At 42.4% G+C, this 72,089-nt stretch overlaps 1 protein-coding gene across 4 annotated transcripts; it reads right to left on the bottom strand.

Annotated features, from left to right (window-relative positions):
- Window positions 1-13,654: 13,654 nt before the first annotated feature.
- On the bottom strand, window positions 13,655-46,401 carry LOC306935840 (C-C chemokine receptor type 3-like). 4 transcript variants are annotated; one of them, XM_079519100.1, is made up of 6 exons: window positions 46,196-46,401; window positions 43,786-44,112; window positions 21,141-21,498; window positions 19,679-19,965; window positions 17,288-17,413; window positions 13,655-15,704 (listed from the first exon to the last, which is right to left on the bottom strand). In XM_079519100.1, exons 3-6 carry the CDS (start codon window positions 21,478-21,480, stop codon window positions 15,351-15,353), a joined length of 1,107 nt encoding a protein of 368 aa, XP_079375226.1. In that variant the 5' UTR covers window positions 21,481-21,498; window positions 43,786-44,112; window positions 46,196-46,401; the 3' UTR covers window positions 13,655-15,350. The 4 variants fall into 4 exon arrangements, with proteins under 4 accessions (XP_079375226.1, XP_079375225.1, XP_079375227.1 ...); XM_079519099.1 differs by having other exon boundaries at window positions 43,841-44,112; XM_079519101.1 differs by lacking the exons at window positions 43,786-44,112; window positions 46,196-46,401 and adding an exon at window positions 29,179-29,264.
- Window positions 46,402-72,089: the final 25,688 nt, after the last annotated feature.

Here is a 72,089-nt window from a genome sequence, read left to right as displayed (position 1 = left end):
TCAAATCCTCAAAAATTATGAAAAACCCTCCGAGACCATGGACTATATAGCCCATGGTCTCGGAGTGATTTTCGTCTTTTTTTCAAATCCTCAAAAATGATGAAAAACCCTCCGAGACCATGGGCTATAGCCCATGGCCTCGGACGGCATACTATAGCATGCCGTTTTTCATCATTTTTGAGGATTTGAAAAAAAGACGAAAATCACTCCGAGACCATGGGCTATAAAACGACGAGTATAATAAACTGGAAGAAAAGTAACAAGTGTGTGTTCTGGTCCTGTTGATTGAGCTGAGCAGGACCTATAAACCTTCAAGGTTTATAAGTCCTTCTCAGCTCAATCAACAGGACCAGAACACACCTGGGCTGGCTGCCAGGATCACATCCACCAATGGGGAGGCTGTCTGTGTCCTGTCATGGTTTCTCCTCTGTATTATCTGATTAACATCCACGATAACACTTAAAAGCACTAAACACCTTTGATGCACAGCACCATTCAAATGCTCTGTACATGATCCCAAGGCCCCATTTGAAAAGTGACAACAAGAAGAACAACTTACAACCTAAAACTCTCTGAGAGCTCAGTGGCACCCTTGTTAAGATGATGTTCATGTGAGTCAGAGTTTGTGAGTTCAAATCCAGCTGAGTTCCTGCTACTTTCACTTTGCAGCATGTTTTGGAGAATAACATCCAGAAGAGAACTGGAAAGAGATGGAAAGCTGAGGAGATTCTCAGAGAGCATGGTGGCCTCTGTGATAAGCTGCTGTCTATTAGAACCAGTTCAGCCCATGGCCTCAGACGGCATACTATAGCATGCCATTTTTCATCATTTTTGAGGATTTGAAAAAAAGATGAAAATCACTCCGAGACAATGGACTATAGCCCATGGTCTCGGAGTGATTTTCGTCTTTTTTTCAAATCCTCAAAAATGATGAAAAACACTCCGAGACCATGGGCTATAGCCCATGGACTCGGACGGCATACTATAACATGCCGTTTTTCATCATTTTTGAGGATTTAAAAAAAATATGAAAATCACTCCGGGACAATGGACTATAGCCCATGGTCTTGGAGTGATTTTCGTCTTTTTTTCAAATCCTCAAAAATGATGAAAAACCCTCCGAGACCATGGGCTATAGCCCATGGCCTCGGGCGGCATACTATAACATGCTGTTTTTCATCATTTTTGAGGATTTGAAAAAAAGATGAAAATCCCTCCGAGACAATGGACTATAGCCCATGGTCTCGGAGTGATTTTCGTCTTTTTTTCAAATCCTCAAAAATGATGAAAAACCCTCCAAGACCATGGCCTATAGCCCATGGCCTCGGACGGCATACTATAGCATGCCGTTTTTCATAATTTTTGAGGATTTGTAAAAAAGATGAAAATCACTCCGAGACAATGGACTATAACCCATGGTCTCGGAGTGATTTTCGTCTTTTTTTCAAATCCTCAAAAATGATGAAAAACACTCCGAGACTATGGGCTATAGCCCATGGCCTCGGACGGCATACTATAGCATGCCGTTTTTCATCATTTTTGAGGATTTGAAAAAAAGACGAAAATCACTCCGAGACAATGGACTATAGCCCATGGTCTCAGAGTGATTTTCGTCTTTTTTTCAAATCCTCAAAAATGATGAAAAACACTCCGAGACCATGGGCTATAGCCCATGGCCTCGGACGGCATACTATAGCATGCAGTTTTTCATCATTTTTGAGGATTTGTAAAAAAGATGAAAATCCCTCCGAGACAATGGACTATAGCCCATGGTCTCGGAGTGATTTTCGTCTTTTTTTCAAATCCTCAAAAATGATGAAAAACACTCCGAGACCATGGGCTATAGCCCATGGCCTCGGACGGCATACTATAGCATGCCGTTTTTCATCATTTTTGAGGATTTGTAAAAAAGATGAAAATCACTCCGAGACAATGGACTATAGCCCATGGTCTCGGAGTGATTTTCGTCTTTTTTTCAAATCCTCAAAAATGATGAAAAACACTCCGAGACCATGGGCTATAGCCCATGGCCTCGGACGGCATACTATAGCATGCCGTTTTTCATCATTTTTGAGGATTTGTAAAAAAGATGAAAATCACTCCGAGACAATGGACTATAGCCCATGGTCTCGGAGTGATTTTCGTCTTTTTTTCAAATCCTCAAAAATGATGAAAAACACTCCGAGACCATGGGCTATAGCCCATGGCCTCGGACGGCATACTATAGCATGCCGTTTTTCATCATTTTTGAGGATTTGAAAAAAAGACGAAAATCACTCCGAGACAATGGACTATAGCCCATGGTCTCGGAGTGATTTTCGTCTTTTTTTCAAATCCTCAAAAATGATGAAAAACCCTCCGAGACCATGGGCTATAGCCCATGGCCTCGGACGGCATACTATAGCATGCCGTTTTTCATCATTTTTGACGATTTGTAAAAAAGATGAAAATCACTCCGAGACAATGGACTATAGCCCATGGTCTCGGAGTGATTTTCGTCTTTTTTTCAAATCCTCAAAAATGATGAAAAACATTCCGAGACCATGGGCTATAGCCCATGGCCTCGGACGGCATACTATAGCATGCCGTTTTTCATCATTTTTGAGGATTTGTAAAAAAGATGAAAATAACTCCGAGACAATGGACTATAGCCCATGGTCTCGGAGTGATTTTCGTCTTTTTTTCAAATCCTCAAAAATGATGAAAAACACTCCGAGACCATGGGCTATAGCCCATGGCCTCGGACGGCATACTATAGCATGCCGTTTTTCATCATTTTTGAGGATTTGAAAAAAAGACGAAAATCACTCCGAGACCATGGGCTATAAAACGACGAGTATAATAAACTGGAAGAAAAGTAACAAGTGTGTGTTCTGGTCCTGTTGATTGAGCTGAGCAGGACCTATAAACCTTCAAGGTTTATAAGTCCTTCTCAGCTCAATCAACAGGACCAGAACACACCTGGGCTGGCTGCCAGGATCACATCCACCAATGGGGAGGCTGTCTGTGTCCTGTCATGGTTTCTCCTCTGTATTATCTGATTAACATCCACGATAACACTTAAAAGCACTAAACACCTTTGATGCACAGCACCATTCAAATGCTCTGTACATGATCCCAAGGCCCCATTTGAAAAGTGACAACAAGAAGAACAACTTACAACCTAAAACTCTCTGAGAGCTCAGTGGCACCCTTGTTAAGATGATGTTCATGTGAGTCAGAGTTTGTGAGTTCAAATCCAGCTGAGTTCCTGCTACTTTCACTTTGCAGCATGTTTTGGAGAATAACATCCAGAAGAGAACTGGAAAGAGATGGAAAGCTGAGGAGATTCTCAGAGAGCATGGTGGCCTCTGTGATAAGCTGCTGTCTATTAGAACCAGTTCAGCCCATGGCCTCAGACGGCATACTATAGCATGCCATTTTTCATCATTTTTGAGGATTTGAAAAAAAGATGAAAATCACTCCGAGACAATGGACTATAGCCCATGGTCTCGGAGTGATTTTCGTCTTTTTTTCAAATCCTCAAAAATGATGAAAAACACTCCGAGACCATGGGCTATAGCCCATGGACTCGGACGGCATACTATAACATGCCGTTTTTCATCATTTTTGAGGATTTAAAAAAAATATGAAAATCACTCCGAGACAATGGACTATAGCCCATGGTCTTGGAGTGATTTTCGTCTTTTTTTCAAATCCTCAAAAATGATGAAAAACCCTCCGAGACCATGGGCTATAGCCCATGGCCTCGGACGGCATACTATAACATGCTGTTTTTCATCATTTTTGAGGATTTGAAAAAAAGATGAAAATCCCTCCGAGACAATGGACTATAGCCCATGGTCTCGGAGTGATTTTCGTCTTTTTTTCAAATCCTCAAAAATGTAGAAAAACCCTCCAAGACCATGGCCTATAGCCCATGGCCTCGGACGGCATACTATAGCATGCCGTTTTTCATAATTTTTGAGGATTTGTAAAAAAGATGAAAATCACTCCGAGACAATGGACTATAACCCATGGTCTCGGAGTGATTTTCGTCTTTTTTTCAAATCCTCAAAAATGATGAAAAACACTCCGAGACTATGGGCTATAGCCCATGGCCTCGGACGGCATACTATAGCATGCCGTTTTTCATCATTTTTGAGGATTTGAAAAAAAGACGAAAATCACTCCGAGACAATGGACTATAGCCCATGGTCTCGGAGTGATTTTCGTCTTTTTTTCAAATCCTCAAAAATGATGAAAAACACTCCGAGACCATGGGCTATAGCCCATGGCCTCGGACGGCATACTATAGCATGCCGTTTTTCATCATTTTTGAGGATTTGTAAAAAAGATGAAAATCACTCCGAGACAATGGACTATAACCCATGGTCTCGGAGTGATTTTCGTCTTTTTTTCAAATCCTCAAAAATGATGAAAAACACTCCGAGACTATGGGCTATAGCCCATGGCCTCGGACGGCATACTATAGCATGCAGTTTTTCATCATTTTTGAGGATTTGAAAAAAAGACGAAAATCACTCCGAGACCATGGGCTATAAAATGACGAGTATAATAAACTGGAAGAAAAGTAACAAGTGTGTGTTCTGGTCCTGTTGATTGAGCTGAGCAGGACCTATAAACCTTCAAGGTTTATAGGTCCTTCTCAGCTAAATCAACAGGACCAGAACACACCTGGGCTGGCTGCCAGGATCACATCCACCAATGGGGAGGCTGTCTGTGTCCTGTCATGGTTTCTCCTCTGTATTATCTGATTAACATCCACGATAACACTTAAAAGCACTAAACACCTTTGATGCACAGCACCATTCAAATGCTCTGTACATGATCCCAAGGCCCCATTTGAAAAGTGACAACAAGAAGAACAACTTACAACCTAAAACTCTCTGAGAGCTCAGTGGCACCCTTGTTAAGATGATGTTCATGTGAGTCAGAGTTTGTGAGTTCAAATCCAGCTGAGTTCCTGCTACTTTCACTTTGCAGCATGTTTTGGAGAATAACATCCAGAAGAGAACTGGAAAGAGATGGAAAGCTGAGGAGATTCTCAGAGAGCATGGTGGCCTCTGTGATAAGCTGCTGTCTATTAGAACCAGTTCAGCCCATGGCCTCAGACGGCATACTATAGCATGCCGTTTTTCATCATTTTTGAGGATTTGTAAAAAAGATGAAAATCACTCCGAGACAATGGACTATAGCCCATGGCCTAGGACGGCATACTATAGCATGCCGTTTTTCATAATTTTTGAGGATTTGTAAAAAAGATGAAAATCACTCCGAGACAATGGACTATAGCCCATGGTCTCGGAGTGATTTTCGTCTTTTTTTCAAATCCTCAAAAATGATGAAAAACACTCCGAGACCATGGGCTATAGCCCATGGCCTCGGACGGCATACTATAGCATGCCGTTTTTCATCATTTTTGAGGATTTGAAAAAAAGATGAAAATCCCTCCGAGACAATAGACTATAGCCCATGGTCTCGGAGTGATTTTCGTCTTTTTTTCAAATCCTCAAAAATGATGAAAAACCCTCCGAGACCATGGGCTATAGCCCATGGCCTAGGACGGCATACTATAGCATGCCGTTTTTCATAATTTTTGAGGATTTGTAAAAAAGATGAAAATCACTCCGAGACAATGGACTATAGCCCATGGTCTCAGGGTGATTTTCGTCATTTTTTCAAATCCTCAAAAATGATGAAAAACACTCCGAGACCATGGGCTATAGCCCATGGCCTCGGACGGCATACTATAGCATGCCGTTTTTCATCATTTTTGAGGATTTGAAAAAAAGACGAAAATCACTCCGAGACAATGGACTATAGCACATGGTCTCGGAGTGATTTTCGTCTTTTTTTCAAATCCTCAAAAATGATGAAAAACCCTCCGAGACCATGGGCTATAGCCCATGGCCTAGGACGGCATACTATAGCATGCCGTTTTTCATAATTTGAGGATTTGTAAAAAAGATGAAAATCACTCCGAGACAATGGACTATAGCCCATGGTCTCGGAGTGATTTTCGTCTTTTTTTCAAATCCTCAAAAATGATGAAAAACACTCTGAGACCATGGGCTATAGCCCATGGCCTCGGACGGCATACTACAGCATGCCGTTTTTCATCATTTTTGAGGATTTGAAAAAAATACGAAAATCACTCCGAGACCATGGGCTATAAAACGACGAGTATAATAAACTGGAAGAAAAGTAACAAGTGTGTGTTCTGGTCCTGTTGATTGAGCTGAGCAGGACCTATAAACCTTCAAGGTTTATAAGTCCTTCTCAGCTCAATCAACAGGACCAGAACACACCTGGGCTGGCTGCCAGGATCACATCCACCAATGGGGAGGCTGTCTGTGTCCTGTCATGGTTTCTCCTCTGTATTATCTGATTAACATCCACGATAACACTTAAAAGCACTAAAGACACCTTTGATGCACAGCACCATTCAAATGCTCTGTACATGATCCCAAGGCCCCATTTGAAAAGTGACACCAAGAAGAACAACTTACAACCTAAAAATCACTGAGAGCTCAGTGGCACCCTTGTTAAGATGATGTCCATGTGAGCCAGAGGTTGTGAGTTCAAATCCAGCTGAGTTCCTGCTACTTTCACTTTGCAGCATGTTTTGGAGCATAACATCCAGAAGAGAACTGGAAAGAGATGGAAAGCTGAGGAGATTCTCAGAGAGCATGGTGGCCTCTGTGATAAGCTGCTGTCTATTAGAACCACAGGTCGTGGGTTCAAGTTCAGCCCATGGCCTCGGAAGGCATACTATAGCATGCCGTTTTTCATCATTTTTGAGGATTTGAAAAAAAGATGAAAATCACTCCGAGACAATGGACTATAGCCCATGGTCTCGGAGTGATTTTCGTCTTTTTCTCAAATCCTCAAAAATGATGAAAAACCCCCCGAGACCATGGGCTATAGCCCATGGCCTCGGACGGCATACTATAGCATGCCGTTTTTCATCATTTTTGAGGATTTAAAAAAAATATGAAAATCACTCCGAGACAATGGACTATAGCCCATGGTCTCGGAGTGATTTTCGTCTTTTTTTCAAATCCTCAAAAATGATGAAAAACCCTCAGAGACCATGGGCTATAGCCCATGGCCTCGGACGGCATACTATAACATGCCGTTTTTCATCATTTTTGAGGATTTGAAAAAAAGATGAAAATCCATCCGAGACAATGGACTATAGCACATGGTCTCGGAGTGATTTTCGTCTTTTTTTCAAATCCTCAAAAATGATGAAAAACCCTCCGAGACCATGGGCTATAGCCCATGGCCTAGGACGGCATACTATAGCATGCCGTTTTTCATAATTTTTGAGGATTTGTAAAAAAGATGAAAATCACTCCGAGACAATGGACTATAGCCCATGGTCTCAGGGTGATTTTCGTCATTTTTTCAAATCCTCAAAAATGATGAAAAACACTCCGAGACCATGGGCTATAGCCCATGGCCTCGGACGGCATACTATAGCATGCCGTTTTTCATCATTTTTGAGGATTTGAAAAAAAGACGAAAATCACTCCGAGACAATGGACTATAGCACATGGTCTCGGAGTGATTTTCGTCTTTTTTTCAAATCCTCAAAAATGATGAAAAACCCTCCGAGACCATGGGCTATAGCCCATGGCCTAGGACGGCATACTATAGCATGCCGTTTTTCATAATTTGAGGATTTGTAAAAAAGATGAAAATCACTCCGAGACAATGGACTATAGCCCATGGTCTCGGAGTGATTTTCGTCTTTTTTTCAAATCCTCAAAAATGATGAAAAACACTCTGAGACCACGGGCTATAGCCCATGGCCTCGGACGGCATACTATAGCATGCCGTTTTTCATCATTTTTGAGGATTTGAAAAAAATACGAAAATCACTCCGAGACCATGGGCTATAAAACGACGAGTATAATAAACTGGAAGAAAAGTAACAAGTGTGTGTTCTGGTCCTGTTGATTGAGCTGAGCAGGACCTATAAACCTTCAAGGTTTATAAGTCCTTCTCAGCTCAATCAACAGGACCAGAACACACCTGGGCTGGCTGCCAGGATCACATCCACCAATGGGGAGGCTGTCTGTGTCCTGTCATGGTTTCTCCTCTGTATTATCTGATTAACATCCACGATAACACTTAAAAGCACTAAAGACACCTTTGATGCACAGCACCATTCAAATGCTCTGTACATGATCCCAAGGCCCCATTTGAAAAGTGACACCAAGAAGAACAACTTACAACCTAAAAATCACTGAGAGCTCAGTGGCACCCTTGTTAAGATGATGTCCATGTGAGCCAGAGGTTGTGAGTTCAAATCCAGCTGAGTTCCTGCTACTTTCACTTTGCAGCATGTTTTGGAGCATAACATCCAGAAGAGAACTGGAAAGAGATGGAAAGCTGAGGAGATTCTCAGAGAGCATGGTGGCCTCTGTGATAAGCTGCTGTCTATTAGAACCACAGGTCGTGGGTTCAAGTTCAGCCCATGGCCTCGGAAGGCATACTATAGCATGCCGTTTTTCATCATTTTTGAGGATTTGAAAAAAAGATGAAAATCACTCCGAGACAATGGACTATAGCCCATGGTCTCGGAGTGATTTTCGTCTTTTTCTCAAATCCTCAAAAATGATGAAAAACCCCCCGAGACCATGGGCTATAGCCCATGGCCTCGGACGGCATACTATAGCATGCCGTTTTTCATCATTTTTGAGGATTTAAAAAAAATATGAAAATCACTCCGAGACAATGGACTATAGCCCATGGTCTCGGAGTGATTTTCGTCTTTTTTTCAAATCCTCAAAAATGATGAAAAACCCTCAGAGACCATGGGCTATAGCCCATGGCCTCGGACGGCATACTATAACATGCCGTTTTTCATCATTTTTGAGGATTTGAAAAAAAGATGAAAATCCATCCGAGACAATGGACTATAGCACATGGTCTCGGAGTGATTTTCGTCTTTTTTTCAAATCCTCAAAAATGATGAAAAACCCTCCAAGACCATGGGCTATAGCCCATGGCCTCGGACGGCATACTATAGCATGCCATTTTTCATCATTTTTGAGGATTTGAAAAAAAGATGAAAATCACTCTGAGACAATGGACTATAGCCCATGGTCTCGGAGTGATTTTCGTCTTTTTTTCAAATCCTCAAAAATGATGAAAAACCCTCCGAGACCATGGGCTATAGCCCATGGCCTCGGACGGCATACTATAGCATGCCGTTTTTCATCATTTTTGAGGATTTAAAAAAAATATGAAAATCACTCCGAGACAATGGACTATAGCCCATGGTCTCGGAGTGATTTTCGTCTTTTTTTCAAATCCTCAAAAATGATGAAAAACCCCCCGAGACCATGGGCTATAGCCCATGGCCTCGGACGGCATACTATAGCATGCCGTTTTTCATCATTTTTGAGGATTTGAAAAAAAGATGAAAATCACTCTGAGACAATGGACTATAGCCCATGGTCTCGGAGTGATTTTCGTCTTTTTTTCAAATCCTCAAAAATGATGAAAAACACTCCGAGACCATGGGCTATAGCCCATGGCCTCGGACGGCATACTATAGCATGCCGTTTTTCATCATTTTTGAGGATTTGAAAAAAATATGAAAATCACTCCGAGACAATGGACTATAGCCCATGGTCTCGGAGTGATTTTCGTCTTTTTTTCAAATCCTCAAAAATGATGAAAAACCCTCCGAGACCATGGGCTATAGCCCATGGCCTCGGACGGCATACTATAGCATGCCGTTTTTCATAATTTTTGAGGATTTGAAAAAAAGACGAAAATCACTCTGAGACGATGGGCTATAGCCCATGGTCTCAGAGTGATTTCCGTCTTTTTTCATCATTTTTGACCATGGGCTATAGCCCATATCGGACAGCATATGTCGCTTTTCCGTGAATTTCACCTTTTTTTCAGATCCTCCGAAATCGTGAAAAATGGCACCCTATAGTATGACATCCAAAACCATGAACACGAAAGTTGTTCGGCATGAAGGTGTGTATCAAAGTTTCATTACTCACGGTAAAACGGTTCATGAGCATTTCCCGTTTAAAGTTTGCATTTTCAGTTTTAATGCTACAGCGCCACCCTTTGGCCAATGGTCGTGGGCTTCGCATCCTCACCGTTTGGCATAGCCCTCTACCATATTGCGAAGTTTCGCGAAAACCCGACAGCACGGTTCAGCCAGACCTGCTATTTCTGGTGGAAGAAGAGGAGAAAAACAAACACAATAAGGGAGCAAGAGTCCCTTCGGGCTTGGTCCCTTAATAAATAGACTTGGTAACCTAACTGTAGGGAGTACAAACACAGTAGAGAACCTGGGGGTTATCATCTATGAAAAGGCAACACAATGAGCAGAATATAAAAATAAACCATGTAAATACAACAAATTGAGCAGAGCACCGCAGGGAGTTGAACCCCGTTCTGGTAAACCAGGAAGTACCACACCAGTGCCTTAGTTTGTTTTGTTGTAATTTACAGGTCCAAAAGCAATCACATTCACTTTCATTAGCCCTCTTATTATTCCCAGAATAAAATAAAGTTTTTATTTCATAATTATTATTTTTTTGTTTAATTCCAGGGGCCACAAGGGGGCGCTCCGCGGGCCGCCAATTGAATACCACTGGACCTAGCCTGTCACCTTTTTTTGATTTTCACCTTTTTCTCAAATCCTCCGAAATCGTGAAAAATGGCACCCTGTAGCATGCGCTCCGAGACCATGGACTATAGCCTGTCGCTTTTCAGTGATTTTCAAATCCTCCGAAATCGTGAAAAATGGCACCCTATAGTATTCGCTCCGACACGATGGACTATAGCCTGTCGCTTTTCAGTGATTTTCACCGAAAACGAAAGTTGTTCGGCATGAAGGAAATGTGTATCAAAGTTTTATTGCTCACGGTAAAACGGTTCATGAGCTTTCCCGTTTAAATTTTGCATTTACAGACAGACAGACAGACAAGAATCCTCCTGGCAGGCTCCTACTTGGCCTCACCCCCCGAATCCACCTCACCCCTGCCCACTTTGACAGGCTGGAATGGCCTGGGCCATGGCTCAGTGGTCCAGACACCTTGGCTGGTAATCCAGTCTGGCAGTGTGCCGTGGGTTCGACTCCCGATCCCGACGGCCTTTACTGCATGTCTTCCCCCGATTTCCTGTCAGCCTACTGTCTGTCCCTCCATAAAATAAATATATATATAAAATAAAGGCGAAAGCCACAAAAAGACAATGGGTTGGTCCACAAGATTAGATACACCACCAAGATACCCAAGCACCTGTCTAGATACTTCCTTAATGTTAACAAAGTCCACACCCACAACACCAGAGGGAGTGCAACGAACCATGTACAACCCAGATTCGGCACAAACAAAGGACTAAATTATTTTCGCTCCTATGCCACCAAAATGTGGAACGCCCTACCAACAGTCATTAAGACATGCGAATCCCTTGACTCCTTCAAAACCGCTCTCAAAGGGCACCTACGGACGGCTGCAATTCGAAACTGGCCCCCGTAAAATCTCAATCCCCCCCCAACCCTTTTCCACCTTACTGTATATGTTTCTTTTCCCTTTTTACCTCCTTTATGATGAATTCCTGTTCTGTTCTTTGACTATATAGAGGCTTACATTTGTACGTCTCTAAATGTTTTGATGAATTGAACAAGGTGGACCCTCTTGTAAACACGTGTAATGCTTAATTGGGTCATCCACTCACAGTCTTTGTATTGAGTTTGTGCTTGAAATGTACTGTAATTCTGCAAACTGTTAATACATCTTATTTACAATGAGATGCGGACGGGAGCTGGTGCCACTTGGACCCGGACGTAACGTAGCACTACAAAATTACGTCGGACTTAAATACTGAATAGCTAAATCCAAATGGCCGCTTTTAGAAATCGGTCTTGAAAGTAAAGACTTGAGTGGGGTTTGAACCCACAACCTCCAGATCATGTAGCCAATGACCTAACTCACTGACCTATGTGCTACCTGCAACAGAACAGTCTTCCTTTGCCTCAGAGTAATTTATTGGTACAAAAAATTAAACATAACAGGAGCTTTGCCTATCGTTTGTTGTGCTGTTGTTCATCTAGAAGTTCGAATGTTTAAGAATCACTATTCTGTATTTAAGTCCGACTTAATTTTGTAGTCCTACGTTACGTCCGGGTCCAAGTGGCACCAGCTCCCGTTCGCATCTCATTGTAAATAGAATATCCAAACACGTGAATCTTTTCACAATGACGTTATTTTTCAGAAAGGAAGCCATTGAGGGTTAAAATGCATCTTAAGACTATTATTATCATTATTATTGAAGGTGGTAACAGTCCATTTGCTCAGTACAATATTTCGGGGGCATAGGCCCATTTAGAATGTGTGCAGGGTTGAGTATGTTGAATCTAGTTTGCATTAATGAGGATTTAGTTGACACAATTAAATAAAATGGCGATAGTATTCAGTGTGGGGCAGACGGCCTGTCACAGCCAGATATGGGAGACCAGTAGCTTTGTTGTTGCAAGGAAAGCGGTAAAATTAGACTTTTGTGATTGTTTTCATCTCAGATTTAGTCCAACGGAGGGACACAGTATAACTCTATGGGGACACAAAAGCGACACAAAAGTGGGACCCGGAAGTATCTCTGGAGAGGGCGCTCACGTCACGGCTAAAATACTGAATGGAAACAAGCCTCTGGCTTTTCTGTCATTATCTATTTGGCTTTTTATACACAACCAGCACATTGCCTCACTGGGTAAAAAGCCTGCATGGGAATCTGGAGGCCACAGGTTCAAGTCCCATCTTTTTAACCTAAACGCCCAATGCATTCTCAATGGCAATAGCACAAACTTTGGCATGCTACTAGTCCTACTTTTAGAAATATAGTGCTTTCAAATTTGATCAATTTATAATGGGGCTCAATGGCAGATTTTAAGATCACTTTCACCAATAAACTCCATTCACACTTTTTATAATTCAGCTTACTGTGGAGACACATGCTGGAACCTTTTACTTTGAAATGTTTTGTAGTTTCTGAGTTATTTAACCTAAACGCCCAATGCATTCTCAATGGCAATAGCACAAACCTTGGCATGCTACTAGTCAAAGCAAAGCAAAGCAAAGTTACTATATTTACCCAGGGTATCTGGGCTAAGCTCAAGAACTTGTTTCCAGCCAGGCCCTGCTCATAGAACATTTCATGGTAGTGGTTCAATGCCTTGCTCAAGGGCACTTCAGCGGCGGTAATTTTAACGTGTCGGACCGCTGATTCGAACTGGCGACCTTCCGGTATCAAGACCGCTCCGCAATCCGTTCGGCCACCGCTGCCTGTCCTACATACTTACACCCAGAAACCCCGTTCATCTTATGGTGGACATCGTTTGCCTGAAAATGAATCTTTGAAATGTTATGGTTTTAGAAATATAGTACTTTCAAATTTATAATGGGGGTCAATGGCAGATTTTGGCACATCAAATAATCACACAATTAATGCTCACACATCAATGGTTTATTCACAAACCCATACTGTTGTTTGAACCGTCAAGGCATTGGTACCAGTGAATTCATTCTGCTTTTTTTTTAGTTTTGAAATTGTTCTTCTAGAAATCGCTCTTGAAAGTAAAGACTTGAGTGGGGTTTAAACCCACAACCTCCAGATCATGTAGCCAATGACCTAACTCACTGACCCACAGTATGTGCTACCTGAAACAGCACAGTCTTCCTTTGCCTTTGAGTAACAACATTGGTACAAACAAAAAATAACATAACTATTGATGGGAGATTAATCGGCAAACACATCGGTATCGGCCGATTTTAGTTGTTTTTAGATTAATCGGCATCGGTTCAATTAATCAATCTGTCCGATTAATTAATCGGTCTGTCTGTACGGATAAACAAGCCCAAAGTAACAGCTTGAACAGATCTACAAGCTCACAATATTAAATATAAAGGTATTAAAGTTAAATCTGACTTGCCTAAGCCTGCAGTGCAGACACCGTTACATGTATTTTTCAGAATGGACAAAATTATTATAATTTTTCAATACAGAATGAGATCATATCGACATCGGTAATATTGGTTATCGGCCATGACAGCATTCATTATATCGGATATCGATATCGGCCAAAATGTCTCATCGGCACATCCCTAAACATAACATAACAGGAGCTTTGTCTATCGTTTGTTGTGCTGTTGTTTATCTAGACGTTTGAATGTTTATGAATCACAATGGAAACAAGCCTCTGGCTTTTCTGTCATTATTTATTTGGCTTTTTATACACAACCAGCACATTGCCTCACTGGGTAAAAAGCCTGCATGGGAATCTGGAGGCCACAGGTTCAAGTCCCATCTTTGATGCTGGAACTTTTTATTTTGAAATGTTTTGTAGTTTCTGAGTTATTGAACGCCCAATGCATTCTCAATGGCAATAGCACAAACGTTGGCATGCTACTAGTCCTACATACTTATACCTAGAAACCCCATTCAAAACTATTTAGGTACATCTTACGGTGGACATGTTTGCCTGAAAAGGAATCTTTGAAATGTTTCATAGTTTTAGAAATATAGTGCTTTCAAATTTGAGACATAATATAATGGGGCTCAATGGCAGATTGTGGCACGTAAAAAAAATCACTCACACTTTTTATAATTCAAGTTTACTGTGGAGACACATGCTGGAACTTTTTACTTTGAAATTAATGTTTTGTAGTTTCTGAGTTATTCAACTAAAACACCCAATGTATTCTCAATGGCAATAGCAATAGCAAGAGACATGGATGGATTAAAGTGAAAATTGGCCCTGTGCACAAACTGCCCCTATAGCAGCCTAACGGTAAGGCCGACGGGAATTCAAGTGGGTGTGTTGGATGCAGCTCAAAGTGAACTTTACTCAGTGTTGTCGCTGTCCGACCATCTTAGCCCGTGTTATTAAAGAAAAACAAAAACAAATGCCCGAAAATCGGCTATAGAAAACCAGCTAAAGTGGCCGTTTTCAAGATGTTTTTGGCCATTATCTTTGGAACGGAAAGTCCAATCTGCTCAGTTCAAAGCTTGTTGGAAGCGTGACTTTAAAGAGACATTCTGAATCCAAGGGCCCCCAGGGGCTCAGGGCCCCCAGGGGCTCAGGGCCCCCATGGGCTCAGGGCCCCTGTGCACTTGGCACAAGCCATGATTCGTCCATGCTTCCACAGGTCAGATCGATGATCAATGTATCGCAGCTTGTCAATCGGCAATTATTTGGCTTTATGCTTACAGTTAAATATGCAAAGAAATGATGTGCGTGCGTGCGTGCGTGCGTGCGTGCGTGCGTGCGTGCGTGCGTGCGTGCGTGCGTGCGTGCGTGCCCTCTCCAGCTAGTAATCAGCAGTAGTGCGGGGTGTCGTTCTCTGTGAGGTGGTCCTGCTGATCTGGCTGCTGAAGCCCACGTGTCTCCGTAGACAGGGGACCTTCTTGGCCAGCAGCCTCTTGAAGTGGCTCTGGAACTTCTTGCCCACGAAGGTGTAGAACAGCGGGCTGATGCAGCAGTACAGGTACGCCACGTTGCGCGTCACGTACAGGCAATAGTCCAGCGTGTCCGACACCGAGCACGACTCAGCGCTGCTGTTGTTGCCACGGCCGGCGGTGGAGATTCTGATGGCCTGCAGGAGGATGACGGTGTTGTAGGGCGTCCAGCATACGAAGTAGGTGAAAACAATGATGAAGATGAGCTGGATGGATGGAGCACACGGTTTTTAATTAATTTCATTGAAACGACAACGAAGGGTATAGAATTGACATTTACATTTCAGTTAACTGAAATTAAAATGATTAAAACGAGACTTTACAAAAGAAATAGAACTAAGACTAAAAAACAAACTAAAACTGAAACAAATGTCCTTAGTTTTAGTCTTTATCAATATGTCATACCCAAGTCATTTAGCTGCGCCAGTAAAGACTGAAAACGTCTTCAATCTTTAAGAATTATGAAAATTGCCGATCTACAAGCTATACCCAGAGTTTTTTGGTTTTTTTCTGAGCTCTTTTAATCTCCCCACTGAGTACCCCATACCCCTAAAGGCAATAAAAATCAGACCAGTCTAAAGTGTACTGTACTGTACTGTACTGTACTGTACTGTACTGTACTGTACTGTACTGTACTGTACTGTACTGTACTGTACTGTACTAGCCCTCCTCCCTAGGAGTGGCTATAGCACCACTCAAAAACGAAACTAAAACAACAAAAATCTCCCAAAAAATAGAAAATAAATCACAGCTGTGTGAACTGAGCGGTGCGGGTACTGTGCTCTGTACTGTACTTTGATTATTTTTGGAAAACATCTTTGAGAAATGGCAGAGTTACCGCGTGGGGGTCCCTGGGGGGTTCCCCGGAACATCCAGACCCCCAGGAAAAAGCCCGGGGGGGGGGCGGCCCTGTTCCGGCGAGCCGAATTCCCGCGTCCGAAACGATCGAGAAATTACATAGTTTCCGTGTTGCAGCTTTCCGTGCTCGGACGGACACAGGGACACGTATACATAATGGGACACACATAGCTGTGTAATGGAGTGGAGGCACCGCTCACAAATATAACTAACCCCCAGCCCCTTTAACACATTGAGAGCCCACGCAAAACTGCCCAAAATCACTTTCACCTAGAAAATCCATTCACATTTTTGAGTGGTGTAAACCACTCCTACAACTGGCTTTTGTGTGCATAAAAAAATGACCATGGTTGCTATGTTCAAAATAATTTCTGACGTAATTAAATCACACCCGGGTGAACTGGATGACCGTAGCAACCGTGGTCATTTTCTCTGCGCAAAAACAGCCAGTTGTGAAATCACATCCGGGTGTGATACATACATTTATCAAAAATGATAGCTTTTTTTACTTAACATATTTTGTGTGATTTCATTACGTCAGACATTACGTCAGACCACAGCTGATCATGCTATATAAAACCTTACACCACTCAGTTCACACGGGTGTGATTTTTTATAATTCAGCTGACTGTGGAGACACATGCTGGAACTTTTTACTTTGAAATGTTTTATAGTTTCTGAGTTATTTAATTTAAACGCCAAATGCATTCTCAATGGCGAAAACACAAACTTTGGCACCACGTGTTAAAAAAAAAAGTGTTTTGATTTTTCTGATTTTTTTTAATAAAAAAAAATTAAAACGTCCACAGACGTCTTGGGCTATGCACGTGCGGTAATACCCAGGACGTCCACAGACGTTTTGGGCACAAAATGTGTTTTAAAAAGCAAAGCAAACTCAAAACGAGATACACATCTGAGAAATGTATGAAACCTTGATGGAGCGGCACTTCTCCTTCATGCGGGTGTTGATGATGCGGACAGTGATGCTGGCGTAACAGAACATCACCATGAAGAAAGGCAGCAGGAAGAAGACAAGGAACTGTTGATAGTAGCTGACCTGTAGGGGGCGGAAAGGAGCATTACTTTTACTCTAGTCCATTTAGACCTGAGTTAAAACCATTCACTCTGAAAGAATATATATATTCAAAGTTTTGCGCCGCATTTTTACGATTTAAAAAAAATAGCAGACCTACAAGCTCATAGCGCGCCACTCGGTGGCGCGCTATGAGCTTGTAGATCTGCTATTTTTGAAAAATCAACATAATGTTTAAAACACCAAAAGGGGTTCCCGCCCAAAACGGGCTAGTCCACAGCAGTGGTTTTCAACCAGGGGTCCGGAGACCACCAGTGGTCCTTCATGGGGTTCCAGGTGGTCCCCATGCTAAATGATGGGGAGTTGGTAACCAAATGGACCCTATCTTTAACTCTTGAGCGTAAAATGAAACCAAATGGACCCTCCTAGGTCCATTTGGTTTCATTTTACACTCTCAACAGTTAAATTATTTATTGTTAAAAAATCTCCATTACCTAATTTACAAGAACTCTACAGATTTAGAGAGAATGTAGAAGAATTTGTATTTTGATTAACGGTTGCCTGTTATCTTTCATAATGGTATTGATTGATTGATTTGATTGAAATATTTATTAACAGTTTGCATAATTCAACTCAATACAAAGACTGTGAGTGGACGACCCAATAAAGCATTACACTTGTTTACTAGAGGGTCCACCTTGTTCAATTCATCAAAACATTTAGAGACGTACAAATAGACACTTCTATATAACCAAAGAACAGAACACATCAATACAGCAAGGAATTGTGGGCAAAATAATTTCCAACGGTAACTAAACATGCTTTAGTTTTGGGACCGCGAGGCTAAATGTCATCAAATGGAGGTCCGTGGCTCAAATGCCGAATAAATAATGGCCCGTTGACATGAAGGTTGAAAACCACTGGTCTACAGTCAATTGATACAGTCAGTATAATACTGTAGGCCTACTTAAAGGAGAATTCCATACTAAAAGGCTTTCTTACCTTTCTTTGTAGTTGTTACCTCCCCACCAAAGAGGTCCAGGTGTTATTTTGTGCAAAAGCTCCTTATTGGCTATTTCCCCTACCATAAGACCTAAATTAATTGCATTGAATGGGAATTGAATGGGGCGTTGTGCTAATTCACTTATTTCCATCGCTCAAAATTATAATTTGTTTGTATATATCCTCTCTTCATAATGTAAATAATATCCCAAGCGGCACACTTTACTACTTATTTCGATGGAAATAAGCGAATCAGCACAACACCCCATAGCCCCATTCAATTCCCATTCAATTCAATGCAATTCATTGAGGGCTTATGGTAGGGGAAATAGCCAATAAGGAGTTTTTGCACACAAAAAACACCTGGACCTCTTTGGTGGGGACGTAACGACTACAAAGAAAGGTAAGAAAGGTAAGAAAGCCTTTGGCATGGAATTCTCCTTTAAGTACAATAGTGAGGTAGTTTCACTTTACTTGAGTTAGTTATGGGCAATATATGGTGATAAATATCGTATCGTGATAATGCCTTTTCAGAGATATCGTATACTGTATATCGTGATACAGTGAATGTGCATTCTAAGATATACCTTGCCAATCTGCCAAGTACATAACTGAACTGTGATTTGCGAATTTGTTCTTTTGATTTATAATGGGAATTTGTTCTTTGTATTTGTTTTTATTTTGTTCTGTTTTTTATTTTAAATTGTATTTTTAGTTGTACATTTGTATTGTATTTGTTTTATTCAGGACCCCAGGAAGACTAGAGGCTCAGTCATGTCTCTCTAATGGGGATCCTTCAATAAACATAAACATAAACATATGATTCACAGTTTTATACCTTCATTTATATCTTTTGTAGAACGACGGTTTCGTTAAATTAAAAGTAGTTTGGTCTAAATGTTCTGTTACTCCTTTTTCTCCGTTGTTGTTACCTTGTAGGTGGTTGTATTGTTAGTTAAGTAACTTGAACAATATAATAACCCTAAAAACCGTGTGAAAACATATTGTGATAAGATCATGTACCGTGATACTGCTTGAAAAAAATATGTGACATATATTTTTTTCCATAACGCCCACTTATAACTTCTATAGGTCTATCAAATATTGCACTTTTTTACCTTATTTGAAACCATTGATTCGATGTAACTTTACAGATTACCTTTTATACAAGCTAAGCTTGGGTGTATAGATCTGCTATTTTCAAAAAGGTTTGGCCGCAAAAAGTACATTTTCTGTGTTACTATATAGGCTGGCGTTTTAACGCCAGTACTGTTGATAATAGCTGACCTGACGCCAGTGGTTCATGACCTCCACGTCGTATCCGGTCTCCTCACACATCAGGCCAAGTTCTTGGTCGTGGCGTACGTTGGTGAAGAGCAGTTCTTTGAGGCTGGCCAGCACGCTGATGCACCAGACTCCTGCCGACGCGCACACAGCGTAGGTGGTCCTCCTGCTCTTGGAGGCGGCCACGGCGTGCACCACGGCCAGATAGCGGTCGAATGTCATGAGTGTGAGGAAGAGGATGGAGCTGTAGTAGCCGATGAAGTAGGCACTGCTCACCATCTTGCAAAGTGCTGCACCAAAGACCACAGAGTGGGTGAGAATATTAGACACATTTATAGTTGCATTCACTTAAACATTACTTATGGATGAAATATCAGTGGCAGAAAGTAATTGAGTACATTTACTCAATGTAAATGTATACTGTAAGTACAATTTCGAGGTATTTTGAATACTTTCAATCCACTATATGAAAACTTTAGTTTATATTAGTTACTTTGCAGATATAAAATATTATATAAAACATACATTAAAGGGGATATTTCACTTTGGTAATTGGTAATTTTATCGTCTACTCAGGCTAATGTGAACACCCAGACAGTTTTTAAGTTACTTGATTCAGTATTTAGATATTTGATATTCATTTTAGCTTCCCCGCCCCCTTCGTATACAAACCCATTCAAACTCCATTTTAACACTCCCATCGCCCCAGGACAAAGTTCTTTGTCCTTTCTATTAGTAACGCCCGACGCCCAGGACGGAGTATTGTCCAAAAGACGAAGTTTATTGATATGAGAACGGATCGCATGGCTCCATAGCCTGGGAGCGCCTGTTGGGCAATCCTCGGTGACGCGCAAGAATGAGACGTCATTGAAAAACTCCCTCCCCTGTTTAGCTGATGAAAACAAAAATCTTATAACGTTCATAACTCGCGATCTAAATCATCCCGTCTAATTGTGAAAAAAAGATCCTGTGTTAGACGGCGCTCCGCGGTCCAGTCGCTAGTCGCGATAGATTTATTCTTGTCTCCCGTTGTTGTCGATCGACTCTAGAGTGGTGTGGCTATTGTTAGCTGCTACACACACATCAACAACTTCCGCCGGTCCGTCCGGAAAAGGGGTCCGTGTTTATAAATCGAATGGGCGCATGAATGTAATGGATTAAATAACTCTGAGCGATTAAAGTGTTAACCATGATAGAATCATCGAAAATACTCAACCATTTTTCTGGTGATTGAAATACACGTATACCCCCATCTGAATTTGCACATTTGCACACATTTTTATCACACAACTTGTGTAGATGTATTCAAACACCTTTTTATTTTTTATTTTTTTAAAGCAGATCTACAAGTAAAAGCTGAACCTGTTGATCTGCTATATAAAGTGGGTACAAAAACCTGGTGGAACCCATCTCCAGGGCCCCTGGGAGTCCTTATTGGAGAACCAACTCGTTGGACTCCACCCACCTCTGCCAAAGATCCACTCGGCTGAATGGTAGGTGGCCCAGAAAGGCAGGCTGGAGGCGAAGAGGAGGTTGGAGACGACCAAATTGAGGAGGAAGATGTTGGTCACCGTGTGGAGCTTCTCGAACTTGTAGATGATGAGCAGAACCAGCCCGTTGCCGACGAAACTGAGGAGGAAATTGACGTAGTAGAAGAAGGGGATGAATGCGGCACCGAAGCGGTTGATGTCGGACTTGGAGCAGAGCACGACCACCCTGTCCACCACGGTGTTCGGGTCGTCAGTGGTGTCATAGCTGTAGTTGAACAGGCTAAGGAAGTCATTGTAGCTGTCCTCGTCCTCCATGGCTGGATATGGTTCGACCTGTTGGAGAGACATCTTTAATGAAGAATAGAGACGACAAAATGGTTCCTCGTTCTCTTTTCATCTTCAATACAGTATTCCATGGCCGTGCTTGACAACTGGGACAACGGTCACATTACAAGGTGTCCACACAGAGACACGCCGCTAGAAACACGATAGCATTTTCTCTCTCTCTCTCTCTCTCTCTCTCTGATAACAGAATTGTTAAGCAGACATGTCTAATGATAGATCTTTCTTTACAGCGATAATAAAAAGCCTTCTATTCAAGTAAGCTCAAACTTGTATTACTCAATGTCAGTTGAACATAGAGTTGATTCTTTTTGCTGTGTTAGCTTCGAAAAGAGACCAATAACATGAAGTTTTTTTTTTTCTCCAAATGGTTCAAGGAAATGCTGTGTATAGGCCTAGGCCATTTTTTGCAAAAGATACCGGATTGTTAACAGGTTAAAACCCATAGGTTTTACTATAAAATTAGATTAGATATTAGATTAGAAATAGAATTAGATGCTCTGTCCCATACGTCTCTGTGGGGGGAGGGAGTTCATCCACCACATGTTTACCAATAGTGGAACAATGAGTTCCAATAATCTTTTTTTTTGGGTCATAGTTAGCATTTCTCTAATGGTCCTGAATTAGAATATCCTCATTCATCACATTTTCTGATCTCTGTTTAACTGACTATTTTTAAAGGCTTCAAGAAAGGCAATGAATTATTCTGCAATACAATACATATTTTAGGCTTCTCAGTCAAACTGGATTGTACTTTTGCTTTTTCACGATAAATAAATAATCTCATGAGCCTGTCCACTCCACTGTTTCCAATGTTACCAGTATCAGACACCAGAATCAAATCAATGATAGTTGCCGTTTTGTCTGTGATTCTTCTGGATTATTTTTTAAAATTAGTGGACTGAGCACCGCCAACTTGTGGAATCTGTCAAATGGCTTGTGCCATTTGACAGATGCCTTTCAGTTAACCCATTCTGGACGGGAACCCCTTTTGGTGTTTTAACTAAGCATTATGTTATACTTTAGCTATTGAAAAATAGCAGATCTACAAGCTCATAGCGCGCCACCGAGTGGCGCGCTACGAGCTTGTAGGTCTGCTATTTTTGAAAAATCATGAAAATGTGGCACAAATATTTGAATATAATATTCTTTCAGAAGACTTTATTTATTTATTTCGACGTCAGGCCTAAATGGGTTTTAATGCCTTTCTTAACATGTGTTATAACTTTATTTCTTACCCATTATATTTTGTACTTGTATTTTGTATTTGTTGGAAATTAGTTGTTATCTGGTTGCTGCTCCATCATGTGTAAAATATTGTTTTATTTTATTTAATCATAAATCTATATTAAAAACCAATTGAGCCCCATGAATTTGCATGAAGAAAATCAACGTAATTGAATTTACTCAATCCACAATATGAATCTCAAGTTTTCACAAAACAAATGCATTGGTCACTGAAGATAGCTTATGCAGATGTGTTTTCCTTCAATAAAAAGGTTAAAACATGTCTGTATTGAATGTGTACTGATAATAAAGTTGTGTTAAACTCACCCGTGTTGAGTGACAAGATGACGAAAACAACTAGATGACAAAAGCAACTACTAAAGCGTAGTGAAGTGGTAGTGCTGACTGTGTCAAAGTGTGTTACTGTCAAACATGTGTCATCAATGAAGAGGAACTATTGGGTTCCCCCCTCTCTCTCTCTGTGTGTGTGTGTGTGTGTGTGTGTGTGTGTGTGTGTGTGTGTGTGTGTGTGTGTGTGTGTGTGTGTGTGTGTGTGTGTGTGTGTGTGTGCGCGCGTGTGTGTGTGCGCGCCCTGTACTTTTCTAAACAAACATAAAAGTCCATAGACTTGGCTGGCACAAACTACATCCTAATTTACCCTAAACAAACATTAGGAAAAAAAGGGACGGGATTATTATTATTTTTTTCTTATAATTTTTATCCCACGATTTTGTAACCCATTTTTCACCCCTGTGTCAATTATCTAATGTGATCCTGGGCTCCACACACCCTCCGCCAACCTAGTCCCCATATATGGGGGGCATGGGGAGAGCAACGGACTTGAACTCATGCTTCCTTCATGCCTGAGTGTCCAAGTTGCTCCTTTACACCTGACAGGGGGGAGTTTCCCTGGTTGGACGTAGCGCGTGGAAGGAACACGTTATTCCAACCAGTTCCTTTCCCCTCCATCAGGCGCCCCGGCTGGCCAGGGGGAGGCAGTTTAGAGACCAGGATTACTGCATGTTTTTTGTGAGGGTACCTACCCTAGGGGACACGGGGAGAACATGCAAACTCCACACAGAAAGGCCCTTTCGCCAACCCCACCTCGGGTATGGGCACTGATGACGCGGAGGAGAGGACACGCCGCCAGCACCCACAGCGTCCCGAGCGGGAATCGAACCCAGGACCTTCTAGCTGTGAGGCAACAGCACTACCAACTGTGCCACCGGGACGAGGAATGTATAACCAGGCTCTAAACAAACATTGAAAGTCCATAGACTTGGCTTGCCTATAATTTCTAGCGATGTCCCGATCACGTTTTCTTGCTCCAGGTCCGATTTTGATCATTTGATTTTGAGTATCTGCCGATTTCCCGGTCCGATATTTATATTTTCAGAGAACACTTATGTCAGACTCATATCATAGTACAATATCCAGTCTAATATCATGATATGGATATAATATTGATACTAGGGATGTCCCGATCACGTTTTCTTCTCCCGATCCGATTCTGATCATTTGAAAAATGACGTGATCGGTCCCAATTTCCGATCACGTGATCGAATCGGGACAACCCTAGTAATTTCAGAAAGCCATGCATCAAAACGTTGTTGAGTTTGTGTATGCTCCAAGCAGCAACACTGCCCTCATGGGAAGGCTGTCCCTTCAGCATCAGGCCCGTGCAATAGGGCCAGTGGAAGCTGGTGTTCCATTACGCAGAATGGTGTCAGCCCTAGCTGGTACCAATCTTAGGTCCAAGTTCCTTGAAGTCAAAGGAAAACAACACCCCCAAGAAGACCGGTTCCTCACCCTTGCTTCAATGAGGACTTGAGAGCCATAGGCTTTCTTCCAGAGATTTACAGGCAAGATTTACACAACAGTAACACAGTGTCAAAGTTTTCTCCAAGTTGCAGGACCCATGATCCCAACTTGCCGACCGCCCGGTCAGACTACCGACCGCCCGGTCAGACTACCGACCGCCCGGTCGGACTACCGACCGACCGACCGGGCGGTCGGGTGAAATGGATTTCGCCCTCCCTCCACTTGTATGATGAAGCAAGTCACACCTGTCACTGGCACACACCTGCCAGCAAATGTTTGTTTATATTAACGCCTTGCTTCATCATACAAGTGTGTCACACAAAAGTGAACATATAGCAAATCTACAAGCTCACAACGTGTCGCAATGCAACACACTCGTACAGTAGATCTGCTAGTGTCAAATATAAATGTGTATATGTTTCAACTGGTTACACAGATTTTGATGCTGAACTATATTTTGCTTTGGGACCTCCTGGAACTCTCTCAAGGACCCCCTGGCGGTCCCAGAACCCTGCAGTTTGACAACCACTGTTCCAGAGCATGTTGTAATCAACTGAGAACAGCCATGGGCAGTCCTTATACGAGGATGAGGAGGGACTAATGTGGGTGCTCTTATAGGAGGAGGCGGAGGAGCTGGTTCAGGTGGATGGTGGTATGGTGAAAACCAGGTATAGTTATAATTAACTGGTGAGTGTACCACATAAAACCATAGTTTTAACACTTTCTGTACACTTTTTTTGTTTTAACCCATTTTGGGCAGGAACCCATTTTGGTGTTTGAAGCATTATGTTATACTTTAGCTATTGAAAAATAGCAGATCTACAAGCTCGTACGAGCTTGTAATTCTGCTATTTTTGAAAAATCGTGAAAATATAGCCCAAATGTTTGAATATATATTCTGTCAGAGCGTTCGTTTTTAGCTCAAATCTTTGCATCTGGGCGGTCCCTGGGACAACATATTTTCAGATGGGGTCGACGGCCAATTACATATAATTCTGGGGGTCCTTAACATTAAATAGTTTGAGAACCACTGGCATAGAAACATGGGTTTTTCAGGAAACTGTCAGGATTTAGAAGACATTTGTAGAATCGTTCCCAGGTCAAAACAGTCTTCCTCCTAGTATAATCATAATACCAGAGGTGTTGTGACATTACTCAAGACCACTGGTGGTACAAAGAGGAAACGAAAGTAGTGCGCACGCACACACGCACGCACACACATTACACAAGAAAAGTCTAAAAAGGTCCTTACTTACATAAACATAATATATATGGCAGCATCAGCAGTTTATACTCCCATTATTATATGTCTAAGTAGTGTGGTAAATTTTAAGGAGAGTCTCAGAGATATTTAGGCTAACTTGGAGAAGAAAGCAAAGCAGCAGTTGATCCACACATCTGAGGATCAACTTCTGCTGCTTCACTTTCTTTCTTTCTTTCTTTTCAAGTATCTCTGAGACTCTCCTTAAAATGTACCACAGTAGAAACTGAAACATCAAAGATAATTCAATTACGGTCTGGGTATCGTAGTGTAATTTGTTTAGTTTTTTGTTCATAATTGATAAATCACATTTATTTTATTGTTTTATGATTTTCAACAAAAAAAGGGTAAATATTTTACTTTTTTTTTCTCAAAATAGATAAATCATAAAAACGCTTTAAATCTGTGGATCTTAATATAATGGATAATTCACCAATAGCTAAGCCCCGGCCTCTCCCACTTAGACACTTTCCAGCCGGACTCATTCATTCAAATGTAAATATCATGGATCTCACACATTAAATACTAGGTTCATTTTTGGAACCAGAACCTTCAAAATCTCTTCCAAACCGTCAACAAGGCCTGCCGTATGCACTGGAAAAAATATGTGTGTGGCATTTCTTTTTTTTAAAACAATGTTTTATCATATAGGAAAACTATTGGTGGAGAGGTTTGTCACTCTAACCCATGTTATGCTTAGCTGTGATTGGCAGTTTGGGGAGGGGATTATAGCTATATGTCAATTGTCAAAAACATGCCCAATTGTTCTACATTACCCACAAACAACATTTTGTGGGTAATGCCCATGCTCACCACACTTGCGGCAGAGCTTGGGTTGACCTACATAGTGGATGTAGCCCATATAGATGTTGCTTTATTTTATTCTTTTCATTGAGTAGCCTTCGAACAGTTTTGCCATTAGTAGTCTGCAGTGGTACGATTTTACAATGAATGTCCTTCAAAGCTTTGTATGACACACATGACTCACTCATGACTTGTTGCGGCCTCTTGTTTTTGTTTCAACATTTCAGCACCATATCGACAAAGTAACAAATTAATGCCATATTGCACTGGAATGTTGCAAGATTCAAGAAGAATTGATCACACACACACACACACACACACACACACACACACACACACACACACACACACACACACACACACACACACACACACACACACACACACACACACACACACACACACACACACACACACACACACACACACACACACACTTTATTCCAATCAGTGGTCATTACTCAGTTGCTTGCAGTGAATGTTTGTTCCAAGTGTCCAAATACTGAGACAAACTGTAGTTTTCTTGTTCTATTTCACATTATATTGTTTCCTATACAGTACCCTCAGCCTTTGATCGTAACATAGTACTGTAAAGTACTTTAAAGTACACAGTAATACTGTACATGAGCGATGACCCATATGTATTTAGCAAAGGATCCATATAGGCAGGGGTTTATATTGGGGGTCGGGAGGGGGCGGGGCGGGGCGGGGGTCCCGAGACATTGCCAAAGCATTTCCGGGGGTCCCCGGCCAAAAACGTTGAGAACCCCTGCATATAGGCATAGCCCAGGCCTAAGATACAGTATGTCTCAGTGTTGGGCGAGTATTAAAGCAGTGGTTGCCAAAGTGGGGTCCGGGGACCCCCAGGGGTACTTGAGGGAGTTCCAGGGGGGGACCCAGCTAAATGATAATTTGTAACCAAATGGACCCTTATGGGTCTGTAACTCAGAGAGTGTACAAATGGAACGTTCCATTTGTACACTCTCAGAGTTAAAATAACATTGATTTTACAATTTAAATTGGGGGTCCCAGAGATAGAAATGCCATTAAATGGGGGTCCGTATAGACTAATATACATGTCAAACTGGAGGTCCTTGAAATTAAACGGGTTGAGAATCACTGCTAGAGCCGTAAGAATCTTCTCTTATGGGGGTCTGTGGCATATCTTTTCAAATGGGGGTCCGTGGGGTAATTAGTGTCAATTTGGCGGTCCTTGACATGAAAAAGTTTGGGAACCTCCGATATAGGCATAGCCCAGGCCTAAGACACAGTATGTCTCAGTGTTGGGCGAGTGAGGCGTACTGTGATCGCTGCAGTGCGATTAGTGATTGTGCCGCGGTAGGCTGGGTATGTAGGCGTGCTGCAAGTTTGGCATAATATAATGTCAATGCCAAAGTATTATGATAACATCAGTAGGGGGTACGTAAAAGTATAGGCAGGGATCAGAAAAAAATATTTTTTTTATGTTGTAGCAAAATCATTTTATTTTTTATATTTTATATAAAGAAATATCGTGAGGTCGGCAGTAGGTTGGCACCTCGACAGAGTGCATTTCTAGTTCACAATTGTGGTTGTAATATTTGTCAGATGTGTTACATGAACTTCACTCATATAAACAGCCACTCATTTGCAAAGCCAATCACATTTGTGTCAATTCAATTCAATTCAAAGGGCTTTATTGGCATGAGAAAACATACGTTTAAATTGCCAAAGCAGAAAGCACAATACAACAATACATCAATACAATCAAAACAAAAATGATGTACATTTGAAAGTCAGAATCTTCAATAGATCAATTTCTATGTACCAAGATCACTGGATGCAGGTATAGTGCAGGAATATACACAATTAGTCTTTAGGGTGGTTGTGTTCCGTTTGATATCCTTCTCCTATCACAGCAACTCACGAATCTTGCTGCTGTGTTTGCACATTGTTGTACTTCGCCCAGCAGATATGGTATTGATATGGTATGACATGTCAGTTTCAGTAGGCTACAAGTCAAACACAAAGAAGATAAAACAATGTAATCCAAACTAAATTATAACAGACAAAAGTGTACATCGTTTGGTCATTAATATATTGTAATAATAATACAATTTAGCAATAGAGCAACTTGATTTAGCACAGTCTACACAATGCTCTTTAACATTAAATACAAAGTTACATCATGTGCTGTTCCTGCCAAAGTGTATAGCTTAACTTCAGCTCAACAGCGAGCTAAACTCCAATTCCCCATAGAAAGAATGACAGTTCTTCATCTTTTACAAGGTCATGGAGTAAAAACTGAAACAAACATAAAATACAATACAATATGCATGAGTTCAGTTGTCCTGTTCTTAATTTTACAGTAGCTTGTAAATACAATCCCTTTTAATCCAAAATTACCATGAAATCCTTTTTTTAACATTAACTTATTATGCATGAAATTGACATTCACAAGTTCACAACATGAAATACAACATCATCACATGAGCTTGTAGACCTGCTATGTTAGAAACATTTTTGTTGGAAACATTTGTTGAAAACCATAGAGTGTCACGTCCAAAATATGAACTTACAGCATTGCCTCCTGGTGACGGTATGTAGAAGGTGAGAAAGAAAAGCTTCACATTGCTGCACAGAGAAGTAGTGGGTGCACTCTCTCTGCTGCCTCTAACACAAATGATGTTTGCAAGCCCACACAGCTGATTACTATCCAGTGAGTGCAATCATCTAAACTCACACACCTGCCTTAACTAGGCCAAAAGTCACAGTGACCTTCTAATCAAGAAGGCATTTCAATATAAGGGTCCTTAAGTCTTTCAAAATAAAGCCTTTCTAAACATTATAACGGCATACAATATAAATGACATTATAAAACAACACACATCACATGGTAGAATTATAGGTACTAGCCCTTACCCGTTGTGAGATATTGCCCCCCCCCCCCCCCCCCCCCCCCCCCCCCCCCCCCCCCCCCCCTTGTGGCCGCAGGGGGTACTGCGCCCCGAGCGCATTTTTAATTCACTAATAAATTATTAATCTATAATTTGTTAAATTGAAAAAAGGGCTTCGTTAAGACCTCCATATTATTATGGTCAAGATCTACAAGCTCATAGCACGCCACCGAGTGGCGCGCTACGAGCTTGGAGGTCTGCTATTTTCGAAAAATCGTGAAAATGCGGCACAAATCTTTGAATATATATTCTTTCAGAAGACTTTTATTTTTATTTCGACGTCAGGCCTAAATGTGTTAACCTGTGAAGGCAGTCGGGGAGGCCACACCGCAGGGAATCGAACCCCGTCCTAGTGCACCAGGAGGTCCAATCGAACCCCGTCCTAGTGCACCAGGAGGTCCATACCATGGAATCGAACCCCGTCCTAGTGCACCAGGAGGTCCATACCAGGGAATCGAACCCCGTCCTAGTGCACCAGGAGGTCCATACCAGTGAATCGAACCCCGTCCTAGTGCACCAGGAGGTCCAATCGAACCCCGTCCTAGTGCACCAGGAGGTCCATACCAGGGAATCGAACCCCGTCCTAGTGCACCAGGAGGTCCATACCAGTGAATCGAACCCCGTCCTAGTGCACCAGGAGGTCCATACCAGGGAATCGAACCCCGTCCTAGTGCACCAGGAGGTCCATACCAGGGAATCGAACCCCGTCCTAGTGCACCAGGAGGTCCATACCAGGGGAATCGAACCCCGTCCTAGTGCACCAGGAGGTCCATACCAGGGAATCGAACCCCGTCCTAGTGCACCAGGAGGTCCATACCAGTGAATCGAACCCCGTCCTAGTGCACCAGGAGGTCCAATCGAACCCCGTCCTAGTGCACCAGGAGGTCCATACCAGTGTCTGTTACCCCTCGACTAATCCAGGGGTTCTCAACCCGTGGGTCGCGACCCCTCGGGGGGGTCGCCAAATTATTTTAGGGGGTCCCCAAATAATTTTTGGGAAAAAAAAAAAAAAAAAAAAAAAAAAAAAAAAAGATTGTTTAAAAAAAAAAAAATCACGATTTTTCAAAAATAGCAGACCTACAAGCTCGTAGCGCGCCACTCGGTGGCACGCTATGAGCTTGTAGATCTGCTATTTTTAAATAGCTAAATTATAACAATGCTTAAAACACCAAAAGGGGTTCCCGCCCAAAATGGTTTAAGGTTATTGTAGCAGTCAATTTATATTGGGGGTCAGGAGGGGGCGGGGCGGGGGTCCTGAGACGTTGCCAAAGCATTTTCGGGGGTCCCCGGCCAAAAACGTTGAGAACCCCTGGACTAATCTACAGGTTCAAGAAACCACACTAATAAAGCAATAAACCACAAGAGGTCTCAGGTTATCGTGCATTTTATAAAAGGCTGAGAGGCATGTTGAGTGTCTCCGACCCTCTGACATTATAATCTTGCGCGGTTCATTGCTTTTCTAAAACCGTTAAACATATAGCAATATTAACCTCATGAAACTATTCATAATTCACAAAAGTAGCTACACTTTACGCCCACCAGAGCAAGCCACACTTCCTAGTTTTTACCAAGGACAGGAAGACCGTACGGTGGACTCCATGTTGCTCCCTGGAAAGAAAGAAACATGCGCAGTTGAGACCAAGGAAGCTGAACGCGGAAGTGTTGGCTGCATATAGCCCATTGCGCATGTTTCTTTCCTTCCAGGGAGCAACATGGAGTCCACCGTACGGTCTTCGCTTCCTAACCTTATTTAATTAACCTTGGTTTTTACTCGACCAGTCTCTGTGACGGGGGAATAGGAGGCGCTTGCCGTCTTTACGAGGCAGCCCTGGAGCCACACATTCACAGTCTTATGAGCGCGGGCGGTGCTTAGACGCCCGCACAGCATGGGTTTGTAAGGCAATCAAGTGCTCCCCTTCCCCAGTTCAGCTGCAGAGCTGCGAGATCAATGTAACGCAGCTGGGAATGAGATAAAGTGATTGAAGGTGTGGATTATCGTGAGATTTACTACGTAGTCCAATCCAGCCAATCAGAATCAAGTAATAGGACTAACCGTTTTAGAATTTACATTTTAATTCTTACCTAAAGACACTCTATAGCGTTCAGATTGTGGAATAGTTCTCTGGCTATGCGAGACCAATTGCTGCTTAACCCAATAAGACCTGAGGCCGATTCTAAATCAGTACTTACTTACATGTCAAGAGAGATGATTTGTGTAAAAAACTAAGACAAAAGTTTAATAAAAAAAATAAAGCAAAAAAGTTAAAAAATAGCAGATAGACAAGCTCGCATGAGCTTGTCTCTCTCTTATCAACGATCGGGGGTTTGGTCGTAATCGAAACAAATATTCTGTGACTGCTTGAAATGTAAGAAAATGCGAAAACTACGGGCAAGGGGTGGATTATTTATCTATTTACTCTGGCAGTAAATGAGTTCATGCAGTGGTTCCCAAATTGAAGAGATATGTCAGGGACCCCCAAATTGAAGAGATATGACAGGGACCCCCATATTAGAGATATGCCATGGACCCCCATATAAGAGAAGCAGTCTAGCAGTGATTCTCAACCTGTTCAATTTCAAGGACCCCCAGTTTGACATGCATTACTCTACAGACCCCCATTTAAGAGAGTTACAGACCCATAAGGGTCCAATTGGTTCCTAACAATCATTTAGCTGGGGACCCCCTGGAACTCCCTCAAGGACCCCTAGGGGGTCCCCGGACCCCACTTTGGGAACCACTGAGTTACTGGGTAAAAATGGCCTGTCTTGGTTTAAAGCCCACTCACCACGACAAGGTGCAGGCCGAGAGTGGGGACCCCCATCCCCCCCACCCACAATGGGGGGTGGGGGGGATGGGAGCACAACACAGCACAGAACACATGGGGTAAATACATAGATAATATTACAGTCAACATGAAACGCAAATTACAAAGATAGTTACACAATGAGCGTCTTCTTTCGTGTTATCATCAGCTGTCCAACTCGATACCGTCCCACCACGGCCTAGTCCCAGGTGGCAGAACCACATCCATGGTGGTCCATAAAAAGGGGACATGTGGTGATTGTGATTGACAGTCTCAACACAGATGAACAGTACATACAATACATACATTACGCAAACAATACAACAGTAGATCCATACAGACGGACACAACTAAAGCTCTCCCAAAGATAGATAGATCCCACTCCACTGATTCAACCTATACATAGCAGGGTTCATATGGGAAAAACATACTCATCGCACAATAAAACCATGAAAAACATGCGGAACCAACTGCATATGTAATAATATACAGCATCATCGAACAATCAAGGTATGAATATGAACATATAGCATATTGGAAAAGAGGCAGCACTTTGTTGTGGAAAGACAAAGTCCAAGACAGATAAGAAAAGATTAGAAGCATGCTCGTCACAGAAGTCAGTTACACACCTGTCCATCTCCTGCATCAGCTTGATCACGCCACACCTGTGTGGAACCTCCCAGGTGTGACAGACAGTATTCTGTGATAATATGAATTCTGACTTACCAAGGCACGTACTAGCCGGCAGGATAGTGCATGCAAACCTTGACAGGAGTAAAATACTTTGGGATATGGAAAAGGAGTGAAATACCCACCTGAGTACACAGCCAGCCTACGGAAAGGAGTAAAAATACCCTATCCCATTTACGTTCATGGACTGTTGATCGTACTTACCCGAGTTGAACGGTCTTATCCTAAACCATAGAGAGAACCCAATTTAAACCGTACTTACATGTGGGATCCTTTTCAGTTAACCTCGACCTACCGGTGATGATTTGAGTTGAATTACCTACCTGTGAAATCCAGCAACGATTCCCCTGAAGAAAAGGGTTATCCTTTTCCCCCCCCCGATATGAACTTTAAGTAGGCCCATGCTTACCGTTGAACTGCATTCCCCTGAAAAAGTGAGGAGTAATATACGGGAAATGGAAACGGAGTGAAATACCTACCAGAGTACACGGCCTACGGAAAGGAGTACAAATACTATACTCGAGTAACAGGCGAGTACAAAATACTTACAGAGGAGAAATCCTATCCTACTCACCTTTATAGACTCCTCGTACTTACCTTGATTGAACTGCCTTATCTGAAACCATAGAGAAAACCTAAGACCTTTCAGTTACTTACCGGTGAGGATTTGTGTTGCATTACCTACCTACCTACCTACCTACAGTGCAATCCTTTTTGAACTGCAGGTATAGGATAAGATATGAACCTTATGTTGGCCCATGCTTACCGTTGAACTGCATTGCCCTGCAAAAGTGACTGTGTGCAATTACATTTTGTGCAATACATTTGCCTGGTTTCCCAGGACGTACCAGAGGTATCCCAGGACGGTACCAGGCGAAAACCATGATGACACTTTGGCCTGCACTTCCTATGTGGCCGTTGCTTAAAGACAGTGGCTTTGGGGCTTGCTGGAACCCCAGGTGGCCGTTGTCTATGAACACGTCCAGTTCCCTTTTTACTTGGCCGTTGAGGTGGAGGGAGCAGAACACAGAACACATAGTGGAGGTGGAGGGAGCAGAACACATGGTGGAGGTGGAGGGAGCAGAACACAGAACACATGGTGGAGGTGGAGGGAGCAGAACACAGAACACATGGTGGAGGTGGAGGGAGCAGAACACAGAACACATGGTGGAGGTGGAGGGAGCAGAACACAGAACACATGGTGGAGGTGGAGGGAGAACACAGAACACATGGTGGAGGTGGAGGGAGCAGAACACAGAACACATGGTGGAGGTGGAGGGAGCAGAACACAGAACACATGGTGGAGGTGGAGGGAGAACACAGAACACATGGTGGAGGGAGCAGAACACAGAACACATGGTGGAGGTGGAGGGAGCAGAACACAGAACACATGGTGGAGGTGGAGGGAGCAGAACACATGGTGGAGGTGGAGGGAGCAGAACACAGAACACATGGTGGAGGTGGAGGGAGCAGAACACATGGTTGAGGTGGAGGGAGCAGAACACAGCACACATGGGGCATATACATAATATCACAGTGAACATGAAGCATAATATTACAATAAACATGACACATTTTACACTAAGCAAACAGATTACAATAAACATGACACATTTTACACTAAGCAAACAGATATTACTTCTATTACAAAGACATATTACTAAATGAGAGACTTGGACATCCGATGATACACGAAAGAAGACACCCAACTCAATAGCGTGCCACCACGCCCTAGTCTCAGGCAGCCAACCAAATCAAAAGTGGCCGGCCTCCGATGGTGGCCTATAAAAAGGGGACAGGTGGCGATTATGTGATCGGCAGTCTGCTCAAGCATACTGTACGCTAGTTTTTTATTCCTAGGATAGCTCAGGTTTAGGAGCGCTCGTTTTACCACTCTTTTACTACCGCGGATTTTTTTATAGTTTTTGGATTAAGGTTGGTGAGGGGTACGTTAATAGTTTTTGGATTAAGGTTGGTGAGGGGTGCGTTGCTCCCCTGCTTGCGGTTATGTTTAGGTTAGAGTTAGAGATAGGGTTAGTACTAGTCATAGAGTACTAGTAGGCATAAACACTTGTGTGCAGTCCAAAACACAGCCCAGCGCTTCCTACTCCACTGACAACCAATCACAGCGCTCCAAATTCCCTCCCATCATAGGAATAAAAAACTCGCATACTGTACTGTGTGCCAGACCCCACTACCTCTTGGATGTTCTGTCCCAACCCCAGTACGCAGTGTGTTCAGCAAGGTCAGTTGTCTGTGTGGCAGACCTTCCTCCTGGATCCCAGATGTAGCAGTGACAACATGTGGGCCCAGCAGAGTCCCACTCCTGCCTCCAGGAGGACTACATCCATGCCTTTGTAGACACAGGTTCTCAGGGATGGAACTTAGCATCGGTTAATGGTAAATGGTGCATTTATATAGCGCCTTTATCCAAGGTGCTTTACTTAGATTGTGCATTACATTCACCCATTCACACACACACATTCATACACCGATTGCGGCGGAAGCCATGCAAGGTACCAACCAGCACATCGGGAGCAATTTGGGGTTCAGTGTCTTGCCCAAGGACACTTCGACATGTAGACAGGAGGAGCCGGGATTCGAACCGCCGACCCATGGATCATTGGACGACCTGCTCTACCTCCTGAGCCACCAGCCACCCTGGTTGTATGGGTGGCGGGACTTCAGTCTGTATAGTTGCGGCTTTCCTTGGGGCGAGGTAGTGCTGGTAGCTTCCCTATGCGTCTAGGATAGGGAAGTAGAGTATAGGGGTGGGATTCAAGCAACCAGCTAGGATCCCTAGAGTGTCTTGATAATAGAAGCATCAACCTTTTGGGCTTTCTACACAAGGAGACACAGTATTTGGCTGCAGCGAATACCAGGGTTTGGGTGGAGACGCCTAGAAGACCAGGGTTTGGATGGAGATTCGTAGAAGACCAGGGTTTGGATGGAGATTCCTAGAAGACCAGGGTTTGGGTGGAGATTCCTAGAAGACCAGGGTTTGGGTGGAGATTCCTAGAAGACCAGGGTTTGGGTGGAGATTCCTAGAAGACCAGGGTTTGGGTGGAGATTCCTAGAAGACCAGGGTTTGGGTGGAGATTCCTTGAAGACCAGGGTTTGGGTGGAGAACCCTAGAAGACCAGGGTTTGAGATTCCTAGAAGACCAGGGTTTGGGTGGAGATTCCTAGAAGACCAGGGTTTGGGTGGAGATTCGTAGAACACCAGGGTTTGGGTGGAGATTCCTAGAACACCAGGGTTTGGGTGGAGATCCGTAGAAGACCAGGGTTTGGGTGGAGATTCCTAGAAGACCAGGGTTTGGGTGGAGATTCCTAGAAGACCAGGGTTTGGGTGGAGATTCCTAGAAGACCAGGGTTTGGGTGGAGATTCCTAGAAGACCAGGGTTTGGATGGAGATTCCTAGAAGACCAGGGTTTGGGTGGAGATTCCTAGAAGACCAGGGTTTGGGTGGAGATTCCTAGAAGACCAGGGTTTGGGTGGAGATTCCTAGAAGACCAGGGTTTGGGTGGAGATTCCTAGAAGACCAGGGTTTGGATGGAGATTCCTAGAAGAACAGGGTTTGGATGGAGATTCCTAGAAGACCAGGGTTTGGATGGAGATTCCTAGAAGACCAGGGTTTGGATGGAGATTCCTAGAAGACCAGGGTTTGGATGGAGATTCCTAGAAGACCAGGGTTTGGATGGAGATTCCTAGAAGACCAGGGTTTGGGTGGAGATTCCTAGAAGACCAGGGTTTGGGTGGAGATCCCTAGAAGACCAGGGTTTGGGTGGAGATTCCTAGAAGACCAGGGTTTGGGTGGAGATTCCTAGAAGACCAGGGTTTGGGTGGAGATTCGTAGAACACCAGGGTTTGGGTGGAGATTCCTAGAACACCAGGGTTTGGGTGGAGATCCGTAGAAGACCAGGGTTTGGGTGGAGATTCCTAGAAGACCAGGGTTTGGGTGGAGATTCCTAGAAGACCAGGGTTTGGGTGGAGATTCCTAGAAGACCAGGGTTTGGATGGAGATTCCTAGAAGACCAGGGTTTGGGTGGAGATTCGTAGAAGACCAGGGTTTGGGTGGAGATTCCTAGAAGTCCAGGGTTTGGGTGGAGATTCCTAGAAGACCAGGGTTTGGGTGGAGATTCCTAGAAGACCAGGGTTTGGGTAGAGATTCCTAGAGGACCAGGGTTTGGATGGAGATTACTAGAAGACCAGGGTTTGGATGGAGATTCCTAGAAGACCAGGGTTTGGATGGAGATTCCTAGAAGACCAGGGTTTGGATGGAGATTCCTAGAAGACCAGGGTTTGGATGGAGATTCCTAGAAGACCAGGGTTTGGGTGGAGATTCCTAGAAGACCAGGGTTTGGGTGGAGATCCCTAGAAGACCAGGGTTTGGGTGGAGATTCCTAGAAGACCAGGGTTTGAGATTCCTAGAAGACCAGGGTTTGGGTGGAGATTCCTAGAAGACCAGGGTTTGGGTGGAGATTCGTAGAACACCAGGGTTTGGGTGGAGATTCCTAGAACACCAGGGTTTGGGTGGAGATCCGTAGAAGACCAGGGTTTGGGTGGAGATTCCTAGAAGACCAGGGTTTGGGTGGAGATTCCTAGAAGACCAGGGTTTGGGTGGAGATTCCTAGAAGACCAGGGTTTGGATGGAGATTCCTAGAAGACCAGGGTTTGGGTGGAGATTCGTAGAAGACCAGGGTTTGGGTGGAGATTCCTAGAAGACCAGGGTTTGGGTGGAGATTCCTAGAAGACCAGGGTTTGGGTGGAGATTCGTAGAAGACCAGGGTTTGGGTAGAGATTCCTAGAGGACCAGGGTTTGGATGGAGATTACTAGAAGACCAGGGTTTGGGTGGAGATTCCTTGAAGACCAGGGTTTGGATGGAGATTCCTAGAAGACCAGGGTTTGGGTGGAGATTCCTAGAAGACCAGGGTTTGGATGGAGATTCCTAGAAGACCAGGGTTTGGGTGGAGATTCGTAGAAGACCAGGGTTTGGGTGGAGATTCCTAGAGGACCAGGGTTTGGATGGAGATTACTAGAAGACCAGGGTTTGGGTGGAGATTCCTTGAAGACCAGGGTTTGGATGGAGATTCCTAGAAGACCAGGGTTTGGGTGGACATTCCTAGAAGACCAGGGTTTGGATGGAGATTCCTAGAAGACCAGGGTTTGGGTGGAGATTCGTAGAACACCAGGGTTTGGATGGAGATTCCTAGAACACCAGGGTTTGGATGGAGATTCCTAGAAGACCAGGGTTTGGGTGGAGATTCGCAGCGGACCAGGGTTTGGGTGGAGATTCATAGTACGTTGGCAGAGGTATCCCAGGAAGTACCAGCGAGACGTCAGATTGGCGAGACCCTTGATGACACTTCACTTGTGGGCTTTGCTTTAAAGACAGTGCCCTACCCAGGTAGCTTTGGGGCTTGCAGAACTCCAGGTTGTTGCGGACTATGAACACGTCCAGTTCAATGTTTTGCTTTCACTGTTGAGGTGATATTCTGCCAACGCTGAGCTGCAGGGGGCACCATCTATGAAGGTATGCTGCCAAGATGTCCATGTGGACGTGATGGAGGTCATTCAGGGTAGAGCGGCTGAGGTGGATTTGACAGACCAGAGCTGAAAAGCTTTTCATATCACTCACGCCTTGCTTCTACAGAGGTCAAAACACAATATACTGCATTGTGATAGCTGTAGTCTTCTTCTGTCGTATGTCCTTAGACCTTGAACTCCGTTGCAGCAAGCCAGGCCAGTGTGTCATTGTCTAGGACAGGTCAATTAAACCACGATCACCATTCGGTGGGCGGTATATGGGGCAGCTGGTCAGCACGTGTTCCTCCTCCTCGTCTGTGAGACCCCACTTCTGCATTGCTGCACCAAAATGTCCGACACCCGTCCTCAGGCGGATGAGGGTTGTCCAGGAACATCTGTGGGATCCTCGATGTAGTGGTGAAGCACATAGGATAGCTGTAGTAAGTCTGCAGTAAACCAGCCAGGTGACAAGAGCCTGGTTGTGACATGTAGATGTGATCAATCAGGATATGCTCATTGGTGGTTGCAGTGGAGATAAGATGGCATTTTTTGGTGTGTGGCATTTGTGACATTTTCTGCAGCGGACAATAAGTGTGTTAGGGTTGACAGCTGACGAGGCCTCTGGCAGGTCACCAGTGGAGATTACCGACGAGGCCTATGGCAGGTAGCCAGCTGATGAGGGTGCAGACGGGTCATCTGGTGAGACAGCAGGCAAGGGCTCCTGGATGGTGGGCAGGGACGCTGGGCAGCATGTGCTCCATATGGTGGTGTAGGGGACGCTGGGCAGCATGGGCTCCATGGAGGCGTAGGGGACTTTGAATCGTAGTGCTGAATCGTCCATGATCGTAACTACTCCTGTTGCCACGTTCTTATTCCGAGTCCGGACGAACCCTCGGTTCCAGTCATCCCGGTTCTCAATAGATTTGGCCATTTCGTTGGTACTCTGCACTCCTGCGTCACTCCTGAGTACATCCACGTATGATAGTGTGGGATGTCCTCGTGATAGATGTCCATGTGTTGGTTCCCACAGCACTTGGGGTTGTCTTTCGCAGTGTCCCACTAGGCGCATTCTCCTTGCTGACATTTTCTCGCTCACCATTGGTATTCCCTCATACAGGATCTTGTTGGCAACATGTACAGAAGCAGATTAATTGGATGGGGAGGTTGGAGATCCATACAGTGGTCATGCCATTAAGGTCCGTCCATGCAAGTGCCTTCCTCTTTTTGAGACCTTGCTCGTTGAGTTAACCCATGAGCCCAGTTACTTTAAGTCATGGACTTCCTTTAGGACAGCGCCTCATGTTGTCAGAGGTGGATGTTCCGGTAAGATGTTATAAGCTCTGTTTTCTTGGCCTTTAGCCTAAGGCCAACCTTGGCACACCAACTTCACTCTTCAGGAGTTGTTGTACGTGTTCCACGTTGTCAGAGTGCAGGCTGATGTCGTCTGCATAGTCCATGTCTTTCAGGACTACTGGGGGTATCGTCTCGACCTCCTTGGAGTTAGAGTGGAGCAAAGATCCTGCTCTCGTCCACTGATGGCCTTCCTGAAAGCAAAATCCAGGACTATGATGAAGAGGAAGGGTTCTTGCATTACCCCAAGGAAGTCAAACTCCTCACTGTTGCCATCTCGGGTCACCACCTTGGCCCTTGTTCCTACGTACATGGTCTGTCGCCTGGAGTAAGTTGGGGACACTGCAGGCCTCAGGGATCTTCACCATAGTTCCTCTGTGAATCAAGTTAAATGGATCTTTGAAGTCAAAGTACAGTACAGCAGTCGGGCTATCCTTTCACCCCCCCAATCATTCTCCTTAGTGCAAAGATCTGACCAACGGTATTCCTCCCTCTCAAAAGCCATTTTGGTTTGAGCCGTTTTGTTGAGGTGAGGGTCGATGGCATGCCAAATCATGTTCAGTATCATTGGGTTGTAAACCGAGCTCACTGCTTTTTACAGATGTTGTCCTGATGGCCCCCATGTTCAGTATCATTGGGTTGTAAACCGAGCTCACTGCTTTTTACAGATGTTGTCCTGATGGCCCCATCGGTCCAAGACATTCGGCTCTAACTGGATCGGTTTGCAGTCGTGTACGGCAGCTGGGATGAGGATAAGCATCTCCAAATCTGAAGACTTGGTTCTGAGCAGGAAACCGATTGATTGTGCATTCCAAGTAGGGAAGGTGAAGGAGTTTAAGTATCTCAGGGTCTTGTTCATGAGTGAGGAGAGAAGGAGATTAGCCAGATAATCGGCGTGGTATTGCAGTCACTGTATCGCACTGTTGTGACAAGAGCAATCTTTGTTCCTACTCTCACCTAAGGTCATAAAGTGTGTCATGAGACTCATGACATCTAGTTAGGATTCCTCTGAAGAGTCTCCTGTTGTCAGAGGTGGATGTTCCGGTAAGATGTTATAAGCTCTGTGTTCTTGACATTTAGCCTAAGTCCAACCTTGGCACACAAACTCCACACTTCAGGAGTTGTTGCACTTGTTCCATGTTGTCGGAGTGCAGGCCTCAAGGATCTTCACCATCGTGCCTCTGTGAATCAAGTCAAATGGATCTTTGAAGTCGAAGTACAGTACAGGAGTCACCTCCTCGATCATTCTGGGCTACGGTATTCCTTCCTCTCGAAAGCCATTTTGGTTCTCCCTCAGGTGAGGTTCGATGGCATGCCAAATCCTGTTTTCAGTATCATTCGGTTGTAAACCTAAGCAAGGGTTACTTCACTGCTTTTTGCAAATTACCTTCAGCTCTCACTGGACCGGTTTGCAGTTGTGTACAGCAGCTGGGATGAGGATCAGCATCTCTAAATATGAGGGCATGGTTCTCGGCAGGAAACCAATGGATTGTGCAGTCCAAGTAGGGAAGGTACTGCTCAACTATGGAATACCAGAATAAATGGTGAAAGCAGTGATGTATGAGAACCCTGTCTGAGGGACCAACAAAGGAATTCCAGACAACCACAGGCATTCTTCAGGGTTGACACACTGGCTCCTTTTTTTCCCTTTGTCATTGTTGACCATGTCCTCAGGCAAGCCATAGATAACATCTCTTCTCGCGATAGGAAGATCTGGTCGTCGCAGTCAGAATTGGAGGACATCGGACTGATTGCTGAACACCTATCCTCTCCTCATTAGCAATCATCATTTTGCAACAGCGTCGAGATCATGGATTCCACAATGCCACGCCAGACTTTCCTGTCCTTCATTGCCATCCCCAGTTCCTGCTTACTGATGCATGTGTCCCTATTAGCGATGACATCAGGGAACGACAGTTTTCTACCTCTGGTCTGTTTTGAGGCAGGATTCCAGAGAAGAATGGAAGATAAAACCTCATTGTCAGCTCTGTAGCAGTGGCCGGCAAACTGTGTTCTTCTGGATCGGGTTAGGAGTCAGCGGCTCAAGATCTGTAGCATCGTCTTCTGTTGACGTAGTAAGTGATCTGTCATTTAATATAATGCTTCAACCGATAAGCTCTGCAGCCTTAAGCGAAAGAGAGAAAGAAAGAAAAAAATCCATTACTACATCGTATCAGTTGCCGTAGCTTCGATGACCCTACAGGTGTATGCAAAGGCTCAACTTGTCAGATAGCATGTTATGTAGACAAACTTTTTTTCAACCAGTAAACACACATTGAGACTTGAGTCTCTTTTTCAAGTGGGAACTGGCCAAGTTCACTCTATAGTGCATAGTTTCATTATATAGATATTCCACTCCTAGATGGATGTTAGGTTCTTAGCTTATGTGTGATTCTTGATGACTATTTGTATGCATTTGATGTAATACCATGTGTTGTTCTTTGCTTACTGTAAATTGTTGGATTAAGGGATCTGCTTAATGCCTAAATTGTACATTGTGGATAAAGTAGATAACATATATTCATATTATTTTATCAACAATGTACAATTTAAGCATTTAGCAGATGCCCTTAATCCACATACTATAGGTTATATAGTTACCTTGCCATGATGGGACTCCAAAAGGTGGGCGAGAAATCAAAAAATAGTTGATCCATTGGTTAGAAATTCTCTCTCTACGTCGTCCTCAGACGAGCCCTCCATCGGTGTCTCCAGTCATCTCGGTTCTCCATACATCTGGCCAGCTCATTTGTGCTTTCTGCACCAGCAGCTTTCTTTAGTACGTCCTTTAGTACGTAGGTGTGGGCCGTCCTCTCGATCGATGCCCGTGTGTTGGTTCCCACAGTACTGTAAGCTTTTTGTCCGAGAGTTCTTGGTGTCGGTGGCAGCTAGTGGCCAGCTAGCTGCCAGTCTCATCCTCCTTACTGCCATCTTCTCTGATACACTTGGTAATAAATGCCCCGTACAGACGCTTGTTGTATTCAAAATGTGATCTTGTTCTTCAGGCAATAAATTAAAATAGTAGATTCTCTTGAAGAAATGACAATTGTAGATCGTCTTGAAGAAATTAAATTAAATTCGTATTGTCTTGAAGAAATGAAATTCGTCAATTGTTTCATTGAATGAAACACACCCACACACACCCTTCCATTTACAGCCACACCACTACAATGTCCTAAAAGCTATTTAGGGTAACACGGTATGGACCTGCATTAATTCATATCTCTTAATTTAGAAGAGATTCAATGTTTGCCACCTGAAAAGTACTACAAAAGAGGTTAATTAAACAGAAATTAGGCATTTGGCCATCTCCTCAACAACGTAGATTCAGGGGTAGATTTGACGTAGATTCTACGTCGGGCCCCAATTTCAACTCGTAGACTCAGCGTCGGGCCAATCAAAAAGACACTGCTTCAACACACACACTCGCGCGCACACACAAACACACACGCACACACGATCCCTCCCCTTAGGCCCATCACAATTATTACATAAAAAGTATTTGTGATAGTCGCAATACTTTGGGGATAACAGTCATAATTGTAAGTCATAATCGTCATAATGGTTTCCATATTGGAAAGTAGTGGAAGTAGCGGATCTAGGAGCTCAAAAACCGATTTGATCTCGTAGATCTGCTACTTTCACTATTCACGTAGTTTTTTCGTATTAAGTTATTGAATTATGCAAGTTATTTTGTCATCTGTGCAGCGTTTGTTTACAAAGCCTTAATAAGCCAGAGAGTTTCATTCATAATGTTAGTACGACGGAATTAAATAGTGAATTTATAATTTATTCGAGCGACAATTATTAATCATGTATTTCAAAGCAAAAGTACATAATTGTGACGGACCTAATGTACCTCAATGTACCCAGGCTCCAGAGGTACATTTGGGGATTCCAGACAAGATAGGTACCACTATCGTTGTCCGGGCGAGGAGACCCTCGACCCTACCCCCGGCGTTCTGAGGACGATTCCACACATCAAGGGTACCAGGCATCATCCATCCATCCATCTTCAACCGCTTATCTGTAGTCGGGTCGCAGGGGCAACAGCTCCACCAGAGAGCTCCACACTTCCCTCTCCAGAGCAACATTATTGACTTCCTCCTGGGGGATCCCGAGACGTTCGAAGGCCAGTGAGTCGATGTGTTTCCTCCAGCACCTTGGTCTGCCCCGGGTTCTTTTCCTTAAAAATAAAAATAAATGAAACCAGTAAGCAATGTGTTTTTTTAAGTGTTAGAAATTATTTCGGACCAAAATCGGGCATAGCCGCCCATCTCAGAGGCAAATGTTATGCCTTTACTCCACTACATTAACACATTGCCCGCCAGAGGTTTGTCAAAATGGGTTTGCTGGATGCCAAGGATTCCATGGAGATGGAGAACAGGTCCCCTACTTTTTAGAAATGTATAGAATAATCTCTGGTGGGGCTATATCCATATCGATCTTCTTCGCTTGCTCTCACCGGAGGCGGTCGCATATATTTTCTCTCTCTCTTTCTCCCTCCCCCGTGTTTCTATCCTACCCGCTCGTTTGTCTTCCCCTGGAGCACCCCTCTACATTGCCTCTTCGGAACTTCGTAACTCAACCATGGAATTGGCAAACTGGTCTTTAAACGCTATTGACAAAATCTTCTCAACAAGGAAATTGGGATCGGAGGAGCCCAGCGAAGATGCTTATCTGTTTGGCTTTATCATAACAGGTCTGTTGCTGATTGGAGTGAGCACTGCCCTTGTGCATCGCAAAATCGGAAAGATGGGACCCCTAAGTTGCCCGTCATGATAATTGACCTGAGCAGAGCAGTAGGAGCTCGGACTGGAGCGATCAAATCGAAAGGTGGACACCATCCTGGGGGGACTCGCCACTCAAGACCGGAAGACATAAGAGACGAATGAGCCATTACATTCCCTCGCTCAAAATCAAGAATTGCATATGGGATCGGACCCCCCCCCCCCCCCCTGCAACATTGTCCTCCAGAAGAGAAAAGACAGTGCTGAGGGAGAGCTCCCTCCCCCCCCCCCCCCACCTTCACGGACACCTGTTGTGACTCTGGACTGGCACGAGCGAGGACGTCTCTATCTTGTTGCTATCTTCCACCACGAGAACTGACCTTGCATGCATCCCAGAAGAACTCTCCAGGCTAACTCCCACACACACCCGCCTCCAAAAAAAATCCAATGCCTGCTTCTGCGCCGTTCGCGGGGGGTTCGGTTTTCTCCGTTGTCTCCTATAGCTCCTATATGCTTCTTTTGGAATATGTCAGCATCACACACACACAGCGCAGCAAAAGCAACGGTAAGTCAGTGTGCGTTTGAGAATTATCATGTAGCTTCGCTTTGGTGTCACCAGACCCTATGGGTTGGGGTCCAAAGGAGCTCAACCCGGGGGGTCCGGAGACGGGCTAGTGACCCTAACTAAATGTAAACTAAGCCATGATGACTAAAACTAACCTATAAAACTAGACTAAAATGTTAGGAAGGGACTAGTGGACAAGAGATCCAGTACAAGTCATTTTACTCTTGGTTGCATGGTGAGAATAGCAGATCTACAAGCTCACAATGCGTTGCGCTGCGACGCGTTGTGAGCTTGTAGATCTGCTATTTTAAGTGTAAAATCAGCCATCAAGGCCCGCCAAAATACTTTGATTCGACTAAAACTAGACTAACACTAAAACATTCCAGGTGACTAAAATATGACAAACTAAAGACTGACTAAACAAAAATAGAAATGTGTTGCCAAAAACACTGCAATCAATTCACGAATTTAGTCCCCCTGTGTTACTTAAAATTAAAAATGGCTTATGTTGTACACAAGGAACACAACTGAACAGTCACTTATATGTTAGGTGATGTCAATTAGTCATTTGATTCAGGTGTGTGTGTGTGTGTGTGTGTGTCCACAATATTGCACCTTAAGCTCAAATGGGGACCCAGGGGAAAAAAAAAAGTATACAAATCCTAAAAAATAGCAGATCTACAAGCTCACAACACATCCAAATACCTAGAAATAAGTACTCCAAAAAAAGTGGAAAAAAGAAAAAAGAAAAGCACTTAGTTACTTAAACTACTGAGTCTAGGCCTCCATCTCAGCCTCACAATCAAACAGAGCTCAAAATAATTCAATACAACATAAATTTAACTCCATATCACATCACACAAAACAGCAACGCTAAATCCTGACTATAACTTAGTTTCAGCACAGTGAAATCACACTTCATTCAATAAATTCCTGTCATGCAAAGCAGCTAATTAGCTAAGCTAACACCTCACCTGAGTTTGATGTTCGGATGGAAGGAAGGATGGATGCCTCGATCTGTTTGCACACAATCTTTGTTTAGAAGGCTGGAAGCTTCTTTTCACCATCCTAGTAAAACACTGAATGACTCTACTATAGGCTCTAGTCGATGTCCAAGATGTGTTGACTCTTTTTACTATAACAAAACAGCTGAGCTTGTAACAAACACACACACCGCTTGTAACAGTGCTCCATGTCTGTTTGGGGTGTGTCAGTGTAAATAAAGGGGGCAGGGCAACAAATCAAGTACTTTAATAGCCCCGCCCCTCCCTCCCAGGAAGCAGAGAGAGAGAGAGAGACTTTTTTTCTGTTTTACACATCATTATATTTTAAAATGTTCTTGTTTTGATCATAAGACCCAACAAGTCTATAGATTTTCTTCAGTTATGAATTACACTGATTTAGTCTATAGTCTATAGACTATAGTCTATATAGTATAGTCTATTATAGTCTATAGACTATAGTCTATATAGTCTATAGACTATAGACTGTGTTAGTTATTACACTGATTTACTAGCCTATATATATATATGTGTGTGTGTGTGTGTGTGTGTGTGTGTGTGTGTGTGTGTGTGTGTGTGTGTGTGTGTGTGTGTGTGTGTGTGTGTGTGTGTGTGTGTGTGTTTTTACCATTATAATAAAAGTATCAACACTGCAACTGTAAAAGTCCAGAATTCAAAATGCACTTGAGTAAAAAGGTATTGATTGGCATCAAAATGTATTTAAAGTAGCCTACCGTATACCAAAAGTACAAGTACTCATTCATCAACATGTATTAAAAGTAGCCTATGCCAAAAGTACAAGTACTCATTCATCAACATGTGAAGTAGCCTATGTGAAAAGTAAATGCAAATTGGGCTGAAGAGGTCAGTGTATGTTTTGTAATATTAAAATCTACAAAGTAATCAATTATAGTGACTAAAGTTTTCAAATAATAAATAGTAAAAGTACAATATTACACACACACACACACACACACACACTTTCTGTGCTGTTGTCTAGTTCAACAACAATACAATATTCACTAGTTGGAGAAAACACACCATTGGGGAGGTTTAAGGATTTATTGACAGTAAGGAAATGGAGGGATGAATGAAGGAGTTCGGGTGTGTCGCCGACCCTGGAGTCTTTGGGGAGGAGGTCGTATGGCGTTCGTCGTTTGGCGTTTCCATTTATTATAATGAATACAGCATGCAGGCCAGCCACACTTAATACAGAATGAGAATCATCTTTATTGTCACTTCACAGTTTTGCATGTCAAAAGTGGGTGAAATTCATTATTGTGCATATGTCATTTTTTGTGCATATAGAGCACCGAAGTCTGACGTCAATATCGGTAGAGGGCGCAAATCCACAGGTTCATGTACTTTTTATTTGCATTGTAATCCCCATAGGGGGATTTTAGATTGCCTCATAAGAACTGTGTTCGAAAAATAAACAAGTCATCCCGGCTGTTTCACTCATATGGATATTTAGACTCAACTGAACTGAGAGAAAACGCTAATGTTACTGCGACTGAATTACATTTTCACTAGAGATGGACAAATTCATCTTTTCTTGATTTGGAGGCTGTGGATGTGTGTCTGCTCTTTCTGAGTTGCCATTTGTAAATGGAGCCATCTCACTTCAGGGATAAGAGAAAACTTTATTGTGAGAAATACCTTGAAATCCTGGAATCAGATACGTAAACATTTTGGTATTAGCCTACTAATCAATATTCAGTTCTTGCTCCTGTTTATTGTAATCCTGACTTTGCTCAATCATGTTCAGATGTTCGTGCTGGTATTTTAAACATACAAGATCTCTTTCTAGGTGGAACCTTAAAATCCAAGTACAATTTTTCAACTCAGGAGTTATATCCAATCTGTACCATTCTACAAAAGAGAGGCGAGGGAAAACAATTTGGAACAAATATTAATGAAAGCTTCTTCCTTAAGGAAGACAGTGATAAAATATATACTCTCAAATGTTCATTAAAACCCCAAATATAAGTAGTAAAACATTCTGGGCAGAGGAATTGATGATAAAAAGTGGAAATTAATCTGGTACATATAGCCATTTGATGTGGTCATGCCGTAAAATTAAAACATTCTGGTTAAGTGTTCAAAGGGAGATATTGAACGTTTTTGAGATCAGGATACAGTTAAACCCAGTGAACCTGGTACTGGGCTTAGATTCAGATTATGATTTAAGGTATAAATACATTTTACGAATAGCCCTATACACCGCACGGCTTACAATTCTACAAAAATGGTTAGATGAGGATCCCCCGGACATAAACTTATGGTATGAAAAACTCATGGAGAGGTTATCATTTGTATTAAAAGGAACAACTCTTGCTGACTTTGTTAGAGATTGGTCACCTAGACTATAGTCTAGACTATAGTCTATGGACTATATATAGTCCATGGACTATATGGACTATAGTTACATGGACTATAGTCCGAGTCTATAGACTAGACTATAGTCCATAGACTCGGACTATAGTCCGTGGTCTCGAGACCACAGACTATAGTCAGAGACCATGGATTTTATTTGATTTATTTATTTATTTATTTATTTATTTATTTATTTTACTTTCCAACCACGGACAATATAGTCGGACTATAGAGTCTATGGACTATTTCGCAAAATACTGTATGGGCTATATCTTGCACCACTCCTTAACCCTAAGGGTTGGTGGATAAGGGATAAGGGTTTATCCACCACCCCTTAACCCTAAGGGATGGTGGATAAGGGATAAGGGTTTATCCACCACCCCTTAACCCTAAGGGATGGTGGATAAGGGTTTATCCACCACCCCTTAACCCTAAGGGATGGTGGATAAGGGTTTATCCACTATCCCTTAACCCTAAGGGATGGTGGATAAGGGTTTATCCACCACCCCTTAACCCTAAGGGATGGTGGATAAGGGTTTATCCACCACCCCTTAACCCTAAGGGATGGTGGATAAGGGTTTATCCACCACCCCTTAACCCTATGGGGTGGGGGATAAGGGATAAGGGTTTATCCACCACCCCTTAACCCTAAGGGGTGGTGGATAAGGGTTTATCCACCACCCCTTAACCCTAAGGGTTGGTGGATAAGGGATAAGGGTTTATCCACCACCCCTTAACCCTAAGGGATGGTGGATAAGGGATAAGGGTTTATCCACCATCCCTTAACCCTAAGGGGTGGTGGATAAGGGATAAGGGTTTATCCACCACTCCTTAACCCTAAGGGGTGGTGGATAAGGGTTTATCCACCACTCCTTAACCCTAAGGGGTGGTGGATAAGGGTTTATCCACCACCCCTTAACCCTAAGGGGTGGTGGATGTGGTGGATAAGGGTTTATCCACCACTCCTTAACCCTAAGGGGTGGTGGATAAGGGTTTATCCACCACCCCTTAACCCTAAGGGGTGGTGGATAAGGGATAAGGGTCTATCCACCACCCCTTAAAGGGCCACATCACCCCTTTTGCAACCAGATCTTATTTTAATGATGTTTGGGAGACAAAGGTTTTTATGTGGGTAATATATGTGTTTTCAGATATTTTAGTATTTCAAAGTGTCCATGGGCTCCATGATGTCATGGACACTGGGCTCACGTACTTCCTGGACTACAATTCCCATAATGCTTTGGTCCACTGCTCTTCCTTGTGGATAGGGGGAGGGCTGTCTTATTGAAACAACATGTAGTCCAGGAAATAAGTGAGCCTAGTGTCCATGACATCATGGAGCCCATGGACACTTTGAAATAGTGAAATATCTAAAAACACATTTTACCCACATAAAAACCCCAGGGAAGTGTTTCTTGTCTCCCAAACATCAGTAAAATAAGATCTGGTTGCAAAAGGGGTGAAGTGGCCCTTTAACCCTAAGGGGTGGTGCATAAGGGATAAGGGTGGCGCAAGATGGAGCCCTAAATGTGAAATATAAATATAAATATATCATCATGCAAGCAAAACTAGATTTTAGGTCGGAGATGTAAATGGATTTTGTCAGTCGGATATGTTTGCCAAATGAATATCCCTGATCTACATATTTTGTAATAAACCACGTTATCCCCAACTATAGTCTTTCTCATCCTGTCACTTTACAGTAATCCTACACATTTTACCACACTTAAAGTGCTGCTATGATTCATCAGGGCATTGTAGTGTCGTTTACAGTAGTATTTGTTATATATTAACTCTTCCCGTTGTTAGGTAGATACCAGGTAGAGGGCAGGTTCCACTACTCTGTGTGTGTGTGTGTGTGTGTGTGTGTGTGTGTGTGTGTGTGTGTGTGTGTGTGTGTGTGTGTGTGTGTGTGTGTGTTTGTGTGTGTGTGTGTTTGTGTGTGTGTGTGTGTGTGTGTGTGTGTGTGTGTGTGTGTGTGTGTGTGTGTGTGTGTGTGTGTGTGTGTGTGTGTGTGTGTGTGTGTGTGTGTGCTAATAAAGAAAAACATGCCCTGCCCACACAGAGAGAGAGAGAGAGAGAGAGAGAGAGAGAGAGAGAGAGAGAGAGAGAGAGAGAGAGAGAGGGAAGTCCATATTCATCAGGTTGTAATCTCTACACAGGTGTCATTCACATGGATCAGATTGGATGACAGACGTGTTCATCTGTCAAGACTAAACCCAGAAACTGTAAGTTTAATTCACCATTTATTTTATCATTTTATTATCAATGCTGCTGTTACACTACAGGCTGTCAGATACACCTGAGGAGTTGTGACTTGTACTATTTGTTTACTACCATCACATATTCTTTGTGAAAACTGTTTTAAAGAATGAATAGACATTATGACTTCAAGGTTCAAGGTTGTACTTTATTGTTAGTTGTTACGTGATCTTGTGCACGGCCACAGGTACACAAAAACTGGACAAATCCTTTTGTCCCAAACAGCCTTAAAATGCAGTAGCGGTACATATTTTACTCAAGCACTATCTATACTATAATATAGCACAACGTCTGTTGAAACGTTGTGCCTAAATTGATGGTGTTTTGTGTTTCAATATGTTTTATTAAGCAGAAAAAGACATGGACAATACATGAACTTATGACACATGCCGGGCACAACATACGACACTTAACCCATTCTGGGCGGGAACCCCCTTCTGTAACAGTCTTTTTTTCTCTCTATTAAACACTTCTCTGGGGGTTTAAATTAAGATCTATAATAATAATAATAATAATAAAACTTTATTTGTATAGCACCTTTCATGACATGAAATGCAGCTCAAAGTGCTTTACAGAGCAATGAAGAGAGAAAAAAAAGGAAAAGAAAAGCAAGGCATAAACATTAAAAAACAAGAGCAGTAATGCAATACAGTGAGGACATGAATAACAAAAGAAATTAAAAAAACAAATCAATTAAAAGCAAGGGTGTAGAAGTGGGTCTTGAGCTGTGCTATAAAAATGTCTACAGAGGCTGCCTGTCGAAGGTACAGTGGGAGTTTGTTCCACGCCGTCGGCCCGTAGAAGCAAAAAGCTGCTTCCCCGTATTTTTCAGTTGCCATTTTTTTAGGCAAAGCGAGCAGGCCAGCAGTGGAAGACCTTAGGGGCGGTTTGGGACATAAACCGCCCTCATGAAAGACATTCATGAGATCAACCATAGTCCCAAATGGGTTGACAGTACAATAACAGGACGAAAACAAAAGGTATATGCAAATCATAAAATACATATGCCAAAGGGGCATAAGGACAGAATGTATATACAAATCATAAGTACCTATATTACAGTTTCACACCAAATTGAGTATATTAGACATCACAATATAGCTGCCACCATCATCTTTTAGATTATGTACTGTAAGTCTGACCTCCTCATTGGTGTGTCGTCTAACTCAGGGGTTCTCAACCCGTGGGTCGCGACCCCTCGGGGGGTCGCCAAATTATTTTGGGGGGTCCCCAAATTATTTTCAAAAAAAAAAGAAAAAAAAACTGAAAAAACCTTTTTGTAACTGAATGGCTGGAAAGTGGAAATGAAGAGTTTACATATAATACACATAGTACATGCATACACCTTCCCTAATGATTATATCTGGTTTCAGTATTTATTTATGGTGTATTGTCTCTATTATTAAGGTTATTGTAGCAGTCAATTTATATTGGGGGTCGGGAGGGGGCGGGGCGGGGGTCCCGAGACATTGCCAAAGCATTTCCGGGGGTCCCCGGCCAAAAAGGTTGAGAACCCCCGGTCTAACTGGCCTCCTCGGTCATTCCAATACACATAACATTTGACCACTCATCCCCTATATGAGGCGCCAGAGGCAGCCATGCTTCGACAAATTCGGCCAGGTTGCCCCGTAGGACACATGAGAGCCTCTCCAATGGCATTAAGCGCAGCACTTTTTAGGAGGGCTGTCATCTATCCATTTATGAAGGATTGACAGCCGAGCAGCATAGAGCCAGGCTCGTACTAGATGTTTGTTACTTTTAGTTAGTATGGTAATTATGTCTGCCCCTAAGATGTAGTGAATTGGATCTAATGGTATTCTAATTCCGATCAGTTTCAGAATTTCATCTTGAATAGATACCCAAAAGGGTCTGATTAGTGGGCATGTCCACATCATATGGCTGTGGGTACCTTAATTTATGGTGTTTTAACAACAATAAAACACCACTAGAGCAAAGCCTGTGTGTGGACAACTCTTCCCTGCCTACCTTTTGTCAGTGTTAACCCTTTACACAACACCTTTGTCCAGCACCAGCCAGGAACTGGATGTGTGCAAGCCACCTGCTTTTTAAACTCATAACCATAAACAGACTTTGGACATGTATTTCAAGTGCAGCCATTGAAACTCCTGACAGACTGTATCTAATCCAAGTGGCTTGTAAACACATGCAGGGCCCATAAAGACATAGATTAATTTTATAGTGGTTATTTTTTGGGACAGAAAGAATAGTTGCAACCAACATTCACTTGGTGAACCTAGGCGGCTAGGCCTACTGTAGGATATCTCATCTGGTTGGAGAGGTTGAGGCAGGTCTGATACAACATATATTTCAAGTATGTAGAACTTTGCTTGACATGTTACACACAGACCCCTTTTCCACCGGTTGGTTCCCAATAGGAACCGGTTCAGTTCTTTTTGGTTCTTAGTCCATGAGCCAGAGCTCCAAAATTGGAACGTTAATCATGAATTGAGTGGGGGAAAACCATACCTAGATTAGATTGTTATCACCATGAAATTTCCCGGGTTGATTACTTACATGAAGACGAATTACAAATTTTAAAATGTAAAAATATGCAAATAAGGCATTATATAGGAAAATGTGCAAAACAATCTTATAAACAATTTAATACAGGTATAGTTTTTCCCACTCAATTCATAATTAACGTTCCAATTTTGGAGCTCTGGCTCATGGACTAAGAACCAAAAAGAACTGAACCAACATTGGGAACCAACCGGTGGAAAAGGGGTCACAGTGGTGGAGAAAGTATTCTGTGGTATTGATACTTTTTACTTAAATAAAACAAAAATCTATGAACAAATACTACTAAGTAAAAGTAATGTACTTAACTTGTTATTTGAGCAAAACTATACATGTATCGTCATCGATATGTACTAAAAGTACCTACGGTAAAAGTACTCATACATAATGTCCCAAACATGTTCAGGATAAGTTAAAGAAATCTTTCAAAAATAGCCGATCTACAACCTCACAATGTGTCACATCACAATGCACAGCTTGTAGATAAGTAAAATCACACCCGTGCGAACGCGCCCACGCCGCCCAGGGTACCGGCCCGGTTCCGGCGAGCCGCCCCGAGTCCAAAAAGGTCAAGAAATGACAGAGATGGGCGACACGTGTTTTGCCACCACACACACACACACACACACACACACACACACACACACAGTTGAGATTTCACTCGTGCCAGACTCTGTCAATCCTCAAACGATTTGTATAATTCCAAGTGGTCTATACTCTGTGAAGTGTATATTTTCGTGTGCTTTGCACAGCCTTTGCTTCAGACCTGCGGGCTGCGGTGGAGTAGAAGAATAAAGTATAAAATGAATGCTCAAATTACGTAAAAGTGCTTAAAATGGTATACAGTACTTAAGTAAATGTACTTAATCTACACCAATGATTACACAGCAACCTCACATTTCTAAAACGGACCCATCTTGTAGAGCACTGACGCCTGTGGAGCTTAAGGCGAGACATGGTAGTGAAATCATGATTTTTCCTTTTTTTTTTTTTTGCTATTTTGCTTCCTAAACATGTTTTCTTCCAAACTAAAGCAAAATAAACATTCAAAACACAGATTTAGATGTTTATTTTAGTACTTTATTTTAGCCAATGACAGCTCGTTTTGCTGGGTGAAAATCCACCCTCTCAATTTTCATGATTGGTTGTTGGTACAAAGGAAGTGACCATATTTGGATCAAACCACAGTCAGCTCGAGGTCCAGACCTTTCCAATGATATATGGCATTATATGTTGTTGCCAAGATTTGGAGGAGATATTTTGTCTCAAAATAGTGGCTTCAATTTTACAATACAATATAAGGCCGTTTACTCAAAATGAGTTTTCCTCATACCTGGACCAAAGAATCTCCACTTCAGTTGCACTCACATACACCAAACTTTCCAGTCTTATTCATAACTATATTCTGCAGATATTTACAGATGGGTTTGTTGATATATCATTCACAGCCTGATTTACATCACATTTTATGCCGAAAATTGTTTTTTTTTATGCCTGTTGACACTATTTTCTGATTTGTGGAGTGATAATTAGAGATATCTAAAATCCCTTCTGTAATTTTCTTTGTCTCTAAATATGTCAACAAAATGAAACAATCATTTTTAACCTGGCTTTATCCGATCTTCAGATTTATCGTCCCGAAATGTATGCAAATTAGCGCATATAATGCCTAATTTGCATATTTAAACATATAATTTCAGAAAACTTGTAATACAAAAAATCGTAGTTTTAATATAAGTAATCAACTGGAGAAGTTTCATTGTGATAGATAGTTAACTTGTTTTCCCAATTCACCTACCATGTCTCACCTTAATTTAAATACATATTCAATGTTTGAATAATTGTATTGAACACTTTTTTCTTCATCAACCCACAGCTATTCTGAAGCAAAGAAATGGATCCGGTAGCACAGAGCATGAATAATGAGCTCCAAGAGGTTCCACCAGGGACCACATCTGTCCCAACAGAAACACATCCCATAATACAGCTCATTATGAGTGGTGACCTCAAGAAGTTCAAGAAATCAATCCGAGGCAAAGACATCAATGGCCTTTACCCATGCAAAGAGCTCAACAGTCATATATGTCCTTTAAGTGCTGCTGTGGCATTTCACAAGGAGGACATTTTTGGATTCCTTCTGAAAGAGCGCGCAAACACAGATCAGTTATCCTCGAATAACTGGACCCCTCTGCATTATGCCCCCTTTTACAAAACACCACTTGAGTTTGTGCACAAACTGATAAAAGCAGGAGCAAATCCAAGAGCTACCGCAAATGTTCCCCGCGCTATAACACCAATTCAGTTTGCCTCCATCAGTAAGAGAGGTGATATTGTGAAAGTCCTAGTCAAAGCTGGAGGGATTATACGACCAATCTCTGTTGAACATCCTGCTCATCGTTTTTTCAATGTTCAAATAACTGACATGATGCATGAGCTTGCATCGAGCAATGGTGACTATTATTCTAAAATAAAACATGCTATAGACCTGTTTATTGCTGTACAACAGAAAACACCAACAGATGTTTTCAGCATTTTTGATCATTTTATGCTGGAGGAGGAGCCTCAGACCCATCTGACCATGATTGACATGCTCTTTTCTGTTGATGGATCATCAGAAGAAGAGTATCGTCAGAGAAGTATTAAGTGGTTGAAGGACAATGACAAGATGAACTTCTACATTGAAAATGCAGACAAGCGTCTTCCAAAAATTTACGGTGAAACCGCAAAAGTTGTAGCTCTTCAAAGTCTATCTATAGTTTTCTGCACAATGAAAGAGATATCCAGTAAGGTATCACTGTCTATGATCCATAAGCTGCTGAAACTCCTTTCCACGAGCACTCAATTTCCTGAAATACAGGAGGGAGTTCTGCTAACTCTATATATGATCACACAAAAAACTAAAGTTAAAGATGACTGGAATCAGAATCTCATTGACACATTGTGCACATCGATTGTTCCTTTTGTGAAGAAAGAGCACTCCTATACCATGAGAGAGCATACCTATGGCATACTGGCAAGCCTGCTTCAATGTGAACATGCCACTGACATCTTTGCATCAGTGGGAATAGATCATGTGCCTGAGGATATTATTGCTACTGCAGAAATGTCGAGGGATAATATCCTGAAAGAAGATCTTAGAGAACTGGAAAAGTATCTAAATACGCCAATCTCAGAGCGTGATGTTTCCACAACTGCCAACACAAAGCCATCAGGATCCAAAAAGAAGAGGAGAAGGAGGAAAAAATCAGGAAAGCAAGAGGAGCTGAAAGATGAAGTTCATGTTGATGCAGATAAGCCAACAACTGTTCCTGTTGAGGAATCTGGTCTGACTGAAAGTTCACATGTGAAACCAATCCACCCCGTAGCCAGTGTGTCACCAAAACCACAACCTATCCACCCCGTAGCCAGTGTGTCACCAACACCACACCCTATCCACCCCGTAACCAGTGTGTCACCACAACCACAACCTATCCACCCCGTAGCCAGTGTGTCACCACAACCACAACCTATCCACCCCCTAGCCAGTGTGTCACCAAAACCACAACCTATCCACCCCGTAGCCAGTGTGTCACCACAACCACAACCTATCCACCCCGTAGCCAGTGTGTCACCACAACCACAACCTATCCACCCCGTAGCCAGTGTGTCACCAAAACCACAACCTATCCACCCCGTAGCCAGTGTGTCACCAAAACCACAACCTATCCACCCCGTAGCCAGTGTGTCACCAAAACCACAAGCTATCCATCCCATAGCCAGTGTGTCACCAAAACCACGGAAATGGCACCCAATCAGTCAAAGATGGAAGCAACAGTTAGAGAAATGTGCAGACATAGATGGAAGTAAAATGATCAAAGTTGGGAGTCTTGTGTTTGTGGAAGATGATGAATTCCGCATTGCAAAGGGAAGTGATGGAACTGAGGTCTTCTTGGGGTTAAGAGATGACGGCACTGAAGTCGCAGTTAAGAGAATGTACAAATCCAACTACCGAGTGCTGAAGAATGAGGAAGGCTTTTTACGTCTCCCAAAGCTTGAACATCCTTCAATTGTACGATATGTCGACTTTGCAGAGGATGCTTACTTTGGATACCTTGGGCTTCAGTTATGTGAATACACACTGGAAGAATACATCAAATGTAACTTTACTCAAGACAGCCTTGGTGAAATGAGGGATCTTGCCAATCAAGTTCTCAGTAGCTTAAGTATTCTTCATTGTCACAATCCTCAAATTCTGCACCGGGATATTAAGCCCCAGAACGTCTTGATTGGTAAGATACAGAATAAATAAATAAAGAGCATACAGTTTCAGAGATTGAAACAACATATACAGTAACATGTAATTAAATTTCCAGCGATCTAAATTATATTTTATTATATTATATTGATCTACCCAATTTGCCTTGCAGATGTTACAAATAGGGCAAGATTAGCAGACTTTGGAATAAGCCGCCGGTTACCCAAAGGACAAACAACACTACGAACAAGCAGTGCAGGAACGAAATGCTGGAAGGCAAAGGAGACTTTGAATGAAGACAGTGATAGGCCTATTGCATATAAAAGAAGCACGGATATCCAGGTAACCTTTTGGTTTAGGGTCTGAGAGAAAAGTTTAAAAAATGAAAACGGAAAACATGTAATCTTACTCACTTTCATGCTCCTTTTTTTAGGTGGCTGGGATGTTGATGTATTACATCCTTTCTGGAGGACACCATCCATTCGGCGATGGCTTTAGATGTGAAACCAACATCTACGATGGATTCTACAACCTGGATCACGTTCAGGATGTGGTTGCCAAGGATCTCATCGAGAGGATGATCCATGAAGACCCAAAGAAAAGACCTAAAGTGGAGGAATGCTTGGCTCATCCATACTTCTGGACAAACAAAACGTACTAGAAATTAGTACATATTTTCCATTACACATACAGTAGTAGTAGTAGTAGTAATAGTAGTAGCTTTAATCAATCCTTCATATCATGGCTTATTAAGCCATGATATGAAGCCAGGCTTAATCACAATCACAGATCATTTTAACCTCTTAAGGCTTAAGCTCTATAGTTTCAACAGTGCAAATAGCCGATCTATAAGCTATTTATTTATTTATTCTTACATTTTCTGCCAAAACATGGATGCCAGTTTTAAAATAAACCATTTGATCCAACAGTAAGTTTTCTACCAACATGTTTTTCTTTTTTGCACAATATGTCTTTGTTTTGTAAATTCTTCCAGGAGAATTGATTTCCTGCAAAAGATTGCGAATGAGAAGGAAATCGACAAGCACTATGAAAACCCTGAGCGCCACAACGTCATGGCTGTGTGGAACCAGTGTGCTGAGGAGGGACTGTTCAGCACATGGAAACACACCATGGAACACAAGGTGACTAAATCATGTTCATAATATACTTACACATATGTCCATTACACTAAATCTGTATAAAATACACATGTGGCATAGGCATAATTTAGCACTTATTCCAGAGCGACTTACAATAAGCAAGAACAAAAAACATGGTAATACATCCTATACAGTACATAAGAATAGTGAATCATACATAAGGTAAGAACCTAACAGTGGAATAATAAAACTATGCATGCATACTATATAGTGCTATGTCTACATAAAATGCGGGTTGCCCAAAAGTTGAGCCTTTGCATATATACGCCTGTACGGTCGTCGGGGCTAGGGCAAGTGCTACAGGCTAAGATGGAGTCTGAAGAGGTGGGTTTTCAGACTAAATCATATGTATACTGTAGTCCATTAGACTAAATCATGTGTAACGATGTGTAACCGTGTATAATATACACATATGTCCACATATACAGTATGTCCATTAGACTAAATCATATTGGGTTCAGGTGTGTCCATTAGAGACTAAATCATGTTGGGTTCAGGTGTGTCCATTAGAGACTAAATCATGTTGGGTTCAGGTGTGTCCATTAGAGACTAAATCATGTTGAGTCAGGTGTGTCCATTAGAGACTAAATCATGTGGGGTTCAGGTGTGTCCATTAGAGACTAAATCATGTAGGGTTCAGGTGTGTCTTTGTGTCCATTAGAGACTAAATCATGTTGGGTTCAGGTGTGTCCATTAGAGACTAAATCATGTAGGGTTCAGGTGTGTCTTTGTGTCCATTAGAGACTAAATCATGTTGGGTTCAGGTGTGTCCATTAGAGACTAAATCATGTTGGGTTCAGGTGTGTCCATTAGAGACTAAATCATGTTGGGTTCAGGTGTGTCCATTAGAGACTAAATCATGTAGGGTTCAGGTGTGTCTTTGTGTCCATTAGAGACTAAATCATGTGGGGTTCAGGTGTGTCCATTAGAGACTAAATCATGTTGGGTTCAGGTGTGTCTTTGTGTCCATTAGAGACTAAATCATGTGGGGTTCAGGTGTGTCCATTAGAGACTAAATCATGTTGGGTTCAGGTGTGTCCATTAGAGACTAAATCATGTAGGGTTCAGGTGTGTCTTTGTGTCCATTAGAGACTAAATCATGTGGGGTTCAGGTGTGTCCATTAGAGACTAAATCATGTTGGGTTCAGGTGTGTCCATTAGAGACTAAATCATGTAGGGTTCAGGTGTGTCTTTGTGTCCATTAGAGACTAAATCATGTTGGGTTCAGGTGTGTCCATTAGAGACTAAATAATGTTGGGTTCAGGTGTGTCTTTGTGTCCATTAGAGACTAAATCATGTGGGGTTCAGGTGTGTCCATTAGAGACTAAATCATGTGGGGTTCAGGTGTGTCCATTAGAGACTAAATCATGTGGGGTTCAGGTGTGTCCATTAGAGACTAAATCATGTAGGGTTCAGGTGTGTCCATTAGACTAAATCATGTTGGGTTCAGGTGTGTCCATTAGAGACTAAATCATGTGGGGTTCAGGTGTGTCCAATAGAGACTAAATCATGTAGGGTTCAGGTGTGTCCATTAGAGACTAAATCATGTGGGGTTCAGGTGTGTCTTTGTGTCCATTAGAGACTAAATCATGTTGGGTTCAGGTGTGTCCATTAGAGATTAAATCATGTTGAGTTCAGGTGTGTCCATTAGAGACTAAATCATGTTGAGTTCAGGTGTGTCCATTAGAGACTAAATCATGTGGGGTTCAGGTGTGTCCATTAGAGACTAAATCATGTAGGGTTCAGGTGTGTCTTTGTGTCCATTAGAGACTAAATCATGTTGGGTTCAGGTGTGTCCATTAGAGATTAAATCATGTTGAGTTCAGGTGTGTCCATTAGAGACTAAATCATGTTTGAGTTCAGGGGTGTCCATTAGAGACTAAATCATGTGGGGTTCAGGTGTGTCCATTTGAGACTAAATCATGTAGGGTTCAGGTGTGTCCATTAGAGACTAAATCATGTAAGGTTCAGGTGTGTCCATTAGAGACTAAATCATGTAAGGTTCAGGTGTGTCCATTAGAGACTAAATCATGTAAGGTTCAGGTGTGTCCATTAGACTAAATCATGTGGGGTTCAGGTGTGTCCATTAGAGACTAAATCATGTGGGGTTCAGGTGTGTCCATTAGAGACTAAATCATGTGGAGTTCAGGTGTGTCTTTGTGTCCATCAGAGACTAAATCATGTAAGGTTCAGGTGTGTCCATTAGACTAAATCATGTTGGGTTCAGGTGTGTCCATTAGACTAAATCATGTGGGGTTCAGGTGTGTCTTTGTGTCCATTAGAGATTAAATCATGTGGGGTTCAGGTGTGTCCATTAGAGACTAAATCATGTGGGGTTCAGGTGTGTATGTGTGTCCATTAGAGACTAAATCATGTGGGGTTCAGGTGTGTATGTGTGTCCATTAGAGACTAAATCATGTGGGGTTCAGGTGTGTATGTGTGTATATTAGACAACAGGTCCGTTTCATGTTGAAGTTGTGTGTTTTTCCAGTTGCCTCAGGAGGTGTTTGAGGAGATGGACAACAGGAGGAAGAGGTTTCCCTACCATGATGATGTGTTTGGACTGCTGCGCTTCATACGCAATCTCCATCAGCACCAGTACGTTGAATTTGATCACAACAAAACACAAAGTGGTGTAGCTAAAAATAATTTTATTAGAAGGCTTTGTTACCTTTATTTGTAGCTGTTACGTCCCCACCAAAGAGGTCCAGGTGTTATTTTGTGTAAAAGTGCATTATTGGCTATTTTTCCATCGAAATAAGTAGTAAAGTGCGCCGTACAAAAATGGTTCTTTAAGTCAAATTCTATGTTCCATTTGTATTACCTAAAGTGTGATCACTTCTCTGGGTGTGGAATCATTGTGGATCCAGTCGGACAGATCTGAGTGTGTTCTGTGCTCTATAAAGCAGCAGTAACAGTAGAGTAGACAGAAGTCAGTGTGTTCATCATCACATTTAGGGAGAGGAAATAACCCACCCCGTTCCTTTTCCTCCTGTACATACGGTAGGCCTACAGTGTTCATTGTCTCCACCAGGCCGAAGGCATGGGGAGAGAGTATGTTTTGCACTCCGTCCGTGTGTCCGTGTGTGTGTGTGTGTGTCCGTCCGTCTGTTACCAGCTAATCTCCGGCACCGTTAACCCGGTCGATGCCAAACTTTGCACACACACTCCCTGGATGCCAACGATGAACCTCTGCCCCACATTTTCCGCATCTGCCTTTTATAGCGCCACCAGGAGGCCGACTTTTGTAAAACACATTTTTTTATATTACTCCTCCAGATTCTGTCCAAAAATCTCACAAATCGTTACACACTATCTCTATGGTCATGTGCTCAAGTCGGATCTGTCCGATATTTCATATTCCATCCTAATTGGCTATAATTAGCTTTCACAGTTTGCAAGATTGCCCCGTTTTGAACAAAAGCCTCAAATCATGAACGCAGCATGCAATTTACGTGAAATCTTTCACACATTTTCTTACTAGGCTGAGGAATATATCCCACCCTTTACACATTGGCCTGTTATAGCGCCACCAACAGGTTGATTTTTGCAAAACACATTTTTGGAACAAAATGCCTCAAAAACATATATTTATATTATTTATATTAATCCTAAACATTTTGCCAAACATCTCACACAGTCCTATCCTCCTGGTGGAGACCTGTGCCCAGAAGGGCACTTTTTCTAGTTCTTCCTGTGATGATATTCAATTTTGTTGATACTCTTCATGTTGTTCAGACTAGTCATTGGTCCGACAAATGACAACCCACCTCATCTCCTAACCTAACCATATAACCACAAGCACAGGAGCAGACGCATGTCGGACTAATGCCCTGTCTGAATTATATGCTGTCCCCCTTCATGTCATGTCTATGAATTGATTGCACATAGGGCCTAAATGGAAACAAGGCCACAAGGACTTCTTATTGGTGCTGTGCCTTTTGAACTGAGTGTATATATGGCTGTACTCTGTCTCTGTTCAGTGGTCACTGCTGTGTGTGTTTACAGTGCTGGGGCTGCTGCTGACATTGACCTGATGGAGATGTTTCCTGCTCTCATCGTAAGTGTCTACAAGTTCACTCTGAACCAAGGCTGGAACACACGGATCACCCTGGAAGACTTCTATCCGGCAAAGTCCACAAATCCCAGCCTGGACGACACCCTGGGCAAACTCTCCCTGTCGTAACTTAATGCATTGCCCAAAAGGTAGATTGCGATCTACCAGACCAGTAGATACCAAAGGCTGTGTAGGTAGAACACATGACATTCCTCGAAATATATAACAAAAATCACAAAACAAGTGGAGTGCACTCCACTTGCCTCCACACTTCCACACAGACTATTCATCAGTACTCTGCCTTGGGTCTATAGGCTCATATCCAGCCCTCAATGTCTTCCCATTATTGTACAGTTAATAAAATGCATTATTCAGTGTAACGGCAGCTCCGTTGTTCAGGTATATTTCCGTCAGGTATATCGCTCTTTTTTTTTACATATTTTTAGCAATGGGATAACTTTTTTTTGGTGGGTAGATCTTGAAGAGCTGGACTGGTCATTTTAAAAGTAGATCTCAAGTTAAAAAAATGTGTGTGGCCACCCCTGGACCCGTTACATAGATCATTTTATGACATGATTGATTGAAAGCTGCTAAATTCATATGATTGTTTACAGATGAAGAGATTTATTTAATTCAATACATTCTATTGATATTGATTTAATTTGTACAACATTGATTGACATTGAATTGAGACTTTATTTTTGTATTACCAACCAAAGGGTTATAACTGGTTATATTGACCAATAGCATACGAGAGAAAACGCATGGACGCCAAATTATGCCAAAACATAATTTCTGTACAATTTTGTGCCTTAATGAAATGTGTTGTTTTTATATGGGCTAATCTTAGAAGCACATTTACTGTATATGTACAGCACTGAATTAAATAAAGAATGATATGAAATATAACCAACGTTGTGTACAGATATCTGTATATGTCTTCACTGTCTGTCATGCAGAGCAGAATGATATGAAATATAACCAACGTTGTGTACAGATATCTCTCTGTCTTCACTGTCTATCATGCAGAGCAGAATGATATGAAATATAACTAACGTTGTGTACAGATATCTCTCTGTCTTCACTGTCTGTCATGCAGAGCAGAATGATATGAAATATAACTAACGTTGTGTACAGATATCTCTCTGTAATGCAGATCAGAGGTTCACAGGTTGAGACCCTAAAGTGTTTGTCCCGGGACCCGTATAGTGAAAATAGCAGATCTACAAGAGTGCAACGCGTTGCTTCGTGCAGCGTTGCACGCTTGTGATCAGCTATTTTCACTACGTCTTAATTATTATTATTTATTTATTTTATTTATGGAATTTATTAGATGTGTTTGTTAGTTTGTTTTACTTTTACTTAAAAATATATTTTTTAATTTAAATGTAGGAAAATAAAATGGGATTTACTCTAGTGTTTTTAGTGGCAGCAGTGGCCGAACGGTTTGCGGAGCGACGTTAAAATTACCACCGCTGAAGTGCCCTTGAGCAAGGCATTGAACCACTACCATGAAATGTTCTATGAGCAGGGCATGGCTGTAAACAAGTATCTGATGCTTAGTCCAGTTACCCTGGGTAAATATAGTAACTTTGCTTTGCTTTGCTTACTCTAGTGTGACCCATAGAAATGTGTCTGTGACCCACAAATGGGTCCCGACCCACAGTAAAAATAAAATAAAAATAAATAAAATAAAATAGTGAACATAGCAGATCTACCAGTGAGACGCCTGAGGCCAAGAAGAATTCTGTACTGGCTATATAAGGAGCATGTCTTGAGTGTACAGGGTTTGATGAGGTCAGATCAACATAATATCATAACAGGTCAGCTCCATACATGGAGATCTAAGGGTGGCAGCGGGGACATTCTCTTGACTGTACAGGGTTTGATGAGGGCCCAGGTATAGGGCCGGGCCTTCATTTCCGGGCCTGTTGAGAACTCTAGCTTTTTATTTATTTTTGTATCTCACAGTATGTAGAATGGGTACAAGCTTTCAAACGAAAACCAGTCAATACAAGAACTACTACGACTTGTTTACAACAGGGTCCTTAATTTTCAATTCATCAGAAAGATACCTAAGTACAGTAGTTGAGTAAATGTACTTAGTTACCTTCCACCAGTGATTATGAGTAAACATAAAGTCATAACAGCAGATTATTTCCTCAGTTTGGCCTGTAGCGTCATCTGCTGGCTCATATTTGAGCCCAGAAATGGAAAAAATAAATCTCTGATTCTGTTTCAGTGGATGTTTTGTCTGCTATTAATAGTAAATAATATTAGATCATCTGAGCTTTATGCATTTTTACTGAATAGAAAGTCACTTCAATCAATCAGTATTATGTTGTTGGTTATTATGGAAACTATTTCATGTTTTAAGAACAATATTTAACCATATAGCAGACACTTAGAAGTGATAAATCAGAATAAGTGAACATGAACTGTAGTCAATAAACAAGGTAAATATAGTAACGTACTAGTGGTAAATAGAATGCAGAGAACAATATAGTGCCTCAAATAAACTATAGGATAGCAGCTAAACAAGGAACCTAGTGTTTATCTAATGACCTGATATCTAAGTACCTTTCTGTACATTTGTGGTCGAGAAACAATTAGATTATTGAGTAAGCTGCATAGTAAAGCAGCATCTGTTATTCTGTTGAAGGACAAAATGAAGTGCCAAAGCAGCAGGGATACAAGGAGAGTTCAGTTATTTAGTAGAATTATTATCATATACTATTAGAATATCTGAGCCGTCTGCTTTAATACAAAGTATACAGTGAAACCACAGCATTGTTGTTGAGCTTCTGTGAGTTTCTCCACTGGCGTTTAGATGTTGTGCAGACAAGAACAGAGGAGGACGCAGCAGGACACAGAGACATGACATAATGGAGGTCCAGTTTGTTGAGCAGTTTAAATGAATGAAGGAACTTACCAGTATCAGTTCTCTAGTCTGTCTGTCCGTCCGTCCGTCCGTCCGTCCGTCCGTCCGTCCGTCCGTCCGTCCGTCCGTCTGTCTGTCTGTCTGTCTCCATATCCTGTGTCTAACCTGATTGGTCCTGTTGGTCCATCCATCTGATCAGTGCACCTGTGTGTGACCCTCTGATTACACACCCAGTGTCAATCTGAAGCCACCAAGTGTTCAAAAACAATGAAAGGTTGTGCATCAGCAATGGTTCTCATTGGAGTGCTAAACCCAAATACAGTATACCAAACATAGCACATCCAAAAATGTAAATAAATGACAGACCATGCACGCACACACACGCACGCACACAAGCACGCACACACACACGCACACACACGACAGGGGAAACCATGCAAGGCACCAACCCTGCACATCGGGTGGAGCCCACAGGGATCAAACCTGGGGTCCTCAGGGTTCACATCTGGCTGCTCCTATTCCTTTGTCCCGTCTCTATTTGCACACTGAATGCTGCTGAACCTTATGATGAGCACTGTATTGGTCTCGTGCGTATGCACATGCACTTTCTATGGCCAACGTGCACTTATTGCATAGCACTTTAACGCTTGCACTTTAATGGTTAATGTGCACTTTACTGTACTTTAGGTATCTGCTATGTGTACTGTTTGTTATATTTGTTGTTTCATTGTTTAATGTACTGTCTATGCTGCAACCCAATTTGCCCTTCGGGGACACTAAATAAACTTGAACCTTGAACCTCTACGCTGAGCCACTGCCGTCCAGGTGCTGGACAACAATGCAAAGAACAATGACAAGTTAAAATATCCACACTCTGGATTGTAGCTCTCTAACAAAGAACAATGAAAAGTTAAAATATCCACACTCTGGATATTGTAGCTCTATAACAAAGAACAATGAAAAGTTAAAATATCCACACTCTGGATTGTAGCTCTCTAACAAAGAACAATGAAAAGTTAAAATATCCACACTCTGGATTGTAGCTCTCTAACAAAGAACAATGAAAAGTTAAAATATTCACACTCTGGATATTGTAGCTCTATAACAAAGAACAATGAAAAGTTAAAATATCCACACTCTGGATTGTAGCTCTCTAACAAAGAACAATGAAAAGTTAAAATATCCACACTCTGGATTGTAGCTCTCTAACAAAGAACAATGAAAAGTTAAAATATTCACACTCTGGATATTGTAGCTCTCTAACAAATTAATTCACAAGGCAACGTTTCCAGTGTTTAGATCTTCATCAGACATCACTTGTGGAACTGAAGACTATAAATCCGTAGCAGGATGTTGTGTTTTCTTTTAGCTTGTCTGGAGAGTGAGAGAAGAGAAGCAGAGAGACTGTTCAGTTCCAGCATGCTGTGTGGTGTGCAGAGTTGGGTGTAACTACACTACTTGTAGTGTAGTTACTGTAATTACACTACTTTTGTCGGTAACGAGTAAGTAACGACACTACTCCTCCAAATTGAGTAATCATCACACTACAGTTACTGGTTGCTTTAGTTACTAGTTACTAGTTACTTGCGTCCTGCTGCTGCTTGCAGCGGCCCCCGCCACGAGTGGAGTTTGATTGTTTGTTTTATTCCTTCACTTGTTCAACAACCTGGTATTAAAGAGCATAAAGAAAGATCTTGTGTATGTCCTCCTTATTAGGATTATAAAGATTTGTTAAAGGGCAAATTATGTGACTGCATCTCAGGCGATTTTATGGAGTAACGCAAAAGTAATGTAACGAGTAGTGTAACTAGTTACTTTCTCCAGGGCGTAATCAAGTAATGTAAGGCATTACTTTTTTCAAAAGTAATGTGTAATGTGTAGTGTATTACTTTTTTGAGTAACAGACCCCAACTCTGGTGGTGTGTGTGCAATGCTCAAACTATGTTCACATCTGGATGGTGTCACGCATGCACGCACACACGCACACTCAGTAAAGTAATTTTCATACTTTCTATTTCAATTTAAGCTTAGTTTACTGGATAGTGAAAGTTAGAAGAGAAGAGAAGAGAAGAGAAGAGAAGAGAAGAGAAGAGAAGAGAAGAGAAGAGAAGAGAAGAGAAGAGAAGAGAAGAGAAGAGAAGAGAGAGAGAGAGAGAGAGAGAGAGGAAGAGGAAGTGGGAAGTCCTACTACTGTAAGTAACATATTGTTTGGTGACCAGACAGGTTTATGAGTCAACAGACAGATCTGGTTTATGTGGATTTGAAAGAGTCGTGTTGTCAAGATTATACCCAGAAACTGTAAGTTAAATTTACCACCTTATTCTTAAAGCTGTTTGACTTGTAGTATTTGTTTATTATGAACATATTTTTGTAAAAATGTTCATGTCGCAGATACTGTATGGTATGAGCTGATTTGTGAAATCATGTTTCCACTCGTCCTTACTTAACCCCTTCCTTCCTACCATCAGAACAAGAACAGTATTTTTGTACTGTATATCTCAAATGGTTTGAGTGACTATGACAGGTCTGATACATATTTTTAATTCAAGTACAACTTCAAAAGACCATGCAGTAAGATGCCTGGGGCGAGAAGCGACCTTGCCCTAAAGGGTGAGATCGCGTGTACTGGCCATATATGGAGCGTGTCTTGAGTGTACAGGGTTTGATGAGGTCAGATCAACATATCGAATGTCAGAACAGGTCAGCTCCATATATGGAGATCTAAGGGTAGCAGCGGTGGCAGTGTCTTGACTGTACAGGGTTTGATGAGGTCCCAGGTATAGGGCCGGGCCTTCATTTCCGAGCCTGTTGAGAACTCTATTTTTTTATTTATTTTTTTATCTCACAGTATGTAGAATGGGTACAAGCTTTCAAAAGAAAACAAGTCAATACAAGAACTGCTACGACTTGTTTACAACATGGTCCTCCATTTTCAATTCATCAGAAAGATACTTAAGTACAGTAGTTGAGTAAATATACTTAGTTACCTTCCACCAGTGATTATGAGTAAATATAAAGTCATAACATTGCAGATTATCTATTTCCTCAGTTTGGCCTGTAGCGCCATCTGCTGGCTCATATTTGAACCCAGAAATGGAAAAAATAAATCTCTGATTTTGTTTCAGTGGATGTTTTGTCTGCTATTAATAGTAAATAATATTAGATCATCTGAGCTTTATGCATTTTTACTGAATAGAAAGTCACTTCAATCAATCAGTATTATGTTGTTGGTTATTATGGAAACTATTTCATGTTTTAAGAACAATGTCCAATTCAATTACAATTTAACCAGCAGACACTTGGAAGTGATAAATCAGAATAAGTGAACATGAACTGTAGTCAATAAACAAGGTAAATATAGTAACGTACTAGTGGTAAATATAATGCAGAGAACAATATAGTGCCTCAAATAAACTATAGGATAGCAGCTAAACAAGGAACCTAGTGTTTATCTAATGACCTGATATCTAAGTACCTTTCTGTACATTTGTGCTTGAGAAACAATTAGATTATTGAGTAATCTGCATAGTAAATTAGCATCTGTTATTCTGTTGAAGGAAACAATGATGCAAAAGCAGCAGGGATACAAGGAGAGTTCAGTTATTTAGTAGAATTGCCTTGAATTATAGTTGGAATGTAACATTTAGAAGACAATGGCAAGCCGTCAACGGGTGCAGAGAGAGGTGTGAAGATCATTAGGAGTGGGGGAGAGAATGGCCAATCAAATAGCACGAAAAACACGGTCATCCTGACCGTTAGCCGTCATAGTAGTAGTACATTTTTTTCAGACATCCTAGTATTAAAACATATACTATTAGAATATCTGAGCCGTCTGCTTTAATACAAAGTATACAGTGAAACCACAGCATTGTTGTTGAGCTTCTGTGAGTTTCTCCACTGGTGTTTAGATGTTGTGCAGACAAGAACAGAGGAGGACGCAGCAGGACAGAGACATGACATAATGGAGGTCCAGTTTGTTGAGCAGTTGAAATGAATGAAGGAACTTACCAGTATCAGTTCTCTATTCTCCTGTCTGTCTGTCTGTCTGTCTGTCTGTCTGTCTGTCTGTCTGTGTCTGTCTGTCTGTCTAACCTGATTGGTCCTGTTGGTCCATCCATCTGATCAGTGCACCTGTGTGTGACCCTCTGATTACACACCCAGTGATGTTAATCTGAAGCCACCAAGTGTTCAAAAACAATGAAATAAGAAAAAGAGGCATCAGCAATGGTTCTCATTGGAGTGCTAAACCCAAATACAGTATACCAAACGGCAAACGTAGCACATCCAAAAATTTAAATAAATGACGGACCGACGCACGCACGCAGGCGCGCGCGCGCACGCACGCACACACACGCGTGCGACAGCGGAAACCATGCAAGGCACCAACCCTGCACATTGGGTTAAATTAGGGGTTGAGAGTCTTGTTCAAGGACACTTCGATCGGGGGAGCCCACAGGGATCGAACCTGGGGTCCTCAGGGTTCACATGTGGCTGCTCTACCGGCCACTCACACCAGGCACAAATATTCCTTTGTCCCGTCTCTATTTGCACACTGAATGCTGCTGAACCTTATGATGAGCACTGTATTGGTCTCGTGCGTATGCACATGCACTTTCTATGGCCAACGTGCACTTATTGCATAGCACTTTAACGCTTGCACTTTAATGGTCAATGTGCACTTTTGGTATCTGCTATGTGTACTGTTTGTTATATTTGTTGTTTCATTGTTTAATGTACTGTCTATGCTGCAACCCAATTTGCCCTTCGGGGACACTAAGGGTGCGTTCGGAAATGCGCCCTGAACGCACTGGTGTGCTCTCTTGTCGTTCGTTTATTCAGTGCACTCGGTGCGTTGTCGTTCGAAAATCCAGTGCGCTGCGCACCGGGTGTGCCGAGTGCCCGCACTGAGCGACCCTACCCTGAAGCCGGGGTTGTCCGGTGTGAATGCATCACAGCTGTGGTCGTTCGTAAATAAGGCACACTGAACGCACTCTGTGATGTCACCGCCCACCACACTAAACAAACTGACCACATTCCCGGTGCGCATTTCCGAACGCACCCTAAAAAAACTTGAACCATGAACCTCTACCACTGAGCCACTGCCGTCCAGGTGCTGGACAACAATGCAAAGAACAATGACAAGTTAAACATATCCACACTCTGGACATTGTAGCTCTATAACAAATGAATTCACATGGCAACGTTTCCAGTGTTTAGATCTTCATCAGACATCACTTGTGGAACTGAAGACTATAAATCCGTAGCAGGATGTTGTGTTTTCTTTTAGCTTGTCTGGAGAGTGAGAGAAGAGAAGCAGAGAGACTGTTCAGTTCCAGCATGCTGTGTGGTGTGTGTGTGTGTAATGCTCTATGTTCACATCTGGATGGTGTCACGTGTCAGGGCACATGACAGCCTCTGATTGGCCGCTTTCAACCCGCACCAAACACACACACACACACACACACACACACACACACACACACACACACACACACACACACACACACACACACACACACACACACACACACACACACACACACACACACACACGGGAATTCAAGCTTAGTTTACTGGATAGTGAAAGTTAGAAGAGGAGAGAGAGAGAGAGAGAGAGAGAGAGAGAGAGAGAAGGAAGAGGAAGTGGGAAGTCCTACTACTGTAAGTAACATTGTTTTCATGAAGTTGTGACCAGACAGGTTTATGAGTCAACAGACAGATCTGGTTCATGTGGATTTGAAAGACAGTCGTGTTGTCAAGATTATACCCAGAAACTGTAAGTTTAATTTACCACCTTATTCTTAAAGCTGTTTGACTTGTAGTATTTGTTTATTATGAACATATTTTTGTAAAAATGTTCATGTCGCAGATACTGTATGGTATGAGCTGATTTGTGAAATCATGTTTCCACTCGTCCTTACTTAACCCCTTCCTTCCTACCATCAGAACAAGAACAGTATTTTTGTTGTACTGTATATCTCAAATGGTTTGAGTGACTATGACAGGTCTGATACATATTTTTAATTCAAGTACTACTTCAAAAGACCAGTAAGATGCCTGGGTGGCGAGAAGCGACCTTGCCCTAAGGGTGAGGTCCCGTGTACTGGCCATATATGGAGCGTGTCTTGAGTGTACAGGGTTTGATGAGGTCAGATCAACATATGGAATGTCAGAATAGGTCAGCTCCATATATGGAGATCTAAGGGTGGCAGCGGTGGCAGTGTCTTGAGTGTACAGGGTTTGATGAGGTCAGATCAACATATGGAATGTCAGAACAGGTCAGCTCCATATATGGAGATCTAAGTGTGGCAGCGGTGGCAGTGTCTTGAGTGTACAGGGTTTGATGAGGGCCCAGGTAT

The sequence above is a fragment of the Electrona antarctica genome (assembly GCF_951216825.1).
Source record: "Electrona antarctica genome assembly, chromosome: 13".
Lineage (NCBI taxonomy): Eukaryota > Metazoa > Chordata > Actinopteri > Myctophiformes > Myctophidae > Electrona > Electrona antarctica.
The sequence above is the reverse complement of the archived record's forward strand: the minus strand, read 5'-3'. Positions and strand labels throughout refer to the sequence as shown.

What these genes read in the sequence shown, in the direction of transcription:
- LOC306935840 (XM_079519099.1), bottom strand. Translation starts at nt 44,020, where the DNA reads ATGTTGCTCTGGAGAGGGAAGTGTGGAGCTCTCTGGTGGAGCTGTTGC. An exon ending in TCATGAACCACTGGCGTCAG is followed by an intron (nt 17,414 to 19,678) that starts GTCAGCTATTAT and finishes CGCCCCCTACAG; the next exon opens with GTCAGCTACTATCAACAGTT. An exon ending in AGAAGTGCCGCTCCATCAAG is followed by an intron (nt 15,705 to 17,287) that starts GTTTCATACATT and finishes CCATCCATCCAG; the next exon opens with CTCATCTTCATCATTGTTTT.